The following is a 70,575-nucleotide window of genomic DNA, read 5'->3' on the forward strand; positions in this document are numbered from 1 at the left end:
TGTTAATTCTCAGTTCCTACCACCTGCTCTGCTCCGAACAGGCTCCTTTGCCTTCAGTTTAGATGCAAATTCCCCCACTCGTTGTAAAGCAAAATATTGATTTCCCTGCATCAGGGGCCTGGGCCCTTGGAACAGACCTGTGTTTTTTCATTTTCTGCAAAGGCAACACAAGGCGCTTTGTTCTGCAAATTTCCCCGGGAATTTGAGAGGGGGAGGGAGAAATCGCCGCGGAGTGAGAGTTGCCATAAACATGGGCAGAGAGCGGTTCTTCTCCATTTGTTGTTTTACATAAACACAAACCAACCCCCTCGGAAACTGCTAATGAGCGTGTGACAAGGGGCCTCTGAGCTCCAGTCTCTCCCAGCTACTGAGCTCTGCATCGGGTGGTGGAGGGAAAAGTGATGGGGCCTCTGGGCCCCTCAGGTGAGTTCTAAGAGCACTGGGAGGAGAATGGGGACTCCACAGCCTCACCTGTTCTTGGAACAGCAGCTGAGCACCTCCCACAGGAAGGCAGCCTGGATTGCATTGTGTGGCTGGGATCATGCCTGCTCAGTCCCTCCTGCCTGAGTTCCTAGCCCTCCCCTGTCGCAAGTTCCTGAAGTCAGGGTGGAAGCTTCGAACCCACCGCAATTGCCCGCCCCACCCCCCCTCCCTTACGGGGTGCCCACGCGACGGTCGCACCAACTGGGCCTTCAGCACCATGGACAGAGCTAGGAAGCACATGGGGGAGAGGAAAAACCGCCCAGTTAGGCCACGGTCCTCTTAGGCCTTGGCTTGACCCTCTGTACCCAGGGCATGCCCAGGGCAGTCAAGTGTCGGCTAGCGCGGCTGGTGCAGATGGAGCACGATGGACACCGCCAGGAGCTGGGGCTCCGAATCTCCTGCCTCCGGAACGCGAGTCACCTCCCGAGCCACTTCCAATTAGCGTGTTAATTAGGAGGAAAGACCCTCCTCCTCCATCCGCCACCCAGGTACACACCAGCCCCGTGGCTTCCAGAGGCTCCAGCTAAAGTTTCCTTCCCAGCTCCGGGAAGGCAAAGGGACCTGAGCCTGGGGTTTCAGGTGAACCGCACAGAGGAAGAGGCCCACCCGCCGACCAGCTGATGACGCAAGACTTTTGTGACAGGGCCCCCTCAGGGCCGCGACCCGGTGGCTCTCCACAGACATCCAGGCTGAGTGAGGCGCCTAGGAGCCCCTCAGTCAATCTGCTCCTGGACCTCACGCCACGATTCCTGGAGGGAATTGTTCTGCCCTATCTAGCCTCAATCCTCCCGTTTAGTTTTCGGTTTTCCTGGACCTTGTTACGCTTAATAGCAAGCGTAACATCAGTGGTGTTGCACGGATGCGGAGAGATGGGTCTGGCGGGAACTGAGAGCCCTCTTGAAACACCCCCCATTCCGATTCGCCAGAAACTTTCCCTTCCCGTTGCCATGGAGAGAGACGGCCGCTGCCTCCCGTCGCCATAGCAACGTGCGGGTACCGCGGACCTCAGGATTGCGGGGCTCAGAAAGTCTTTTTGCAGTTCGCATCGCCCCGCAGTCTTACGGTTTTCTGTCTTCGAAGCTGCGACTTGGGCCAAGTCTGACTAATTTCTCCCATCAGGAACCTTGGCCAAGGTCCTCCCACCCCCAGCGGGGTCATCCTTCTTTCTGTAATAGGTTTGTCTATTTCGTTTCCGCTTGTGTGGCATGTGGCAATTTACCAAGTGTTTTCACAAACACTATCTTTATATCCCCAGGCAACCCGTGAAACACTCGTAATTATTATACCCCTTATAGAGAGAGGAAAAATTGAGGCTCAGAGAGGCCCAAGGTCACACCAGGCCGTGAATGTGGAGCCAGATCCCAGGCTCTTTTCCGAGTGTTGCACCCTCCAGGATGCAGAACAACCTGGCTCCCCCGCCTTGAACCGCCCGGACTCAGACTGGTCGCTGAGTGTAGAGGGGGCGGCCGTGAGGCGCCAGACTTGCCAGCTGCTGCGGGATGCCACGTGAGGGGCGGAGACCCTGCGGGGAAGTGATTAAAAGCCGAACGGAGCCCGAGGGGGCCGCTGCGGGGAGGGTCTTTTTGGGGACGCCTTGCCCCGCCCCAGTCCGGCCGCGGCGCGGTTTCGGGCGGCTGCTTGGAGGGCTGGGGTATCCAGGGCATGAGCGGGGTGTGGGAAACCGGGGAGCCTCGGTGCCAGGCGGCGCTCGCGGTCCTGGCCTCGCTGTGCCGGGCTCGGCCGCCCCCTCTCGGGCTGGACGTGGAGACTTGTCGGAGCTTCGAGCTAGAGCCCCCAGAGCGGAGTCCGAGCGCTGCCGACGCAGGTAACAGAAAAGCCGAGGCCCCCTCCCTTCCTGGATTCTCGCCCTGGCTGTCCCCGCTCCCCAAAGCCCCAACCCCGGGAACCCCGGAACCTAGATGGAGAACTCCGGCGCAGGATTCTGGATTCGGATCCAGCCTCGGCCAGTGCCCTGGCCCATCGCCTGCAGGGCAAGCAGAGAGACATGAAGGGGACCCGGGAGGGAGAGAATCCCACTGCCCCCTCCTGTGTGACTCTGCGGGGCCCCCGCGGAAAGCCGGGCTCCCGGGACGCGGCGCCCCAAGGGGCCTCAGTTTCCCTCCTGTCTCTCTGCTCGCTCTGCGGGCGATCTGCCAGTGGAGGGGTCTATAGAGCGAGCAGGAGACCAGGGACATCCCGGCTGAGGAAGTAACTCGTCTCTTCGGGGGTGTCGACGTCCCTGGGTGCGTCTGTCGGTCTGTCCGTTAGTTTATCTGTTCTCTCGGGGAACGCGGTTCGAGCCCCCTGGGTCTCTCAGGGAGAAACTTGGATCTGCGGCTGGCACGAGGTCTTTGTGTCCGGGTGTCTCCGGCTGCGAGTGGCTTTCTGCGTCTCCGCTGGGGGGCGGGGGGCGGGGTGGGGGAGGGTGTCTCAGCACCCTACCCCCCTACCCCCCGCCCCTATAACTTGCTCCCTCGGTCTCTCCCTGACTCACTCGGACTCGGAGCCGGTGCGCGACTGAGCCGGTGCCTCTTGCCGACTTTGCCAAGCGGGCGCCTCCTGCCCGAACGGCGCGGACCCGGCGCCGGACGCAGTCCAGGCGGCCGCCGAGCCCAGGCGGGAGCCCGCGCCGGTCGAGCTCGCCGGAGCCGGTGAGTCTGGAGCCCGAGCCCCGCGGGGCCCGGGCCCGGCGCACAGCTGCGGCGTCTCCCGGGAGTCGCGACAGCGGGAATGGCGTGTCGCGCCCTGGCGGCCGGAGCCGCGGGTGGGTGGGCAGCTCGGCCGGCCGGTGGCGGGTATTTACCTGCCTCACCGGCGCCGCGCGGCCGCGCTCTCCCGCTACAGCCGGGCTTCTTTGTCCGGATCCCGACGTCTGGAGGGTCCTGGGCGGAAGGGAGTACCGGGTCGCGTTCCCTCTGCGCGGGGAGAGGCTGGGAGCAGTGCGAAGCCTCGAGAGAATGCGGAGTGGGGGTGGGGAGATCCTGCAGGGACCAAGGCGCCGGGGTTCCTTTGGCTCCGCAGACTGCACCCCTCCTTGTACCCCGGCCCTGACCCCAGTGGCACTGGGCCTAGAGATACGCTGGGGTCGCCCCGCGGCTGCGCACCACCCGCGCGGGAAAGCGAGGAGGGGGCCTCGAGAGGCGGGAATTTCGTCTCCACACGCTTCTCCTGGGACCGGAAGCCGCGGTTCTTGGAGGGAGGTACAGGTGGGGTAAGCTCCCCAGAGGCCGCAGGTTCCAGGGCCCTGTTTTCACTTGAGGTTAGAGATCGGAGATACAGATAGGTCCTAGGTTAGGAACAGTGCCGCTGGGGGATGGGGGAGAGAGAAGAGGGTGGTGGGCCAGGGGAGGCTTGTGTGCGTGAGGTGGAGCTGTGTCCAGTCTCGGGGCGCGTGGAGCCCACCTCGGCCCTGTGTGGGTTGTAGGGGGGCGCTGCTCCCTCTCTCTCTCTCTCCCCGGCCCTGGCAATGTTTAATCAATGGGTCGATTACTGCAGCAGAAGGGACTGAGGTTAGACATGCAGAAGAACTTTCAGAGGGTGGTACAGTGATGGAGGTTGAAGAGGTTGATTCTTCTTGAAGAATCTCTGAGCAAATTAGGCCCAGCAAGTATTATCAGACTTTGGTTCTCCGTGCCCTCACCATCTACACCACCCAGCTCCCTATATCCAACAGACACACAATTTTCCCCAAGTCAGGGTGTCTCTTCCTTCCTGCCTCCCCAGCTCCTTCCATCCTTTCCTCCAGTGATCCATCTCCAGTGGGGCCCTTAATGCTGGTTCTGACCCCTCCGATCCTAAAGGGGCTAATTCAAGGTGAGAACTCACCTGTCGAGTTCCGTCGGGTATGGAGACTGTTTCTCCTGTCTGTTTAGGGCAGAAATGCTAAGAGTGGGTGGGGGGGCGGCTGGCATATGTGTGTAGCACATCCTGATACAGGGAGGCACTGGTGTTCTGACTCCAGAGGGACACCCCATAGTCTGGAATGATAGGTACCTGGGTGGCCAGGCTGCGGACGAGAGAAGGCTGAGGGGTGAGAGCCAGCAGGCCCAGATGAATCAGTATGCCTTTCCTGCAGGCTGCTTCAGAAAGCGAGGTTGAGTTGTCAGCCTTGGGGAACTTTAACTTTGGCTGCTGAATCACAAGTCTCAGTAAGCCCTGGGGCCAAGCTGGGGCGGGGGAGGGCTGAAAGGGACGGGGAAGGCCGAAGGACACCCTTGATCATAGCAGAAGAAAGAAAATGATTGAGCATGGCTTTGGGATCTTGGGGGTTTAGGGGAGCATGGCGTCTGGGGAGATGCTGTGGTATTCGGGACCAGGGCCCACAGGTATCACATCTCCCAGCCTACTCCCTGCATCCCAGAGCCACTGTCTGGGTCCAGATTCTCCAGTCAGAGAAATGCTGCATCTTTTCCTTTGCAGTTTTATGAAAAATGCAAGTGACAAGAGCATGCCCAGTTCCCTTTATCATTGTATGTTTTCCCCTGCCTTCACTCCTTCTCTAAGTCTCTAGCTCATGGGATTTCTAGTAACACCCTGAGATTCAACAACAGAGATTCAGACTCTGTTATCATTTACTGGGACACTCCTATATGCCAAGGTCTGTGCTAGGAACTGCACAGGAAATCTCAATCAGACCCTGACTGGGAAACATCTCTACACAAACTGTCCAAGCTGAAAGCAAGTCCCATCTTTTTTTTATAAAAAAAAAAACTCTAAAGGTAAAGGGTCTGCCCTCCTTCTTAATGTCCACCCCCACAACCCCACCCCAGGGGAAATTGGTGGGCAGTTCATCACCTTTCTTTATGTCATTTGCCTTATGGAGGTGAATAAACTTTTTCCATGAGCCAAGTTGCAGAGAGTTAAGTGTGGGTAGCATGGGTCCTGCGTTGTATGGTTCTCAAGGTAGTGAGCAGAAGTACAGTTGTTCCGGAAAATGCAGGAATCTGTTGAGAGAGCCTGAGCTGCCCTGCCCCTCCCAGACTGGTAGGCAGGAATGGTTATTCTCCGGCTTACCTATGGCCATGAGATGCATGTGATGTTTGTTCACTTTTCTAATGACTATGGAGATGTTCTGTGATTCAGCCACCTGGCTTTAAAGTTGGCCTTTTGCAGCACAGGTATTTTTCCTGCTTGTGATGCCAAATTAAATGCACAGCATTTCATTAGAATACAAAAGTCCTGTTTCTATAACTGAGTGAGTCACTCCCTCACTCCTTGATGGAAGGAAGGAATTCTGCAGATTTTGCCTTCTTTGGGGAAAGGTGCAATCCACAATCCTTTAGAACCCATGGTGATGCTATTCGGACACTACGGTGTGTCTTGGGCTTTACAATTCTAGAACCAGGGTCCAGTATCTAGGGGTTGTAGAGCCCTTGGATTTACAGGTCTAGAAGTTCTCTTCTCTCTGTGTGGAAACTTCAAGAGTGGGGATGGTAGATCCAGAATGCTGCATCCCTCCAAGCTCTGTACAAAAGATGTGTTCTCTTCTAACTGTCCTAATGTTACTCTGTCCTCCCTGTCCACAGAGTTGGGATAGGATGTATGACTGAAAATAAGGAGGAGTAAGACTGAGGCATGTGGATCAGGCCAGGTTTCCTTGGTCTCTGTAGGGCTGTCTGGAGCGGGGCGCAGCAGGCTAAGAGAAAGTCCTGACCCAGCTAAGTGGCACCCCTGCTGGTCCAGCTTAGGAAAAGAAGCCTCTAAAAATGGAAGGACTCAGCCACACTTGAACTGAAGGCAGAGGGGCTGAAAGTAGAAGTGAGCAGGGCATCCAGCCCTGAATGCTCCAGGTGTCTGACACTACCTCATCCCTCCCTTCTCTCTGTGCGGGGCGCTGAACTGTTTTTCTCGCTCCACCCAGGCAGAGGACCCAGGCAGACCTCTCTTCTCACTAGTTGCAGATATAAACAGGGAGAGGGGAGTAGAGGGAAAAGAATGAAGCTTTCTGTCCGCCTCTCCCCCCATCACCCCAGGCTTGATTGCCCCATTCAGAGGGGCTGCATGCCCTGACCAATCAGGCAGAAAGGCACAGTTATACCATCTGCCAAAATACTAATAATTGCTAAATTAACGCCAATGCTCTGTTAGCTCTAACACTCCACATTAGTCTCTGATTTATCCCTGAATCCCCTAATGATGGTGGAAACAGGCTCCCGGTCATAAAGCTTGGTGCGGCCGTAATTAACCCAGCATTGTCTCTCCTCATCACAGCTTTTCCAAGAGCATTAATTCCTTCTCTGTCTGGACTCTGCTAATTATCCCCATTGGTAGTTCGGCCTGGATCTCGGAAAGGAAGCCAAGGCTTTCTGCTCCCCACCCCAACCCTACATTTTAATTATACTACGTTCTCCTAATACATTTACAAGCCACAGCAGAGCTTATTATTAATGGAGAACGTCTGTGAGCCTCAGAACAGAATAGCCGCTGTTGCCCCAACACATACACACACGCTCAGGTATTTCTCAGGTACATCTCTGAATGGGACTTTTCCAGGGGCCATTGGTTATTTGCCTGGTGGCTGTAGTGTCTGCATCTTCCAGGGAAGGAGAAAGAAATGGAGGATGGGGAGGCTGGTCATAATCCTAGTCCCCGGGGCTCTGCCCCGGTTCAGAGGGTCAGGCCAAAAAGTAGATTATGCAACCCACCCTCTCCTGATTATAGTGAAGAAATACCTCTCTAGCTTCTCTGCCCAGGCTTCTCCTCTGTAGTTCTTCAGCTCAGCCTTCAGACCCCTCAAGGGCCTGGCTCAGGAACCTGGGCTTTGGCATCAGAAAGTCCGGGTTCAAATACCAGCTCTTCCACTTAACTGAGGTACACTTGAACAAGTTATTTTGTTAACATCTCTAAACGTAGTTAATTTATCTTTGAGAGGTGAATTTCTTAGGGAGGATGTGAAGGTTAAATGAGATCACTGAGGGCCACAGTGCTTACCATGTAGAAATAAATAACAAATACTATTACTAGTATTAGCAGTAATGTTTCTGCCCAGAGTCTTTTCCCTTCCCAGACTACCCGCTGCTCCTTCCAGGCTTTAGGGCCTCTGAGTTTCTTGCTGGTTGGTCTCTGGGTTGTGCTGGTCTATCTCTCCATCTGTGTCTGAATGGCAGCTCCTTGGCCAAGGCAGCTCCTGCTCTGCAGAGCCTGGCATTGCCCGTTTCCGAGGGTCCATCAGCAGCCCCAGACCCTGAAGCCAGCCTTCTCCAGCTTTGAGGGGAGCAGGGAAAATGGTCCTTTCTTTTCACTTCCTCTCCCCAGTTTATCTTTTCAATTACAATCTGTTAGCGAGAATGTCTGTTACTATTACAAAATGGATCTTCCTGACATGGAGGCCCATTCGAAAAATGGAAACAATAGCAAGCGATGAGGACTGCTGATAAATCCTAACACTGTGGGTGGAGAGAAGAGGAGGGGGCACCGGGGCACCAGGGCTCTGTCTCTGGAGAAAGAAGTGTCATTGGGGTGATAAGAAAGCCCTGGGTTGCTAATTAATAGCTTGCCATTTTCCAGAAAGAGAGGGAGGCCATGAGCCATCACCCCTGTCAGACAATCTCACTTAAGGTGACAAGCAGGTCCTGCCTTGATGGCATTCAGGGGACCTTAACTTCCCAGGAAAGAAGGAGCCTGAGGTCTCTCAGGTGCTTTGCCCTCTGGTCCTGGGTCCCCTTCCCTGCCTCAGATGGCCAAGCTTTGGGTCCCTCCTGTACCCAGTAAACTATTATCCTCCACCAGACAAACAAACAACAGACAAACGCAAACAAAACAAAACAGGAAGAAGTAATAGCAGCTTACTTTTTGGGAGCATTCACCATGTATTGGGCACTGTGCTCAAAGCCTTAGTTTATTTAATATTCACAATGATTCTGTGAAGTAGGGATAATTAGAATCCCCATTAAATAAAAGAGGAGACCAATGTTTGGAGAAGTTAAGTAACTTGCTCAAGGTCACGCAATTAGAAATGTGGGCGGGTGTGCTCTGTGGTCATTCTGGCACTGGTGCTCAGCTGAGATGTCTGCCTGGTGTCTGAGCACCCAGTGATGCCCACTTCCCCAGCCCAGGCTAGAAGCCAGGTGCCCTGCACAGCGCCAGGTCACTGGGTGTGTTTCTGAAGCCGAATTCCACAGCTATTTGCTCTCTCAGAGGCTGCTGGGTGACTGGCCAACAGGGTTTCCCAAACCAGGGACCCATGGAATACTGGTCTCCTCTGATACCTCCATAAAGATGTTTTGCACCTAATACTGAGTAATGGACTTCTTTCCCCCAGTTTCCAAGAAAACTTTGCAAAAGCATAGCATGTTCTCGGTTGAACATTTTTCTTCCATGAATTTCTTCTCATTGCTTTGGAGCTTGCTCCTGTTCACCAGCTGGCTGGTGACAGTAATGACAAAACAACTGAACAAGTAGCAAGCAAATGAGTGTTGACAGAAAAACTTGGAGATGTGAGATCTTTGATATATTATGTATTATGCCTTGAGATACAGAGACACCTAGCTATATATGAAATAGTTATATTATTTCTACTAGTAAGGCGGTTCCTAGTTTGTAATGATAAAGTTAAAGCTATCTCTGTTTATTAGTGTTCATGGTTTGCACGTGTTCTGCCCACTAAACGAATTTCAGAACTAGGAGATGTCCAAAATCATACTGGGCAGAGCTAGATAATTCTAATAAAAATAGCAAATATTTATTATATGGCTTACTACATTCTAGGCACTGTCCTGAGCAATTTTGATGCACTTGATCTCGTTTAAATCTCACAATGACCCTATGAGGTAGATACTATTACTGTACCCGTTTTACAGATGAGGAAACAGAGGCTGGGAGAGATTAAAACCAGTAGAGATGGACAGTGAATGAGCCCAGTCTGACTTTAGAGCAGTGCTTCTTTCTCTCCAGCCTGAAGGGGAAATAAAGAAGGAAAAAGGCAGGGAGGAAGAATACAAATAAATATGAAGAGCACTGGGTCAGGACTCAAAAGGTGGCTGAATTGCCCGTCAAAATTCTATCTGCCTCCTAAGGTGAGGTTCAAACAAGACATGAGTGGGAAGAAGGCTTTGAAGGCTGCTATGCACCTGTGATTTACTAGAGGGCAACACATCCTGGTGGGTTGGTCCCAGCAGGCCTAGGGTAGGAAGGCACATATCTCAGGTCATCTGGGCCTTTGGACAGCCCTTGGGCCATTATGTACCTTCAGCCAGGCTACACGGGCTGGCTGAGTTCAAGGCCACATGTGGTGATGTTAAAGGGGCTAAATCCTATACAGTCATACCCATCCTGGCCTAATTCTGGTCTTACCAGCCTTGCTCACCACCTTGTTCCCCTGTGTGGGTGAACCCACTCAGCATCAGGACCTAATTCTCCTTGCATTGCCTGCCTGCGAGATATCCCGGAAGAAGATTCTCCAGGCAGAGTAAGGGCCTCCTGGTCTTACATAACCAGTATTGAGCGCGGGGTGCCAATTCCCAATAACCTATACCTCTGCCTTCCCTAATCACATCTCCGAGGGAATAACAGCCAGGGCGGGGGTCACGTGGAGACGCATTCAAAATAGCAACCACACGGAGGAAAAATTGATTACTCCACCTCTCTTTTCATTTATGAATTCAGTGTTTTTGTCAGGCTGAACATTTAAATGCACTCTACGCTCTCTGGATTTCCCCCATTCTCCCCCTTTCTCATTAAAATTCTAATTATTACCAGAGCAAGCAAGATGTATGATCAAAGGAAAGCAAAACCCTAGAAATACCTTTTGTTTTAAGGTGACCCATATTGCAGAGACTGCACCCGGAACAGCTGTAACAGAGAACAGATGTGGAGGGCCCAGAGATGGCCAGATGCTTAGAATAAGGGCACCCATACCTGTGGTAGCGTTCCTGGTGAACCCCAAGGGGATCCAGGCCTAAAACACAGTCCTCAAACCATTTAGATCATGAACTCATAACAGCAAAAATTATTTTGATTTAATACCTCCAATATGTGTTTTTTGTTCCCACGTTCTATACACACGTACAGAGGGGGTATTGTAGAGCTGAACTGTCTGGGTTGTATCTCAGTCCAAACACTTACCAGCTGTGTGACCCTGGGCAATCTATTCAACCCTCTGTGCCTCAGTTTTCTCATCTGCAAAGTGAGGATAGTAATCTTTACCTATTTCACTGGAGAGTATTAAATGAGTGAATACATAAAAAGCGCTCTGTACCTTGGACATAGTAATGTTCAATAACTTGACTAAATCCAACAGTAAAATGGTATCATTCCTATTACTGTCAACCTGTATATTACAATTTTGCTTTCTTATTTTTAAGATAATAAATAAAAATAAATAAATATTTATTTATTTATTTTAATAAATAAATATTAAGCAATCCGATATTTTTTCTCTTGTGCTCCCAGGATGCATGCACACCATAATTGCAGGTCTTCAGTCTAGAAGTTAAATAGGAATCAGTTTTTCTGGTCCCTGGCAGTCTCTGGTGGACTAACCTCAGTTCCTGTATTGGGGAAAGACTCTGCTGTCTCCATGCAGGGACCTGGGGGCTGGAGGAGGTTGCTAAGGACTTGAGGATCCTGTGCTCTCATCCCTTATTCCTGAAGGTGGTAGCTGGTCAAGGCCAGTACCCTCCAACCAGGGAGCCGGGAGGCAGTGCTAACTCCCCAGAGAGGGTGCCTGATGTTCTGGCCTCCTTCTCAGGTGCCTTTGGATGGGGGACAGCTTTCACGGGGGCCCATGTGCCGTGAGAGTACTCTTGATCCCCCAAGGAGGGACTGGGCATCTCTATACTCCCAGTCTAGCTTAGCACCTGGAACATGGCAAGTGCTCAGTAAATGTTGGCTGAGAGATAATGACAGCTGTTTTATGTGCCATTGATTGACTCATTCATTCTCATGTGTCAGTTTCTATGCTGAGCCCTGAGTCAGACAAATATAAAAAACACAGGGCTATAGTAGCCTATAGTTTAATCAGGGACAAAGAGTCTGGGACAGTGGAATGAGCCCCAGGCTGGGCAGTGGACATCTGGACCCTGGTCCAGGCTCTGTGTCTGACCTGTGACCCCAGGCAAGTCCCTTCTCTGGACCACTGCTCCCATCTGCAAAAGCACAGCCTCACTTGTAGGGTCATTTCTCATCTTAAATCCCAAGATTCTTAAGGCATGGGGACAGGATAATCCAGAGACTACAAGATCACAGGCCTGCAGGGGCCAGGCAGGTAACAGGGAGAGCAGCTGGTGAGCACGCAGCCTTCCGAAGGGCATCGCCAGTTCCCACCATGCGGGAGCATAGGTCTAGTTAGCAAGTCCTCAGGCCTTTTCCAGAGAAGCCAGAAATCTGGTGTGATGATGATGATAGTGATGATGGAATTGCTCAATGTTTCAATCGTCATGTAAGCCAGGCGAGCCTCCTCTGCTGGCCTGTCTACAAGTGACCTTTGTGCAAACCCATCATTGGTTCAAGGCCTCTGACATCTCAGAGTAAGAAGAGGCCTTGGGCTCAAAGGTTCATTCCTAAAGGTGGGGTGGGAAGCCTGCTTACTAATTTCTCCCAGAGGGAGGCATCCTTCACAGCTCTCCTGGGGTATTGGGCATCCTACTGGGGGCAGAGGTGGGCTGGGTGTGGGACCGTGAATGCCTGCCTCTGAACGAATCATGACATTCAGTTTTACAGCAAAGCTCTCACATGGCCACAGGAATGGGGGGAAAGGACAGCTATCGGAATCCTCTGTATTTAGCTTTGAAGTCAACTGTGTGGATCAGATTCCAACTTAATACAAGTATTTACCGAGCCTACTATGTGCAGGGTTCCGGGAGTACGGCAGAAGCATTAGACCTAATCCCCCTCCTCGAGGAGATTATGCCCAATCTCATTCACTTCAAGTCAACCTACTAACTATACATCAGGTCCTGCTGTGGGCTTGGCAGGCGCCGGGTAAGGGAAGGGAATGAGGGTCCCCGAGGCCCCACAGCCTGTGGAGGAAGAGAGCTGTCTGCAAAACCAACCCTGCTGTAAATCTGGCCATAGTAACAGCTCTAATAGAAATTCAAACAGCATCCAAATGTGAATGCTTCACGAATTTGCACATTTGCTTAGGCTGCTATTTAAATTACGTTCCCTTCCCCATACACGTGCCCATGGGGAGGGGAGGCAACCCAGGTGCTCCCCAAGCTGGCGGTGGGGGGAGGGGCAAAGCTGGAGAAATCAGACCGAGGTGAACCCGAGGCTGCAGATATTTCACAAGGTGGATACGGAGCATCAACCCTACAACCATCCCTCCTCTACCTGGGCAGCCTTCTCATGACCACTCTTCTCTCTTCTTCCATCTCTGTCCCTTCTGTGTGGCCCCTCTTTGAACACCCTTCCCTGCTTCTCCCCTCCTGTGTCTGTCCCTGTCGCTCCCCGCCTGGCTGAGGGCAGGCACCTCTGTCAGCCTCCTCACAGTGGTAGTTATTGTGTGTGGCGTGGCCCTGGTGGCAGTTTTTCTCTTTCTCTTTTGGAAGCTGTGCTGGATGCCCTGGAGGAACAAGGAGGCCTCCAGCCCCTCCTCTGCTAACCCCTCCCCGGAGGCCCTCCAGAGCCCCAGCTCCAGAGGCAACATGGCGGACAAGCTGAAAGACCCCAACACCCTGGGCTTCCTAGAGGCAGCCGTGAAGATCAGCCACACGTCCCCAGATATCCCTGCCGAGGTGCAGAGGTCGGTCAAAGAGCACATCATGCGTCACACACGGCTGCAGCGACAGACCACAGAGCCAGCGTCATCCACCAGGTGAGGGGTGGACCCCTCCCTTCCCTACCTCCACATTCCTGGATCCAATACATTAATGAGATTCCGGCCTGTGAGGATCAGAGACCAGAAATAATCATGTGCACATTCTGGTTGGAGAATATGTCCGATGATGTGCTCCTTGGTGGGGGATCAACTCGGAGGTGGGCGCCAGGAGAGGGGAACCTTTGAGGTGGGGTGCTGTGCAGGTGATAAGCCCTGGGATGTGTGTGGGTGCGAGGTGTTGGCTTATCCGGAGGGAAGGAAAGACTTCAGGCTGAGGGAAGAGAATATGCAAAGGCGCAGAGGCAGAGAAGTTCATGACGTGTCTATGTCAATACAGCCTCCTAGATGGAGGCTGCAGTGCGTGGGAGATAAAGCAAGAGATTCCTAACACTTTGAGAATGAGGATAGCTTTGGACAGCGTTCCCCGTATGACAGCAATGGTATACATGGCATTCTTTAACTGAAAAAACAAAATGACAACAAAAAACAACCACCACATAATGACAAAAACCTACTCCAAATTCAGAAACACTTTTCAGTGATGTGGTACGTGCAGGTATAAGGCATTGTATTTGTTAAAAACTTGGGGCAACGCAAGAGGGAAGAGATATGGGAACATATGTATATGTATAACTGATTCACTTTGTTATAAAGCAGAAACTAACACACCATTGTAAAGCAATTATACTCCAATAAAGATGTTAAAAAAACAAAACAAAACAAAACAAAAACTTGGGGCTCTTGTGGATTCCTGGGTCCAGGCCCCCAGGGGACCGACCAGCCAAAGGGAAGCAGGCCTGGTCTTCAGATTGAAAGCCAGAAATGATGAAAGTGCTGGGTCACGTTTACAGAGTTTGTTGTTTGACCTCAGGCAAGTTGCTCACCTTTCCTGAGCCTCACTTTTCCCAACTGTAAAATAGGGCTAATGACTCTCATAAGGGTATCCATGAGGAGCCAGTGAAAGAATCCATGTGATAATAAGAGCTTAGTATAGGGCTTCCCTGGTGGCGCAGTGGTTGAGAGTCCGTCTGCCAACGCAGGCGACACGGGTTCGTGCCCCGGTCCGGGAAGATCCCACATGCCGCGGAGCGGCTGGACCTGTGAGCCATGGCCGCTGAGCTTGCGCGTCCGGAGCCTGTGCTCCGCAATGGGAGAGGCCACAGCAGTGAGAAGCCCGCGTACCGGGGTGTGGGGGGTGGGGGAGAAGAGCTTAGTATATACCTGGCCCTGTTCTAAGCACTTCATTGTATTTATTCATTTCACCCCCACAGCAATCCTATGCAATTGCTACTTTTATTATTCTCATTTTATAACACAGAGAGGTTAAATAACTTGCCCCAGGTCATACAGCTAGAACGTGGCAGAGTCGAAATGAACCTATGCAGTCTGACTCCAAAGCACAATAAATGTTAACTATGGTGGTGGGGATGGTAGTGGTGGGGATGAAGGAATGCCACGTGGAGGGTGGGAAAGGATGGTCCTTCTCAGTCAGGGAGTTTATGGTTTAATGGGGGAACCAGAGTCATGCCTACCAGGAAAGAAACCTAGAAAGCAGGTAGCAGAAAAGCAGTAAAAATGATAATGATCACAATGGCTAACACTTACTGAAGCTTGTTATGTACCAGGCTCCATTCCAACTACTTTTCATATACTAAGTCACGCACACCGAGTGTGTGCAGAGGGAAAGGGGGTCAACTGGCAGGAGGAAAAGGGGGCCTCACAAGGGGTAGGATGAGCCAGGGCCCCGAGCCATGCCTGCCGGCATTCCCCCACTCCTTCCCCCACCTCACTCTCTCACCCCCTCCTGCCCTCCGCCAGGCACACGTCCTTCAAGCGCCACCTGCCACGGCAGATGCATGTCTCCAGCGTGGACTACGGCAATGAGCTGCCCCCTGCGGCGGAGCAGCCCACCAGCATTGGCCGCATCAAGCCCGAGCTCTACAAGCAGAAGTCAGTGGAGGGGGACGACGCCAAAACCGAGGCCAAGACCTGTGGGAAGATCAACTTCAGCCTGCGCTACGACTACGAGAACGAGACCTTGATCGTGCGCATCCTGAAGGCCTTCGACCTCCCCGCCAAGGACTTCTGTGGCAGCTCTGACCCTTACGTCAAGATCTACCTCTTGCCTGATCGCAAATGCAAGCTGCAGACACGGGTGCACCGCAAGACCCTGAACCCCACCTTCGATGAGAACTTTCACTTCCCCGTGCCCTATGAGGAGCTGGCTGACCGCAAGCTGCATCTCAGTGTCTTCGACTTTGACCGCTTCTCCCGCCATGACATGATCGGGGAGGTCATCCTGGACAACCTCTTTGAGGCCTCTGACCTGTCCCAGGAAACCTCCATCTGGAAGGACATCCAGTACGCAACCAGTGTGAGTACCGCCCTGCTCCCTGGGCTTCTCGAGGAGTTGCAGTCCTGGATTTGACTGGGATGTGTCCCGCATCCTCCTCACCCCTAGAGACAAATGGGCCTCTGCCCTTCAGGGTACGAAGGGGACTCTGACTAATAGCCCAGCCCACTCTGGGGAAGTCCTTGCCCTGGGGCCCACGTTGCGGGGCAGGGGTGGGGGGCAGGGAGCAGAGCCCCCATGTGGGTGGGAAGGGAAGGGAACATATCTATGGCTTCTGATCGCATGTTCTGAAGTGGTTCTCTCTACCTGCCAGGCCTCAGGTCTACCACCTATAAAATGATACATGTCTTTCATCATGGGTAAGGATCGGGCCAGGCCCGTAGCCTGACTCAGACAGCAGTGCGAGCCAAGGGCCTTGGTGTGTGCTGGAAGCCCGGCACAAGCAATCAGGAACAGGCTGTATTAATTGGGATAAACCAGGTTATGCCGTAGCCACAAACGATCCTAGGATTTGGTAGCTTAACGTAGCCAAAGTTTGGTTCTCATTCATGTTACATGTGCTTTGCAGCTTGGCCGTTCTTCCTTGTTACTTAGGGATCCAAGCCAACAGAGGCTCCGTTTTGACCTGTGCCCCTATAGTTACCACCTGAGGAGGAAGAAGATGTGGCAAATCATGTGCTCGTTCTTAAGGCCTCCATGCAGAAGTGGCACATGTCACTTTCACTCATATTTCATTAGCCAAAGCAAGACACATGCAACTCCTACTATCAAGGGGGCCGGGCAAAGCAATCCTACCACGTATCCAGAAGGGGGACTGGAAGTACTTACGACCAGCACTAGTGACTACCATGCAGCAGAGCCCCTGCTCTTAGGCCCCGCCTGCCTGGGCCAGTCCGGGAGTTGGAGCGGGGCAGGGGGGGCTTGAAGGGAGACCTGGTTAATCCACACATGCGGGAAGGGGATGCTTGCCTGTTCATGATCAACTGGAATTAAGCATGACGGTGTCAAGGAGCTGGGGCTCAAGTTGGCTTTTAAGAGGGAGGACAGGTTTGGCACAGAGAGTTAAGAGGGCATCTCCAGAGCCCTTTGGTCCAGTGTAGACAGTGTTCTCCAGTCCCTTGGGTGGCTGTTGAGGAAGCTGGGTAATTGCATGCCACAGATGTAGGTGGCATGCCTCTCTCTAAGCCCAGCCAGACAGCTGAGAGCCCTGCAGGGGTGTTGCCACCAAACACCAATGGCCTTGTGCCTCGTGTCTTGAACTCTAACTGATTGAGTGTCTCCTGGGATATTTCTTGCACTATTTCCCTGAGTGCAGACCCTCCCTTTGGACAATCAATACTCAATATCTATGGGCTGAACTTGTAAGGAGAGAGGCTGGGAGAATCAGCCCCACTCTGGTGGGAAAAGGATAAGAATCGATTTGTTCAAAGAGAGAAAGCTTGGTGGGCTCCGTTTCTGCTCCAGAGAAGGTCTCTGGGACAGCCCATTCTCCTAGCTGCTGCTGACTTTGACCAGCCCTGTCCGATGTCTCACTGCCTCCCCTACTTTCGCTCTCCCGAAATGTCATCCGCAAGAACAGCACAAGCAGCGGGGCTGGCAGACAGGGCGGGCAGACGGGGCGGGCTGGAACAGCAGCTGTGTGCCCGCCTGAAGCCCAAGAGCTCCGCTTTATAAATCACTCTGAAGTTTACATCTGGTGCAGCTCTTCCCTTGTGGGCTCGTAAGGCAGCAGCTTCATTATCGTGACTATACGGGTAGAGAAAAGCGGCTCAGTCCCCCCCATACTGAGGCTGAGGCCCAAGTGCTCAGAGAGAGGTAGGTGTGAGGGCCAGGGGCTGTGGGAAGCAGGGCTCAACTCAGCCCTCTGAAGAGCCTCCCTTCTCCTCTCCAGAGGCCTCCCTTTCCTGTAACATGAGCTCCAGGCACGATGAAAGCCCTAGTCCTGGAGCGTGCGGTCCGTGCCCAAGGGTGCCCCTCACCTGAATGCTAACTTCCTACATCCTAGAATTCCGTGGCTGTCCCTGCACTCGTCCCACACCCCTTCCTCAGCCCAGCTTCAGAAAAAGGCAGATTGTCCAAAAGGAGCTGGACAAGTCATTGCCACCCTCATCATCCTCATTCAGTACCACTCTAACCCTCCTCCATCTCTTTCTAAGCAGGACTGTGCCAGGAACTCGGGAGCAAGGGGGGCTGGGATAGAAGACAGCCTCTTTGTGCCACGGAACTTTAATGCAGTAGCTAGTGATGCAAAGTAGCAAATACTGTGAGGCTGTAAGATCTGAGAGTTAGGACAGCCAGGGAAGGTTTCCTGGGTGGGGAAGGAGAATTCAGGTGGGTAGGGAGGGACTGGTATATATAACTTGATAGTCAAAAGCAGGAGGAGTCTGGGCCCAGGAGTTTCTGGAGCAGAAGATCGGGTCATTTGCTCACACTCTCTGTCTTGCTCGCAGTTTGTCTGCACTGAATGTTCTGCGTGGTGAGGCCCCTGGGGCCCTCCCATCCACAGCCTCTCCAGCAGGCCAGCTCTCAGGGGTGGGCTCTTTATCCTGGGGGGTGAGGAATCAGACAAAGGAAAGGAAAAGGTAATAAAAGGCTGGTGCTTTTACCTGGGCTTACTCTAAAATTGGAATTATTTTGAGGCCAGAGAGGCCCAAGCCCTAGTAACGGGCAATGATTGAGCACTCAGTGTACGTGAAATCCTGCAGCCAGCATCGTGGGGCGCGGTGCACATGAGCACAGCCGGCTCCCATCTTTCCTGCATGCCAGATTCCTGCCAGATTTCATTCCTAGAGCTGCATTTTGGCCCCCAGCTCCTCCGGCCTGCAGGCTTGTCGCTGAACACGTCCAGCATTTCTGCCTCTTGCCTTTGCTCCCAAGGTTTTCTCTGGCAGACAGGCTTTTCCCCCACCTCTCTGCGTGGCCCAAACCAATCCACCTTTCAAAGCTTCCCTGAAGCCCTTCCGCTCTCACAGCAATCACTCCTCTGGATTTATTTTCTGGGTCCCTCATTTATACACTGAGTCATCTTATGCCTTGCAGAGTCCCCAGTGGCTCAGGAATGGCTTGTGTCCCACATTTGACTGTCTCTTGTATTCTCCCTCAGGGCTGAGTGTGTCATTTTATGCAAACGTAAGAACTCAGCAGTTCTTGTTGAATGACAGATGGCTTAGTTAATTCAAACAAAACTACGTATTGGTGCACAAGGAAAGGATTATTAAAGAAGAAATGGAATTTGGGTGCAGTTAACCTGGGAAGGCTTCCTGGAGGAGAAAGTCAAGTAGTATTTTGAAAGTGAGTAGAGCCAGGCGTGGTGGGGAGAGACCTGGGCTGTGCATTCCTACAGAGAGATGGTTTGGGTAGATGGTTTATGTCTGGAGTAGCAAAGAGATTAACCAGCCTGGACTGAAGTAGAGGGTCAGGGACCCACAGTCTGGACTGAAGTGGAGGGTCAGTGACCAAGAGTCTGGGTAGAAGGAGAGGCCCTGTGAGAAGTGGGTTCGGGAGGCTGCTCTGATGTCACAGGAGTCCATGAATGCTGCTGCCCTGGTACTCCTCACACTTGTATGGGAGAATCAGGTGCGGCCCTGGCAGGTGGAACCAGGCAGGTTCCTTGTTTTGGCCCCCGCCCCAGTGCCCAAGGTGGTCTGAAGTAGCAAAGCCTGGAGCATTTGTGCTGTTTTCTTACAACCACTGAACATGGAGCTTCAAGGCTCGTGAAGGGGAGGTGTTCATCTGGGGAGGCTGGCCCTTTGTTAATTGCAAATCTTCAGCCCCAAGGGCCGCTCCCCCCAGCATCCCCAGGTTGTTCTGGATGGAAGCCTAGGCTGTCATGGAGCTAACATACACCCCACCAGAGGGTGAGCAACAGGCAAACAAGATGTGCTAGGACAGTCAGAGGTCTCTGCTGCTCCCTGGAATCCAGAAGCTCAGGCATGGGCAGGTCTGCCACTGAGGCTTCCACCTCCTGCCTGGCTTGACTAAGGTCCTCTGCTGGTCTCCTGGGCATTCCCCGTGGTCTGTCATTTTCTCTCCACACACAACTTCGATCGGCTGAAATCGTTCTCTTCTTCCCTTCCCCCCTCTCCAGCACCCAGTCTCATTATTTCTATATGAAGCTGTAGATTTATCATTAAAATAGAGCCGCCATCACCAGGGTTTGGTAACATCTCTGTATTCTTGTAGTTATTGTTACAGAGGCCTCAGACCCCAGTGCACACAGGTATTCCTGTTGCCATCCCAGCTCCTTCATGGAGGCTGTCATTGGGGCCATAAACATGTGTTGTGCTTGGTGGCATTGATGGACTCGGCCAACTTCCTGCCTTACCAGGTCCCCGCCAGGTCAGAATGAGTGTGTGTGTGTGTGTGTGTGTGTGTGTGTGTACAGGTATGTGTGTGTTTTAGGGGTGATGGAGTGCTCTGTATAATTCCAGGGAGCCTGGACTCGGAGTCTGCAGGGAGGAGGGGGGGCCTTATGTGGTAGAACAGTCTCTTTTCTAGCCTGGCAACGAGCAGAGTTGTGTACAAAGAGCTCAGGCTTTGATACCAGACCAACCTGTGTTGCATTCTAGCTTCTGCACTTTCTAGCTTTGAGACCTTGGGGACATTGTCTAAACCATGCCTCAGTTTCTACATCAGTAAAATGGGGATAATGATGGTACATACCTCATAGCGGTATTCTATGTAGTAAATGAAATAAAATGCACAAGATGCCTAGGGCAGCACTGTCACAGCGCAGCCTCCTGAGCCCCATTCTTACAGTGCCTTTCCTTCTAACTCGGCCTGTGGGTCACTATTTGTACCACTCCCAGGCCTGATCCCCCACTTTTTTCCAGATCACCTATTCCGACAGGTTGTTGGTTGTTATTATTCCTGTTTTATTTATTTCTCTCTTTTACTTCTTGTCCTATCATGTGTTCTCTGTGTGACCTTGGAAAAGTGATTTGCCCTCTCTGAGCTGTGGTTTCCTCAGAAACTAGTTTCCAAGTTGTGAGATTCTGAGATTCTCAGCTTCCCCTATAGAGAAGTGGTTGGCTCTCTTGCTTTCAGAGCAGGGATACCCAGTCGCTGGAAGTGTGGTCTCCTTAGTAGAGGCCTAAACCCCAGGCTGACAGGCCACAGGGCAGAACTTCCAGACACACCCTCCTCCTTTCAATGTCAGTGAGAATCAGTCCTCTCTTTAAGCCCCTTGGAAATGTCCTCCGGGGAGTTCCTGCCACAAGCAAGTCCCCACCAGCAAGCTTCCTTCCTCCTTTTCCCATGAGGCACAGTCCTGCAAACAGGCTCAGCGCCCTCCCCACCTTTCAGGCCCCCCATTTACTGGTTATTAATACGCAGGTTATTATTTGAGCTCCTACTGGGAGCCAAGAGCACAACCAACTTTATTCCATTTCATCCTCACCATAAGCCTTATTATTGTGCCCTGTATGTAAGTAAAGAAACGAAGGTTCCAGGTTCAGTGACATCCAGTGTCACCCAGACAGAAGGTGCTAGAGAGCCAAGACTCAAGTCCAGGTCTTCAACAGAGCCCACATCCTTGCATGGCTAGAGGGGAGTGAGTGTGATTACATTGCTCCTTGGACAGAAGATAGACCCTGAAACTGTGCAGCTCGTCAGGGGATCCAGAAGAGTGACTGGTTTGATTTTCTCTTTGTGGCCTGGATCCTTCCTCTCGTTTCAGGGGGCAGCTTTTGTGCTGACACTTGGATTCCGTTACCATCTCCCCAGTGTTCTTCCTGCGGCACTGAGTTTGACATTCATTCCTCTTTCATTCAACAAACATTATTGAGTGTCAGCTATGTGCTCTCAGTTTGATCACTGAGCATGTGTTGGATACAGAAGCTGGGCCGGGCTGTGGAAAGGATGGCAAAGAAAAAGCCCCACCTCTGACCAAGCTACTGGGAAGTGTGGAGCATGCCCAGTGACCCCCAAACCCCTCAACCCCCTTGCACACAGGGCACATACTTGGGGACAGAGCAATTCAGGAAGCTCACAACCAAATCATGCAAGCCGCGGCACTGCAAGCCATGTGCAGAAGTGTTGAGGCGAGATGGAGAAAAGAAATCAGAGCCAGATGAGACTGGTCTGGGAAAGCTTCTAGAAAAGGAAAGTTTTAGGCCAGGCTTTGATGGCAGTGAAGGAAGAGAGTGTTGAAAGGGGGAGGGGAGTGTGTTTCTCTATTTTCTTTGGATTGGGGGAAGGATCTAGAAAGAACTTCTCTCGAATACAATGGGTTTCTTTGCTTTGTGCAGTAACTACTTGTGGTGTAATTACCGTGTACCAGGCACCAGGCTAGCACAGGGGATACCATAACTTCAACTCAGTCCAGTCCTCAAAGCCTCACAGTCCTATGGGGAGTCAGGAAAGCACCCCCACCACCCCAGGGGACACACAGGTCCCAGCATGCTGATGGAAGGCTGGCCTCCTGGAATGAAATTGCCTTCCTTGCCAGAAAAGAGTTAGTTGCATTCTTTTCTCACACCCACATACTCAAGTCTAGTGTGATCCAAGGGTAGCTCACAAGAGGCCTTTTCGAGTAGAGCCAAAGAATCGGCACAATTGATTCGCTGTGACTCAGTCAGTCACCTGGGATGAAGCCTCCCAGACGCTCACTGACCAGCAGCTTGATGCAATGCCTTCAAAGTACCCACCTTGGGTCTTAGGATCCCAGTTCTGTCCTGGCTAGGAGCCGGGAAGGAGAAGGAGGGAAGCATCATGAACCTTCATCCACTCAACATGTCTTCAGTGATCTCTTAAAGAACTTTTTCGGGTCCAAGAACACTGGGTATTGAAAGACAAATATAGTCCTTGCTTTTAAGGAGCTTACAGTTGGGTGGAGCTTTCGGAGCAAGTAAAAATGTAATCCAAAGGACACAGTTATTTAAGTTGCACGAAATGGGAGAAGGGGAAAATAGAGGTCATTGCTGAAGCTGGGAGAGTAAGGGAGTGGAATGGGAGATGCAGATGGCAGAAGGAGAATTTGAAAACAAGAACTGAGTTTGGGGAACACCCAGAGTCAAGAAGAAGAAGGACAGGGGCCAGAAAAGGGTACTAAGCAGGGGGAGATCCGAGAGAAAAGAAGAGAACTGAGGAAGGCAAAGGAGGGATAGTTCGGGAACTAGGCAACCAGAAGTGATGTGTTCCAGCATCTGTGGGGTAGCAAGCACCGTCTTAGACACTGCGGATGCAGTGGTAAATGAAGCTTACAGTCGTGTGGGGGAGACAATGAGTATGTGAGATAAATAGTGTGGCTGAGGGTGGTAAGTGGACTGGAGAAAATAAAGCTGGGAAGCAGCGGGGTGGGAGGGGGGTGGTATTGGGGTTGGGAGGGTGGCTGGAGGAGAGGATCGCAGGGTAAAACAGGGTAGGCGGGGAGACATCCCCAAGAGGAGGCCATCTGAGTAGGCCTGAAAGACAAGAGGGAGAGAACCATGCATATATCTGGAAGAAGAGAGGTCCAGGTGAGAGAATGGTAAATGGAAAGACACTGAGGTGGGAGGATGCCTGGCTTGTTCAAAGAACCGTAAGGGTCCAGTGTGGCTGAAGCAGCAATGGGACTGGGGAGGAGAGAGAATAAAAGATGAAGTGGGAGAGGTAAAGGGGCAGGAAAGGTTCATGGAGTTCCACAGTCAAAAGTTTAAGAGCATCACTAGAGTTGATGGGTTGGGAACAGACTCTACAACAAGGGCGAAGACAGGGAAATCCGTTGGGAGGCTATTGCCGTGAAAAAGAGACAATGGTGGCTTGGACAAGGATGGGGGGTAGAAATGTAAGATGTGCTTCATTCTGGATGCATTTTGAAAGTAGAACTAGCAGTATTTGTTGACAGATTGGGTGCACGGTCTAGGGTGTAGAGAAAGAAAAATCAAGGTTGTCGGCCTGAGTAACTCAGGAGGGAGTCGCCATTGACTGAGCTGGGGAATGCTGGAGGAAGAACCCATATGGAGAGGAAAGTCAGGAGCTCGGGTTTGAACATGTTGTAGTTGAGAGACCGTCGGGACATCCAACTGGAGATGTTGGATAGAAACTTGGATACAGAGTGTGGAATCCAGGGATTTCCCTGGTGGTCCAGTGGTTAAGAATCTGCACTTCCACTGCAGAGGGCACGGGTTTGATCATCCCTGGTCGGGGAACTAAGATCCCGTATGCTGCGTGGCCAGAAAAAGAGTGTAGAGTCCAAAAGAGAAGCCTCGGCTAACCAACTGAATTTAGGGGATGTCAGCATATAGATGGTGTTAAAAGCCATGAGACTAGTTGAGATCCCACATTTAGAGAAAAGACCTAAGACTGAGCTTTGGGACACTCTAAGGTTTAACTGTGGGGACCACGAGGAAGTAAAAGAGACTGATAAGCCCCAGCCAGTGAAATAGGAGGAAAACCAGGAAGGTACAGTGTCCTAGGAAACAAGGACAGTGTGTCCAGGACGAGAGAGGGAAGGATCAAGTGTATCAGACGCTGCAGCGGATCAAGTAAGGTGCAGACCGAGACGTGACCACTTCGTTCAGCATCTGCCTTGCCACGAGCTGTTTGGTGGAGCCCCGTTGGAGATGAGGTCATTTGCGGAATATTGGGACACGGGTTGTATCATTTGGGGGGAACTCTTTTTTATCATTTATGTATCATTTAGGGAGACAAGATTTCAAGGCCTAGGAAGGCTGGCTTTGCAGTGTGCCAGCAGGCTAGCTCCATGTATGGGCCATACTTGGGGAAAAGGTGGGGTGGGGATGGGGGAAAGTGGGTGAGCAGCCCCAGTTCATGCAGAGCAGATCAGGCCAAGACAGCACGTTGCATCAGGAATTTGCAGCAAGTCTAGGTATCCCTAGAATTCTGCCTTGAATTCCCGAGTGTCTGGACTCTTGCAAGCAGAACCAAGCCAGGATAGAAGCAGAGAGAGAGAACCTTCTAAAAGAGATCAGATCAGGGTCACATGGAAGCCCCAGGAGGTGTGAAAGAAGCAAGGCTGGGCCCGGGCTGCCTGCCAAACCCATGAAGACTGTTCCCCAAGCCCTCCAGCCGGAGCTGCTCTGAACCATGTATGAAGCCGGCCAGCCCTGCCCACTCTCTGAGCGGCCTGGCCCCCCGCGAGCCCTGGCTGTGCCCTCCCGGCAGCCTGACCCCACTGCCCGGGTCAGAAGCCCTGGGTCACTCCAGGGCTGCAGGCCTCTCTTGTTTACTTTCTGCTCAGCTGGAGCTCCTTGTCTCTGCTAATGTTCATTTACCCACACACTCCCCAGGGCCTGGCCTCCTTACACTCATTATTCTCTGGAATGCTGAGCTCTCCTGCACCCACACCCTCAGGCTGGGGGAAGGCCAACAGTGTCCAGTCCCTGCCCCCACGCAGTTTATTCCTTCAGCCCCCGCCAGTGCAGAGGGCAGCTGGCCGGCCTCTTTCCTCTGCTCTCCTCCCTGAAGAGGGGAGGAGGGGAAGGGCCTGGTTGGTTGCCTCCCGCAAGGATGCCATGTGATGTTAGGGATGTCGAAGCCAGGAGCAGCTTTTCCTGCTCCAGAATAAGACCTGCAGCCCCGCCCTCCAAGCTCACGTCCTGTAATGACCAGGAGGAAGTTGGAAGGGGGTGCGCCAGGGGTCCCTCCATGCTTCAAGCTCAGGTACTGAGAACGTGACTCAACCCGCTAGGCCCCGGGTTCTGCAGCCAATGTGACCTTGACTTTTCTGGGAAATACTCAAAGGGCCAAGGCTCCTCTAGCAAAGGGTTGCTGAAAAGCTATCAAGAACCCAGAAAGGGGGAGAGGCGGGGTGTAGGGTCCGAGCTCCATTCCACAGGCAGTGTGTCTGTTCAGGAGAGAGAGGGGATAGAATCCCAGAATGACAACACGGTCCCTGCACCACAGGGGAAAGCTCCAGGCCTGCAGGTTGTCCCCTCAGCAGAGGTGACGGATGTGCACCTTCCACACCCTCTCACTTGGGCCAAGTGTGGCCAGTAGCCGTTCTTGGGTACATGGGGTTAAAGGTTTCCCATGCAGGGCTGGAAAACATAGTTAATCGTTCCACGCAGGGCTCTGACCCGGCTGTAAATAACGGCTCCACTGGCTTCTTTTAAGTTGTTTCTAAAATCAGCCTTTCACAATAGGTCCTTCCCTGCAGCTTCGGAAGAAGTGGCCTTAAGAGACTGCCAGAGGCTCAGAACAGTGGAGACAGTTCCCTTCTCACCCTTGATAAATTCCTAGCTTCCGGACAGCCCCAGTGCCCACTCTGGCCAGCTGCCTGCAGAACCCAGCTCCCACTGGCAACCAGACCGCAGCCCTGTTCTGCCTCCCTCCTCTGCCAGCAGCTTGCCATAGCTCCGAGCTGGCTGGGCCAGCCAGCACTGCCCTGCCCTGGCCCCACGTGCCCTTCATTAGTATGCTGTGCATCTCAATGGTATAAATATCCAATCTTTCCCTTACAAGAGAATGAACGGGAAATCAGTAGGCAACAAGCTCACGCATCAACAAAAATCTGTTCCTCAACACTGGTGCATTTCATGTTCCCCCCACCTTGCCGTGCAGAGCACGCACTTGTCTTACGGCTTCTACCACCTGATGACTCACAGGGACATTTTTCTCCTGGAGAGAGATTATTTGGTCACAAGGGAAGCAACAGCCAGACATCCCTTCTGGACACTAACAAGGACATTCAAACTGCAGGATTCATTTGGGAGGAAGGGATTGCAATGGGTTCCCTACATCAGCAGCAATCCAGAGAGACTAGGGCCACTGGGTATAACTACGACCAGAATGGCAACTGACTTGGAAGAACTGGGGCAGTCCCTGAGGGGTTTCTAATTTCTGCGGATCCTGGTGTTATGACTCTGCTTTCTCGTGGACTCGGGGAAGGTCAGAGCTGGAAAGGGCCTCGGAGATGATCTGGCCCAACGTCCTCCTGCCACAGATGAGCAAGTTAAGACCAGAGAAATTGCACAACTTGTCTGGGGTGGCTCAGTGAGTCTGTGTGAATCTGGACCCCAACCCCGGTCTCATGAGACCCAGCCCCGTGCTCTTCCAACTGACTTCCTTGCCTCTAGGCTTTTATAGGGAATTCTCTTGCCCTGGTTATTTTACTCCCTCCTTCCTCCCTTCCCTTCCCAGGCCTCTGCCCACTCCCTGTCTTCATTCTGTGCCTGTGAACCTCTCTATCCTGTAGGGAAGAGGGCCAAGACTTGGAGTCCAAGGCATGAGGTGTCAAAGGGCACAGAGCAAAGACGACATTCTCTCTGTCGCAATTAGTCTCTTCCACGCAAGAGACGTCTAGTCTCTACTGGGAGTGGAAATAGGCAAACCAACAGGCAACGCCAGCAAGGAAACCAAGGAGGGAAGAGAAACTACATATCAAAGTGCCTCGGACCCTAAGCCAACGAACCCCCACCTCCAAGCCTCCCACTGCGCACACGTATTTACTCCTTGGAGGAGGAAGGAGACAGAGCTAGCTGTAGAGTCTGGGTCAGCCTTGTCCAAGTGCTAGCGTATTTTTATGATGTTTCCATGTCAGCAACAATGAAGAAAGATGTGGCCTCTCCAGCAGGCAGCTCCCATCTCCACCCCACTCCCTTGCCAAGCCCGTGCCCAACTGGTCCTCATTCATCCTCATCAGTCGTCCCCTGTAGCCACGTTTTCTTTGCAGGTCTGAAATGACACCTACTCATTCTCCATGAATGTTTAATGCCTTCCTCTCTGGACAAAGTCTCTGAGACCTTGAGGGTTTCTCTAGGGCTGCAGCGAAACTTGGGATGGAGGGTTTTCCATGGAATCCACTTGGCCTTGGGAATTAGAGTGGGGGAGACAGCCCCTGGGATGGGAGGGGCTGGGGCAAGATGTTTAAACCCTCACCCCTCTCTGGCCAGTGCAGGCTGGCATTGCCCTCGGTCTTGATGGCCGAGAAGTACCAATGATTGCTTCAGAAGACTGCCTGTCTTCCTGCTAATGGTCTGGACTTGGCACGGCTTGGAGTTCAGGGAGGGCGCCAACATCCTTGACATTGGGACCAGTTTCTCCAGGAGCTGTTTTCTATTGTGATAAGAAATCGTGTGTCTGAGCACTTACGTGGTGGGAAGGAGTTGAGGTGAGATGGGAACCGATCAGAGAACAAGATTGAGATCGCCGTCTGTGCACACAATTCCGACTGCAGGCATGAGCGGGGCATCAGCTGGGGCCTTTCTCCCTCCACGTGCCAGGCTCTGTGCGCTTACCTTTAACCCTCACTACCACCCTGCAGAGCGGGTACTGTTGTGATCCACTGCTCACAAAGCCAGTGGGAAGCAGAGCCCGGAGTCACACCGGGTGCGTGGGCTCCACTGTATGTGCCCCTAACTCTCTCTGCTGCCTCAAGAGCTGGCTCGGGGGGCTGTCCCCGAGAGCCGCCTCTTCCTAGGATGGATGGGGACAGCAGATGTTCTCCGGGTCCCCCTCTGGCGCTAATTGTCTGTCTCTTCTGAAGGGTCCCCTTCTCAGCCTTTTCTTTCACTGACCCAGTCACGAGATGCAAGCCCAGCTCCACCCCACCCCAAGCAACACAAAGTGAGTAGCAGAGCTCGATTGGAGGTTTGTTCTCGTGGGAATCGGGTATCTATGCCCCTCTGCCCAGTGAACAGCCTCGAGCGGCAGGGGAGGCTGCGGGAGGCACCTGCTCCCAGAGGTTCTTGCTGCCCTGCCTCCCCTAGAATGCCTGCTCCCCTCAGCCTAATGGCTCCTCTCCACCTTCTCCAGGCTGTCTGCCTCAATCACAAACAAACTATGCCCCTCTTTAAATTGCCCTGGGAAATTTTGTTCTTGCCAGCCCTTAAGCCCGGGCTCAGTTCCAGCCCCATCTGCAAACATTCAGAACCCAAGAAGGTATTCAACTGAATGACGGGCCCTCTTGCCCAGGAGCGGTGGAACCCTGAGACTCTTATATTGCCTTTGCTGGCTCCACTCTCCATAGAAGGCAATTGTGGTTTCACATAGCATTTGTTTTCTCTTTTTACCTAATAACTGCTGTGGCCACTGGCATTCCTTGAGCCCACAAAGGGGCATGTAGGGCCGTCCCTGTATAGGCAGGAGAGGCCCCTCTTTAGGGGGACAGGTGAAATTGCTACCTGAGATAGGAAGGGGGACCCACTTTCCAACTCAGCTCTCCCAGTTCTGCCAGTAGGCTGAGAATGAAACAGCCCCGCCCACCAAAATGAGGCCTAAGTGGGAGGCCCCAGGTGGTAGGATTGGATGAGGTTTCAGCCAGGAAGGATACAGGCTGTTAGGAGACCACAGATGAATGTCCGGAAAAGAGAGGGTACCACTCCCCAGAAATGGGCAGAGAGCTTCCGGGGAGGGGCCTGTGAAGCTGTCCCAGCCCTTTGGGCCTGGAGCCCAGTGGTGAAAGGCTTCGAAGGCGCCCTGTCTGTGTGCCATTGTGTTTTCTGTGGTTACTTCTTTGGTTCACCCTCAGCATTTGGAGTTCTTTTTCACATTGCAGGGCTATTTCAGGGAGGCCGTGGGGACCAGGAGTAGACCAGGTATGGGTGTCCACTTGGGTTGGAGCTTTAAACAGAGTGCAGAAGGTGCTAGGCAGATAGAACTGAAGAGAAAACCCCAAAGGGAAGATGGGGCAGCTCAGGGTCGGGGGAGAAGGGAGGTACCGCTTCAGCCCTTCCCCCCCAGGCTAGCCTTCTCCAGAGCCCTTGTGGGGAGGGATGGCGGGCGGGGTTCTCCCAGCCCAGCCCTAGAACAGCACTGGCATGGGACTCCTTCCCCGCGGGGCTGATTCCACTTTTGGAGAGCCTTCAGTTGACTCACAACCCTGTAGTGACACATTGGACCATGTGCTCGGAACAGTCCAGCTTCCAGAGACAGAAAAACAGCTCTGGTGGTGTGTCATGAAAACACAATAAGCACGTCCCTTCTTAAGGAGTTGGGGACAGGCTGGCTTTGTGACTGGCCGCACCTGCTTGAAAATGCTTTAAGGGGAAAAACATGGGCCCAAACTTTCTTCTTGCTTCTGGGCTGTTTTGGTAGGCCTGGGGAGAAAAAGGGGCCAGGGAAAAAAGGCAGGCAGCGAGGGCCTTTGTAATTCCAATTCCTTCTGACAGGGCTTTGTTTTGTTTTATTTTGTTTTGGTTTGGTTTGGTTTTAGTAAATCCTATCCAAGGCTGGGCAGACGCCCAGCTCACTTTCGGGAGTGACTGCACCCTAAGGAAAACTATTCCCCCAGCCCAATTTGGGCAATGTTTACCAGAGAAACTCTGGTTGAGCAACTATTCCTCTTGCGTGAGAAAGGAAGGGAGGACTCAGCAGGGTCCCCTGACCACCTTGGGTCTGGCCAGCTGGAGGCAGCCTGGGCCTCCCTGGGCCAGACCTCGGGCAGCCCTGTACGCACGCGTGTGTACACACACACCTGCACGCACGCTCCGTCCATCAGACACTGGGGACCCAGCAAGAGGCTTCTTCCCATTCAATCTTGCTTAATTGGCTCTCTGGGACTCCAGTCTCCCAGAGAGAGACACCTTTTGGTTGCCCCGAGGAACTGCATTTGGAAAAGAAGAATTTCAGGAAGACCTTGCGTCCTGAAGATTATGCAGCTTGTGACATACCCATGTGGGTGACGATAGTAAGCCCACAACTGCTTCCACAGGCTGTCCCCCACATGTTGAGAAGGGAGGATAAGGATTATCTCTTCACTCTTGGGGAAGCTGAGGCACTGATGAGGGAGCAGGACTGTTCAAGGCCACACGGCCAGCTCTGGTCTGTCAGTCAGGATCCAAGAGGCCTCCGCAAGGCATTAGGCAAACACAGTGCCATCCCCCAAGAACCTGCAGGTCAGCAGGACTGGGAGTCAGGAGACCAGAGCGAGAATCCTGCCTCTGCTGTGTGGCCTTAGACAAATCACATCACCTCTCTGTTTCCTCATTAGAAAAATGTGGGAAATAACCTGTATTTCACAAGGTTGAGGTGAAATGCCAATGAGAAGGGGCCTCCAGAGGTTCTTGCCGCAGTTGATTGTTCCCGGGACTAACAACAACAACACCTAATGTGTTTATAAAGCATGTTCCAAGTACATTATCTCATTTAACACTCTCAGCACAGTAAGAAATCAGCATTTCAATTTTGTAGATGAGGCAAACTGAGGAGATTCTCTGGAGTCAAGTTTTAAAGCAATAGAACAGAGAACCAAAAGTGAGATCATTTTCTTTAAAAGCTGTAAGACTGTAATATATTTTACCCTTCCTTGCCTCAAGGCAAAGCATTATATTCTTGTTTTAGATATTCTGGAAAATACAGAAAGCCACAAAAAAAGAAATGCAACGCACCGTAAGCCCATTATCCCGAGATAACCTCCATTAACATTTTGATGAAATCCAGAATCTTCCTCTTAGAAAAATCACCTGAAGGTAGTGAGGGGCAGGAATGCACTGGAGACCGAGAGAGGGTTGAAGCATTGTCTAGGTTAGGCCTGGAAGTTCCTGGGATTAAGCGATTCTGGAAGAATGCTAGCATGAAGGGAAGGATGCGGTGTGGAGAACAGGAGGGGGAGACTGTTAGGCGAGTAGGGCCGAGGCTCAGAGGTGGGGTTGTGAAGACCAGGCTCAGGAACCTGGGCCCCCCAGGCCTGCCTTCTCACCATGGACCATGGCCATTGCTCATCTTTATCAGTGAACCCCTGAGTTCCTAGGGATGTGAGGAGTGGTCTCCTCTTCCCAGCTGAATGAGGTTGGGACATCCTGGAAGACCCTCTGGGGAGCCCTACAGCCTCACAGTGAATGCTTGACCTTCTTCTGGGGCCCGGGGGTGGCCCTGGGGATATTACCTCTCCCTCTTCAGCCAGCTGGCTTCCTAGTGGGCAGAGCCCCAGGGACAGCCTCCAGGTATGGGCAGTGTGGTGTGGTACAGCTCTAACCCCACCACGGCAGCATTTGGGCCACTCTGAGAAACCCATCAGCAACTCTGGGTATCTTCCCAACATGCAGGACTGGGTCGCAGCCGACCAGGCCCTCCTCACCAATCCCTGGGTCCAGACCGCTCATGGGGCACGTGCCCCAAGGGCCCGGACCCCATCTTGCTATTAATAACAATATTACAAGTCCACCTGGCCCTTACATAGCACTATTGAATTTACAGGACCCTTTTACACACATTGCCTTATTCGGTCCTCAGCAAGTCTTCGCAGGGACATTATTCTAATTCTGCAGATGGAGAAAATTAAGCTGAGGCAAGACAGAGTGAATTGTCTGAAGGTTGCACAGCAAGTACTAAAAACTTTCATTTATTTGTGCCTGTCGCTTTGTGTTGCTCTAAAAAGGATTTAGCTAGCTCACAAGACCTATAAAATGATGACAAATAAACTTAAGACAACATACAAATGTGGCAAGAGAATAAGTGAAAGAAAGTCAAATGGAGTCCAGAGAGGCCACCACCCAGTACGTGTGCCCCACCATCCGAACGCTGTCCGGAGCAGACTCACACTTGCCTGGAAGCATTCTAGCAGCTATGTGAGAGGGAAGCCTAGTCACAGGGTTCTGTGTCCATGAAATAAGTATAAACCAGACGCTTGGGGAAAACAAAGCTACCCCCTGCTCCTGGGACCAGAGGGAGTAATGAACAACATCACGGGGCCAGTTCAGAGCCTGGTCTTTGAACTCCAAAACGTTATGAACACCTCTAAGCTTCAGTTTCTTCAAAGGGGGTGGAGGTAATCATAAGACCTAGTTCATGCATTTGCTATGACATGTAAATGAGGTTCTTAAAAACACAGACTTACTAGAGAATGGACTTGAGGATATGGGGAGGGGGAAAGGTAAGCTGGGACGAAGTGAGAGCGTGGCATGGACGTATATACACTACTAAACGTAGAATAGATAGCTAGTGGGAAGCAGCCGCATAGCGCAGGGAGATCAGCTCCGTGCTTTGTGACCACCTAGAGGGGTGGGATAGGGAGAGTGGGAGGGAGGGAGACGGAAGAGGGAAGAGATATGGGGATATTTGTATATGTGTAGCTGATTCACTTTGTTATAAAGCAGAAACTAACACATCATTGTAAAGCAATTATACTCCAATAAAGATGTTAAAAAAAAAAGATTTATAAGAACAAGTAACTGAGATAACAGACGTAAAGCACTGACACACACTGCTTCACCAGGGCTCCAGAAGCATTAGAGGAAACCAGAACACTGGCTAGTGAGGGTAGCGGATATGACCCCCGAGGACAACCTTTCAGAAAACCAAGCTGGTTTGGCACGGTGGTTGAGCGGGTGGCCCTGTGGTCCGGCTGCGTGGGTTTGAGCCACATCTCCCTCCTCTTTAGCAAAGTGGGCTGGTTAATATCTTTGTGAATATCTCTGTGCTTGCGTCCTCATCTGTAAAATATGGCCAAGAGTAACCCCTAATCTATAAACACAGAGCTCTTAGCCACGTGCCCAGCACACCGCGAGTGCTTGATGAGTGTGAGCTACGAGTGGGACCTTGAAGGCTCTTCCCTTGTAATCATCCTCACCGTGGTGGAGGTTAGCAGTCTCTGGAGTCCAGGGCTCTCGACTTGCCACTGCTGCCCCTCGGGGTCTTGTTTATTTGCATGTCCCCTGTAGCCCTTAACCCTGGCCTTCACCTGTAGGTGCTCAATTCATACATGTGGAATGAAACTGGAAAGTGAAAGAAGGGGATTCCAAAGTGGTCTAGGGGTTAAAAAAACTCCATCTAGCATCAACTGGGCCGCCCAGGCTTTCAAAACCTCTGTTTTTTGATCTGTAAAACGAGAAGGGAACTTTGTAATATCCAAAGACCCTTGAGCTCTTATACTGATTATCACAGAGAGGTCTTTACTCTCAAACTGCTAATTGCGGTAGTTGCAGAAGGTGCTTGGCTAGGAATTCTATAAAGAGACCCACTTCCCACCCTAGTCTCTAAGAAGGGCGTGGGCCAAAACAGAGTGGCGGGTGCTCTGCAGAGCCGTGGGGTGCGTGGTTGGCGGTGAACGCAGGTCCCGGAATCTGTGATTTCGCATTGCCTGGCCTGGCAGGAAGGGGCCCGGATCAGCCTGAGAAAGGCCTACCTCCTTGAGGACAGGTGGCCTCACTGCTGCAGACAGGAGATGGTGCTATCTGGCGTGAGAGCAGAGGCAGGTGGAGGTGGGGTGAAAGGAGGAGCTGAGAGAGGACGTCAAGGAAAGCCGGGCTGCAACTTGCGTAAGGAGCCTGAGAGGTGGGCCTGAGAGATGGGGGTGTCCAGGGAGCAGCAGGCCCCCGGTCAGTAGCAGTCACCACAACAGGAGTAGCGGGAACCCTGGGGATGCCCAGCATGAGGGGCTGAGGCTGGGCCGGGCCAGGAGTACGGCTGTGGGGTATGGCCTTGCCTTAATGCCAGGCTGGCCTCTTCCTGAACCTGGGGGCTGTCCAGGCTCATTCAGTGCCAAGAGGCAGTCCCTCCGGGAGAGGGAAGGAAGGATTTGAAAGAACGTCCGCTCTGGAGCTCAGGCAGCACTAGCCGTGGCTCTGGTACCGGGCAGTCAGGAACACTGATTGCACGAAACCTCTCTTCCCCACCCCCGGGGCCGCCTCCCAGCCTGAGCCTCACTCTTTGTTTCTGCCACTCTGCACTTGGTGCCTGGAAGAGAGGAAATAACCATTAGTGTCACCTGCTCCCCAGTGGGAGACATTAGCTGGCTCTGGCAGAGCATGTGGCCTATAATTTTTGGAGGAGTTACAATAACGGAGCTAATTTGGTGTTTCATCATCATGCTTCTGGGTGAGCAGAGGGGGAAGGGAGGCCCTGGGCCTGGTGCAGAACAATCTCCCGGCACAGAGCTCTGTACTTCCTCGGGCAGCTTTAGGGGTCCTGGAGCCACGCTCCCTCCTCCCTTGCCCTCCTCTTCCACCAGCAGCTTCTCCTTGCAGAGGTGGATTGTCAGAACGCAGCTTGGAGACTCCTGAGGCCAAGCCCAGCCCGAGGCAGCGCCACAGCAGGACAGAGCAGCAAGGGGCCTGGGCGTTTGAGGAAGTGTGTGAAGAGCCTGCTCTGCACTAGACCCCCCGTGCGAGCGGTTTAAGTGCACACATTCATTCATCTTCACGGTTAAGCCCATTTTACAGATGAGAAGGTGAGGTCATCTGGTACAACGCTTTCATTTTACAGCTGAGGAAACCACAGCTCAGGGAGGCCCCATGGCGCACCCTAGATCCCTCGGCCAACCATCAGCAGAGCTGGGATTTGAACCTAGGCCTCCTGGCTCTAAGTTCAGTGTTACCCCTAAGTTTATCCTGTTGCTGGGGACACCTGAGCTGGTGCCTGGAGCCCAAGAAGACCCACAGGTGTCCTTCCCTAGCCCCACTTATTGAAGATGCTTCTGGGTGGGGAAGCCCAGGGCTGGGAGGAAAGAATGAGGCAGGCTGCTAGCCAGCACAGCTTCCCATGGGCCTTGATGTCAGGAGCTGTGGCCTCTGAAACCCAGGCCAGAAGATGTCCTCGTTCCCACCCTCTACCCAGGGACGTGCCCAGGGCAGCTGCCCCTCTCCTCTTCCTGACTCAGATGTCCACAGAGCACACCTGGCCCCTCAGCCCACCAGGTGGGCTTTGGATAGCACATCCATTGGGTGCAGGGCCACCGCCTGCCCCAATGTGGCAGGAGAATGATTGTATTCTCGCTGCACATAAATTTTGATTTTTCTACTAGCAGCTGGCAGTCCTCCCTGTGGTTTCCTCCTATGCCTCCAAATCAGGGGCTTAGAGCAGCTGCCCAATAGGGAACCACCTTGAGGCTGGCTGATGCTCCTTGTCAGAGAGGGTTAGACAAGTTCAATGGCGTTCACGGTTATGCAGCTGGAATGGAGTAGAGTAGGGATTTGAACCCTGGGTTCTGCCCCAAACCCCATGCATCCCCCACTGGGGCTGTTTTGTAGCAGAACTGTGATGCCCTCCCCTCTGGTTGGATGAAGAGCCGAGACCTCAGCTTCCCACCAACCCCCCAGCTGAGAGTTCTTTGTTGATGACTACTGTGGGTCTGGATGAGGGCCACTGAAATGCCTGGAAACTTGAGAAGCCCAAGGACACTGGACTTCCCAGCTTTGGAGAAGGGAAGGCAGTCAAAACGGATACTGTCTTCAAGACTGTGAAGGCATAATGTCTGCGTTATGATGAAACAGCAGGTGGGAACTAGGAGGGAAGGGTGTAAGTAACCTGGGAGGCACTGGGTTGCACGTCAAGGAGAACTTCCTGAGTTCCAGGATGATGGAACACTGCGAAAGGTGTGAGTGAGATGTCTTTTAAAAAGGCCTCATTTGTTGAGTTTAATGTGGTCCTGCTTGGAAGCTAGGATTGGATGAGTTGACCGGTCACTCGTGGTCTCTTGCTGCCTAGTGGCATGTGGAGCTGTCTTGCTCTGATCCACGAAGATCCCACCCCAAGGGAGTGAATCCCAAGATATGATGCTTGCAACTCTCCCAGGAGGCCCACAGGGCCTGCAGACCATCCCCTCGCCCCACCTTAAGACCTGAGGAAGCCAGAAAACAAAAGTGAGGAAAATAACTCCAACTCTGCAGGACACAGAGGGAAACACTTTACCTGCCCAAAATTTCTTCATGAAGGGTTTCCTCCTCCCAGACCTGGTGTCTGCACCCCAGAGAAGTTCAGGTGGGAAGATCCGTGCAGAGAGAGCACAGGGTCCTTCCACTGCTGGCCTGGCTTCCTCCTCTCCCGATCTTCTTGCATGAGGCAGTGTCCACTGGAGCAACTTAGCACTGGGTGATATGATGACATATAGGTGCATTTCATGAGGAACGGCTGACTGAGGATGCCGGCACTGGCTGGTTGAAGTGAGCAGGAGATGGGTCCCCTCACATCACACGCTGGTCCCCTTTCAAGAGGAAGCAGACTGGGACAGCCAGAGAGAAGCAATGACTCTGAGTCTCAGAGCCTTCCTCTTTAGCGCTTCTTGCTTCCAGAATACTGAAAAATTTTGCTTTCAAAACCCACATGGGAGGGACTTCCCTGGTGGTGCAGTGGTTAAGAATCCCCCTGCCAATGCAGGGCACACAGGTTCAAGCCCTGGTCCGGGAAGATCTCACATGCCACGGAGCAGCTGGGCCCATGCACCACAACTACAGAGCCTGCACTCTAGAGCCTGTGAGCCACAACTACGGAGGCCACATGCCACAACTACTGAAGCCCGTGCGCCTAGAGCCCGTGCTCCTCAACAAGAGAAGCCACCGAGATGAGAAGTCCGCACCGCAACAGAGTAGCCCCTGCTCACCGCAACTAGAGAAAGCCTGCATGCAGCAACAAAGACCCAACACAGCCAAAAATAAACAGATAAATTTATTAAAGAAAAAAAAACCCGCACGTGTCCTTAGCCCACCTGATCCTCAATAACCAGGAGCAGAAGGTAGGTGGAGTGGAGCACAGTTCCAGAGGAAGCTGGGTGGCATGAAGGAGGAGAACAAGGCCTCAGAGTCAGCAGACGGGAGTCCAAATCCAGACCTGGTCAATCACTCTGAGACCCTAGGTGATTACTTAACTTCTGTGATCCTCAATATGGCAATAATTGTGGGTTCCTGCCAGGAATGTTGTATGAACGAAATGAATTAAGTACAGTATGATAAGTACCCAGCATGGTCTCTACAAACAAGCAGATGCTTCATATCTGTCAGTCCCCTTGTCTCTTGACTTTGGCTTTGATCACGAAAATAAGGAGACAAAGTGGAAGCAACGTCAAAATCCCGGCCAGAGTGTGTGTGCTCAATTGGTTCTTCTAACTCCGCAAGGCAATGGTTCTCAGCCCCTAAGACTTCCCTACAGGGCTTGTTAAAATATGGACTGCCAGGTCCCACCCCCTGTTAGGGCGGGCCCAATGATTTGCATTTCTGGCAAGTTCCAAGTTCTGCTGCTGTGTCAGACCTTTCTAGAGCGCCATCCAGTTTTCTTAAACCACCTAGATTTGGGTGAGGCCCCTTCTTGCTAAAACTCAGCTCTGCGGCGTGCCTGAGGCGCGTAGGGAAAAAGTGGCTGGTGACGGGGAGCAAGCGCTCCAGGTGGGTCAGCGTGGCTTTGATCCATCGGAACTTTGCACCTAAAAAAGGAGAAGAGGCCCTTCTATGATCCTAACTTTTGCTTGGCAACACTGATATTGAAGGACTTTCGTCATACTCCACGTCACAGAGGCTCTAATAGGGTCTTGTCCAGGGCAGCCTCGGAATCTCCTCGTTGGCCTTACGTTACAAACCGAGCATATAGAAGAATCACCTGGGAAGCCTGTCAATCACTCGCACACGTAGGTCCCACCCTCAGAGATCCTGACTCTGTAGACCTGGGGCGCAGCTCAAGAGTCAAGTCCCCACCTCCCCAAGTGAGTCCAACTCAGGAGACCTCCAGACCACACCCTGAGCAACAACTTATGAGGCTCCACCCCGAGCTGTCACCCACATGGACACTGCCGGACAGACCCAAGGCCGAGGTTATACAAGGGCCCACACCCGTCCTTTTCACCGCCTTCTAACCAGGTGCACCTCACGAAGCTGAGTTGCTCATTCATTCAACAAATATTGGTGAGCCTGTGTTATTTATTTACCAGGCACTGTGCTCAGTCCCGGGAATATCGTGGTGAGTAAAATATGGGACAGGGACCAGGGTACGGTAAGCAAGGCACCGAGAGGGCAGAATGTATGGAAGCATTCGCTCTTGGAGGCATGCGTGAGTGAAGCTAAGAGTGAGGGCCTCCACCGCCTTTGCTTTTGCAGCCTGGGCACTTTGGTTTACTCTGCCCTAGTCCTGGACCTGGTAAAACAGATCCAGTCCCTGTCCTTTGGGAACACACAGTCTAGAGCAGGGGCTGTGGCTTTGGAGGAAGCGGCCTGAAGGATGAGAGGACACCTGCCATGTGAAGAGTTGTGAAAAGGATGATCAAGCAGAGGGAGATGAATGTGCAAAGTCCCGGGGGCACAGTTGAGGAGCTGAAAGAGCCTGAGGGGCTAATGCGTAGTGAGGAGGGCTGAGGCAGGGGGAGGGGAAGGGTTGGGCCCTGATCATGTAGGGCCCTGTAGGTCTTGGGAAGGGCTTTTGGCTTTTATTCTACCACAGGGGGAAGCCACTGGAGGGTTTCAAACAGAGGAGTGACGTGGTCCATCTTACAGTTTTGGAAGTGCTTTCTGGCTGCTGTACGGAAAGTGGGGCAGGAGAACAAAGGGAAGCAGGGGGCCTGTTAGGAGGCTGTGGCATGTGAGCAAATGAGAGGGGATTTTGCCCTCTGTGTGGCACTGGAGGTGGAGAGAGGTGGGTAGACTCAAGGTTGAATTGAGATAGAATTGACAGGGCTTGGTGTTGAACTAAATGCAAAAGAGCAAGGCGGGCAGGCATCAATGACGAGGTCTTGTTTCTGCCTGGAGAAACTGGATGGATGGAGGGCCCATTTCCTGAGTTGGAGAAAACAAGAGGAAAATGTAAACAGAAGCAGCTCAGAGTTCACCCTGAGCATCTGAGAAGTTTGAATTTCTGTGAGATGTCCAGGATGGATGTCATGTTGGACATACGAGGCTGGAGTCTAGAGGAGAGGTCGGTGAAGGCGCCATAAATTCGGGGGTCAGGAGCATGGAGATGGGTGTTAACGTTGTGGGTGAGTGAGGAGAGAATGAGCGTTTAGAACCCACTGCTTAGTGGTAGGGACGGGAGGAGGATCCAGCCGGGACTGGAAGGTAGCTGCAGAGGTCGGAGGAGAACTGAACGAAGAGAATGCTTTAAGAGCAGCGTGGGCAACTCCATGAAAGGCTGCAAAGAGGGTCTTCGGAGAACAGCCTCATCACAGCAAGACCCAGAGGTCTGGAGCATCCGGAGACAGGTGAAAACCTAAACCTTCAGGTCAGCAAAGATATGAAGAAGCTAAAGCCCCCATCACTGGTGGTTCAAGCACGTGCCCTCGTCTGGCACCAAAGCCCTGCCTGTTGGCATCCCCGGGGCCCCTGTTTGCAGAAATGTTCCTTCGCTGTCCCAGGAGACTTGCCCCACTGGGACCAGGGCAGCTTCCCTCCTGCTGAGAGCCCTGTGGCCACAGCCCTGCTCGGGCAGAGAGCAGATCGCTGGCCGCTGAGCTGCCCGCCCTTTCCGGGGGAAACTGACACAGTTGTTTGACAGCCACGCAGCAGGACGACTTGAGGCAAGAAATGAAGACAGATGCTCATCATTAAGTTCATTAACGTGCCATTAACTCCTCTCTGTCGTTAGTGAAGATGCCTGTGGATGGACCAGAGAGGAGATGAAGTCCTCGACCCTGGCCTCTCACAGACAAAAGCACCCATGGTGCAGACTTTTCCACTTGACCAGGCATTGCCTCCATCTCTTCTAGAACTTCCCCAAACTCTGCTCTCCTCAGACTCCTTCCAGCCCCTCATAGCTCCTCTCCCTCTCTACCCACTTTTTTTAAAAGTCATTAGGAAGAGATCTGTACCTCCCAGTGTGTGATTCTGACTCATGGATATTTGCCCAAAAGTAATGGTGCGTGTGAAATGCTAAACCTCTTTTCAAGGGCAGGTTCACGAAGGAGAGGCTGTGAAAAAGTTTCCTAAATAAAACCATCTGTTTCCCTGAAGATGTTCAGAGAGAGAAACATTTGTCACCCACTGATGTGCTGTAGTGTCTCAAGGGGTCCCCAGGGACCAAACCCCACCGCGAGGGTCTCCCTCACCTCCCCGCTCCCTGTGAGCCGGAGGCCCTCCTCCATGGGCCGGGCCGGGTCCCAGGCTTTCAGTGTCCACAACACAGGCTGCAGCCGGAGTGTATGGAGTTCGTTTAAGGCGCCTCCATTCCGCTAGATCATTTATTGATAACGCTGCAACGCCCTTGGGGCAGAAAACACTTGAGAGAAAAAGCAGGCATGGAAGTCAGAAGAAATAGAAGCTGCCCCAGCTCCCAGCAGGGAGCCCAAGCAGCACAGCAAACGCAGCCCACCCTTCTACCCCGGCCATCCCCAGCCCTGCAAGCCCAGGCCCGAGGGGGAGCAGGGAACAGCCAGGGGCTCACAGCCGGAGCCCTCTTCTGGCACCCGGGGAGAAGCACCCCCCCCTCCGCTCCCCTCCCCCAGGAGAGAGTTGATTCAGCCATGCGGGCACGGGGCAGCCGGGGTGCCAGTCTCCGCCCTCCTCCGCTGCATCCCCTTCGGCCAGTGGGTCACCAGATCCTGCTGATTTCTTCCCAGATGTGCCTTGCTGGGCTTCAAGGCGTTTGTAACTGCTGTCCCCTAGGCCATTAGACCCAGGGGCCATGGGAGACACCCCAAGTCTGACCAGAGGAGTGAGAGGAGGTGACCCAAGAGGAGGGAACAGGACAGCTGGACTGGAAAGAGGAGTGTTGTCCAGGACAGTCAGAGGGAGGGAGAGGTTATTTCAGGCAGTGGAAAGAACAGGGTGAAGACACGAAGGTACAAAAGAACCTGGAGGGTTTGGGAGGGGCAGTTATAGAGAGGCAAGAGGCTGTAGTGCCTGAAACTGGGGGCTCTCGAGCCTGGCTGCCTGGGCTCACATCCCAGCTCTGCCACGGAGTAGCTGTGGGCTGGGCCAGAGGCACAGCCTCACTGCACATCAGGGTCCCCGTGGAGAAAATGCAGATAACCATAGGCTTTTGTGAAATTTATACGGCTCGGTACGTATGAGCACTTAGGACAGGACAGCCCATCATAGGGCACCTGGACCAGAATGGTTGGCAAGAAAGGCAAGGGCCAAATCATGAAGAAACCTGAGTGCCACGTGATGCTGTGGGTAAGGGGTTTTCAAGCTGACTCCTGGAAGCTCCAGGGAGGGGTTGAAGGTAGGAGCTCTGGGTGCTTTGTCTCTAAGCCACTTTTCATCCGTTGTATGTATTTGGACTTCTAACAATGTTTCATTCGAAGAAGAGTTTTCCAGTTACAAAACAGGTATGGAATGGGGAGCCACTGAAGGATTCTGAGCAGGAGAACGACCCCCTGTTTATAGCAAGGAGGATAGATCAGAGGGGTCGGGGGGAGGGAGTCAGAAAGCTGGGAGGTCCAGGCAAGGGTTGGTGCAGGTCAGAGCTAAGGCAGTGCAGGCGGGAGGGGAAGAGAGGGCCTCGGAGTCTGCAGACCCTTAGGTGGCAGAACAGCATGGTGGGGTAACTGACTGGGTGTGGAGGCTGCAGGAGGGCAAGGAAGCTGGGATCCTTCTGGCATCCACTCTTCCCCCGGCCATTCATTTTCTGCAAGCCTGCTGAGGTCCTGCTTTTCAGAGGGGAGAAAATGCAAACATCTTTCAGGGCCTCTGAAACCTGGGCCTGTCTCCCTAACCCGGGGCTCCCCAGCACAGTGCCTGTCAGCCACTCCCGTGGTGGTCCTCACTGTTCCCTCCTGGCAGGCCACCTCCCCACCCCCTCAGGTCAGACCGGCTTCCCGACCCCTCTGTCTAAACTGCCCCACCCCCACCCCGCCATTCGCTACCCTCTGTCCCAGCCCTGGTTCACCCAGCGCCTTTGTATACTCTCTTGCTTACTTTATTTTTGTCTCCCTCCTGCAGAATATAAGATCCTGGAGGGCTGGGACTCCGTCTGTCTCACCACTACTGTCTCCCCGTATTTGGGAACCTTTAGCAAGCGGGTGACGAATGAATGACACATGTGAAGATGGTCTCTGGTGTGGCGGTCTGGGTGGAGGGTGGTGCGGTGGGCTGAGAGGGAAATGGGGCAGAAGATACCTTCAGGGTCAAGGGCAAGCTGCTAGGTGTGGGCCCTGAGACAGACACGGTGGGCCCTGCCCCGTTCACAGCCTTGTCTGGGCTCCTGTTGCCCACCCTGCGTCCACGTTGCCCTCTAGCCACGTGGGACCTCCGCGCCTGCCCCCTGTGTCTTTATGCACCCGCTGACCCCCTGCCTGGAATGTGCTTGCTTGTTTCTTCTGCCGTCAGCTCCTTTCACTCACCTCACCGGATCCTACCAAGCATCACCCCCTCTGGGAAGCCTACCCTGAAATCCCCCTTAGAGTTTATTCTTCCCTCCTCTACCTCCTACATCTGTCCACACTTCTCTTACAGTGCTCACTGATCAAGCCAGATACCACTGCTTACCCACGTGCCTTTCTCTCCCCTGCCCCTGCACCAAGACTGTGAACTCTTGATAACAATAGTCATTATAGTTATAATAATTATAATAGCAGCTAATGCTTCCTGAGTGCTTACTCTGTGCCAGGCGCTATGCTAAGCGCTTTACACAAATTACCTCATTTAATCTTAACAGTCCTAAGAGGTAGATACTGTTATTAGCCCCATTTCACAGATTAGAAAACCAAGACCGTGAGAGGATTAAAGTAAGCCGCACTCCTCATAAATGTCAGAGCTGGAACCTGGACCCAGATCGGCCTGACCCCAAATCCATAGGTTCAACCATTCCTTCATCAAGCCAGTATTTCCTGAGCTCTTACTGTGAATCAGGCCCTGGGCTAGACGTGGGGGTTGATGATGAGTAACACCAAACCCTATCCCTGCTCCCAAAGAACCCACCATCTAATGAGGACACAGCATTCATCATATAACCCCACAATCAAGGTAAAGGTTACGGTCGTGGTATGGGCTCTGAAGAGGTCTGGGGGGCTGTGGGAGCAGTCCCGGCATCCAGCCTCCACATCTGATTCACCTCTAACCCCGCTTCCAAGCCCCAGGCCTACACAGAGGCTCACTGGCCATTTCTTTACCCATTGGAGGCACACTTGCTTCCACCCCATCTCTCTTCCAGCCCCCCAGCCCCAGGGTAACTTAACAGCACTTTCTGCCTAGTGCTTCAGAGATCCTTTTACTCTCCTGTGGCTTTTCTGAAAGTGTAGCGGATGCTTTTCTGCTGTTGATGGGAAATTCAGGCAAGCCACTTAATGATTAAGAGACTAGAAGTGTTCTCTAAGAGATGGGGAAGCATCGTTCTTGTTTCGCTCAGCCTGGATTCCCGAGAGGGATGCTGAGACATTGACGCCGCTCATTGCCTATGTAGGAGGAGGAAGGCTAGCCCTGGAGAAGAACAAAAAACACTTGGGGGGCATTAGGAACGGAAGGAATGAGTGTCTTTGAATTTCAAAACAAAGTTGCTAGATACCTTGAGGTGGGTAATAAACAGACACCAGTTAAGCATCCTTGGGCCATCTCAATTGATGATGCCTGACAATGGATTTTCCAGTTTGAATGCTTGGTTTTTATGGCTGGCAGGGACCTTAAGGCTACAACATCTAGTGCAACGCCCTCATTTTTGCAGACCGAAGCCCAGAGATGTGAAATGATGAGCCCGACATCTCTGGGCTAGTGAGTGGTGGAGGGACTAACGCCTCCACAAGCAGTGACTTGTGGTTCACTGCTCTTTCCGGGACAGTCCACGGATAGGAATTTTTTTTCTATGCCTACGGCTGTGTGAGTGCATCAAGGAGAGAGAAGTGCTTTAATGAGCTGTTGCAGATGGGCAGCTGGGGACAGCAAGGGCAGTGTGGTGCAATAGATGGGCCTTTACAAATCTTCCTGCCCAGACGCCTGGATACTGCAGCCAGGGGAGAGTGCTACCATAACGGGCGACAATGTAGCTGGACAGGCTGTATGCACGTAAGGACAGACTGCTCCAGGAGCCGACATCCTGGCTGAAGGCCTGCCCCCTGCAAGCATTAGCCAAGACGCTTACCAGCTGCTACTGGGCTCAGACCCACGCTGTCAGCCCCTGGGTTAGCAGTTGAGAGGGGCAACTTGGATTCTGCTGCCTTCTGGACAGCAGTGACCTCCCCAGCACCAGGGAGCTCATCACCAGCCAGGGGCCCTATGGCGGCCTCCCCTGACAGAGGGTGAAGATGAAAGCAATAAGACGCTGGCTGTTCTGCGGCCCCTGGTCACCCCTGGTTTTATTAAAGCCAAAGTCGCAAACATCCCTAATGAGGATAAAAGGCTGGCAAGGTGCACAGAATCTGGGGCTGAAACCCCCTGAGAAAGGGGGTGGTGCTGAGAGAACCCAGGAAGGCCGCCCATGGGGTCAAGCTGGGCCTGGCTTTGCAGAGAGGAAGGTGGCGACCAGGAGATGCTGACTCTGTTTGCTCAGCTCCATCTATTTACTCGAAAGTAACCCATTTATTTTCCTTTATCAAATAACCTGTCCTCTCCAGCCTGCGTGTGCAGGGGAATTACACCCCCCTTGATCCACAGAGCCAAGAGCAGCTATCTTGGCATCAGGTCCAGCGAGGCCCAGTCACCCACAGCAGAAGGTCCTGGACTGGGCTTCGGGCCCCCCGGCCCCAGTTTCCTCTCTGCGTCCAAGTCGTAGGGGGATAGTGGCTCACTCCCTTTGCCTGTCTGGGCCCAACGATGGAGGGTGGAGCTCACTATTCAGTGCAGGGACCAGGATGGGGGTGGGGGTTCCAAACCTGGCTGCAGCCTCAGCACCACGAGTGCCCCCCAGCTGCCACAGTTCTACCACAAAAAGAGAGGGCCCGCTGGGTCGGTGGTCTCCCTAGAGGGAGCCATCCTTGAGGGCAGCCCATAGCACCCCCGATGATTCTGTTCACCCCGAGGGATCTCCCACATCCCCAGGCAAGTCTCCCGAGCTCACAAACCAATCAGCTCAGACTCCTGCGACGAGACAGCCTTCGAAGCCTCCAGAGTAGCCGTGTGGGGAAAGGGTGACAGCAGCCTTCTGTTCACCCCCCTCACAGGGGGGCCCTAGGAGCTTCCAGATTCCTCACCAGGGCCCTAACGTGATCCGGGCATGTGTGTAGCTCCTCTTGTACTATCGGGCACCCCTGAAGCCCAGCAGGTGTAAAGCAAAGCCCCTGCCCCTAAGGGGCCTCCAGTCCCTGGACAGCATGGGAGGGCCCAGCTGCAGCGAGGCAGGGACTCCGTAACACCTGTGTGCAGCTCAGGGACAGAAAGTGCTGCAGGGGTGTAGGGGAGATATGCTCTGTGCGGGCTGGACCCTGGGCGAGGGTCCCTGTGAGGGGCATGGCCCTGGGCCCTACAAGAGGCATGGGATTGTCCAAGCAAAGATAAGAGGAGGAGGCATTTGGGCCAAAGGGACCAAAGATATACCAGCCAGTTGGAGCAGAGGGTTGGCATAGAGGAACAGAGAGAAATAATCAGGTGAGGAGGGAAGACAGGACCCAGTTGTTGAGGGTTCGGAATGCAAGCTGGGAAGATGGGCCTCGATTCCAGGAGCCGAACGAGGGGAGCCACTGAGAGCGTGCAAGCAGCCGCGCTGGCCTAGGAAAGGCTTAACTTCACCAAATAGTCATTTCCTCCTGTGTGCAGTAGGGATACTAAGATCACCTACCTCACGGGGCTGTGGTGCGACTCGACGGAGATAATTTAGTAAAGGATTTGGCGCCTGGTACGCATGCAATAACCTTGGTTCTTATTCCTATTATTGCGTCTGAAAGGGTTTCTCTAAGTCTGGGCAGGATTGGAGAGTTACAAGGAAATAAAGGGAGCTGGGGGCCTCCTTGTACCTCGGTGCCCCCGCCAGAGATGGAACATTCAGCCAGGTGCGCTGCTGACCCGACCCCTGCTGCGTGAGGGGACAGTCATACACTCACAGCACCTGTCATGGGCCACTTCCTGTGTCTCCCTGAGGGAGAGGGAGATCCTGGTGCCTTCTTTAATTGATTACACCCCACTAAACATGGTGCCTCTAGCAGGTTCTCAGCAAATACAAACAGAAGAACAGGTGAAGTTGTGGTCTAAGGTCTAGAGGAGCCAGGGTTACCTTGAGGTGCTCCCTAGGTGGGCTGGGAGGGCGTTGCTCTCCTAAGGGTCGGAGTCCAGCTGTGTCTCCCACCAGCCACGCAAGCCTGGTCAGGACTTTACACCCAAGTTTAAACACTGACTTCTTCTCTGTGAGATGGAGGGAATAATGGCAATGCACCCTGCCTTGCACAGTGGCTGTGAGCCTCAGAGGTGGAGCTGCCCGTCACAGAAGAGCTTCATGGGGCACAGGAGCTCGTGGGGGTTGGTCTTGGCTCTTGTGCTGGGGTGGGGGGGGGGTAGCTCTCTCTACGCTGTGTCCAGCTCTGCCCCAACCAGACACCACCCTTCCACCTCTCACATCCACCCCCAATACCCCCGCCCCCTCCACCTCTTCACCCAGGGAGCCGGGAGGATTCACCTGCTACTCCTGGGATTTGATTCACCAGTGGGTTAAAAAAGGACAAATCCTGGGCTAGGGAAAGGGTGGGTATCAGTGCCACCTAGGGGAGAGCATTGAGACCGCAGGCTCTGGAAGGGGTGGCGGGTTATTCTCCAGGTGAGGCCAAGTATCAGGGGTCTCTTGGAGTCCCCAGTAGAGGGTGTTTCTTTGTGAGGAGAAGGGACAAGAACCTTGGAGCCACCCTTGACTGCGCTCTTTCTCAAAAGTCACCTCCTCCAGGAGGCCTCCCCGGCTACCCTGTCTAAAATTTCAACAACTATAGCCTCACCCATGAGCATTTCATATCCTATTTCCCTGCCTTATTTTTTTCTCCTTGATCCTTTTTACCAACTTACTTACCATCTTTCTTGTCCTTTGTCCTATTAAAATGTAAGCTCCGTTAGAGCAGTGATTTTTGTCTATTTTGTTCTTTTCCATATCTCTGTACCCAGGGCAACACCTGGCACATAGCAAGTGCTCAATTACTACTTGTTGACTGACTGAATGAGTGAACAAATGGATATCTGCATCAGAAATCAGAGCCAGCCCAAACCCCGACCTCCTCTTCTTCTACCCTGGGTCTGGGAGATTTAAGAGAGGAAACACCTCCATGTCTTGGAACCCCACGGCAGCCTCAGAGCCCGAGGGAGAGGTTTTGCAGTGACAGCACCCTCCTCCACCAGGCGTGGCACAGGAAGAGAAGGCAGTCCAGCGGGGTGCTGTTTAATTCAACAGCTGGACACGCTTACCATCTTTGACATTTTCCTATTCCCTGTTGCTCAGAAACTTCCTAGGATTGGGATCCCTGGTCATGATGATTCTAGGGGCAGGAGAGGCAGCAGAGTGTGTGCTCCAGGCTGGGCTCACTTCTGAAGCATGACCACATTTAAGGACAAAGCGGATCCAAGCCCTGGCACAAACTTGGAATGACGCGTGTACGTCTTCTTGGTCAGCACATATCCTGGGCAGGTCCTGATTCCCTGTGCTTCCACACTGAAGCCTGGAAGTTGGAGTGCTAGATGTGTTTCAGGAGAGGCAAGGAAGCTGCCAAAGCAGAGGGACTCACAAAGAATGACTGAGCTGAGAGCTAGAACCAGATATGTGGGGAGAGGGGACCCCTGATGGCCAGAGCGGGTCTTGTACAGAATACTGTCATGATCCCAGGCCAGGCAGGGTGGGGAGTCAAGGGGTCCAGTGACTGAGAAGGGTAAGTTGGAGAATAGGGCTGGGCCCCAAAAGGCCTGGTGGTCTGGAGGCTGCAGCCAAAGGGCATAGGTAGGGCAGGTGAGGCCAAAGCAGGAGGGGGAGGACAAGGACCAGAGTCTGATCAGAGCTCAGAAGGAATACTGAAGGGGACAAATTCTGCTGAAGACCCAGCGTTGTTATCATTGCCTTTTATACCCAGTTACTCTCAGCATAGAGGCCAGAACGTCAGGCCTTAAAGGCATAGCACTCTCCCTCAGAGAGCCTTCTCCTGGGCTCCGGAGTGGCCCTGCAGCTGCACTGGAGCTGTGTGCCCCTCATCTGCCCTCTTGTCTGCTTTTTTGCAGGAAAGCGTGGATTTGGGAGAGATCATGTTCTCCCTCTGCTACCTGCCCACAGCAGGCAGGCTCACCCTCACTGTGATCAAATGTCGGAACCTCAAGGCGATGGACATCACAGGCTACTCAGGTACCTCTCCTACCCGAGTGCTCGCCAAGTGGCCTGCCAGCAGCCTAGATATTAGGATGTGGAAAGATGTTCAGAGAGAAGGGGGAAGAATTGTCAGTATTCTTCAAACAGGAGCACGGCCCTGCAGGCAAATGGTCTGGCTTTGAATTCCAGTTCTGCCCCTTCCTTGTGGTGTAATGCTTTGGTTTCCTGATCTGGAAAAAAAAAAAAAAAAAAAAAAAAAAAAACTTACACAGGTTGCTTTAAGGATAAACGAGTTAATTCAAGTAAATGCTTAGAAATGTGCCAGATACATAATAAGTAGTCAGTAGATATTGGCTATTACTATCATTCTTTCTCTTTGAGGATGGAGAGAAGAAGAAGCAAATAGGTGAAAAAAATTAAGGAACATCTTTCTAGTTTGTGTGAAGCCTCAGGACTTCCAAGGGTTATGTCAAGTTTGAGTGTCTTAAGTGTTTGTAGGTCCACGCAGCGATGGCAGCCCTGCAGACTGAGTCAAAGGAATAGAGGCGCTGAAAAGCAGAGTGCGCTTGTATTTGAGGTTTTCCCGCAGGGCTCTGGGCCTCTGTCTCAGCACCAGGAGAGCTGCTAGGTTCAGCAGGAGAAAGAAGTCCTGTTCTAGTAACCGAGGAGATGCTGGTTTGGACGCAGCCTCAGAGCCTGCAGGCTGGACCCGGCGTCAGAGGTTTGACCCTTTTCCACGATTCTGCAAGTCATTGTCAGAGAAGGATTTTGAGTTTTGATAGAACAGAAGAGTCCCAGGAGCCTCCTTCCCCGTGTCGGCTCAAATTAGCCCAAGGGATGGGGTAGAGCGTCCCGGAGAGCCGGCACGTAGAACCGCCTGGGCTGCACTTAGTAGCAAATGCGGGGAAAGGCTTGGTTTGTTTCCCTAGACCCCTACCCAAGAGGCTCTTCTGGAGATCCATCCCAGTTAGCGATATAAATCCACTCCACAGGTGCCTCTGAACTTGGCTGGGAGTATATGGAAGAGTTTTCCTTTTACTCATTAATTATTTCCTTAGTGTAATCACAGTTGCCATAAAGAGGTGACTGGTCTAGCTGAAAACATCTGGGCCCAGGCCCAACCTGGTGCATTTGGAAGAAGATGAGATATTAGGCCTTGAAATATGAGGTTTCAGGGAAGGGTGGTCACGAAACGCTGAAGTAAGGTATATCTGTGGTGGCTTTGAATCCCTCAGAGCCTCTGCTCCCAGCCCGCACTGTCTCTCTGCAACACTCATACCTTCCAGGCCAAAAGCTGCCCCAGATAGCGCCTGACCCAATGCCTCTAGCACCTGCCCTGACGCATCTTTCCACTGAAGCTACCACCACACATCAGGATGTGGTGAGGAGCTTAAAGAACCTCTTCCGACACGTGCAAAGCTCTTAGGCAGCAGCAAGCTGGCTTCCTCCAAAAATACAACCAACGTAGATTGCATCTTAATATCAAAATAAGTGTGTGCAGGGACAGAAATTCACTGAGGACGCTCAAGACTGCTGAAGGAAATAGGATTTTGCTACCCAAGTCCCCACACTATCTCCTCTGGTGTAATTAAATTGATGTGCTAGAGAGAGAGCTTACAGAGAAGCCGCCAAGGTAATCGTAAAGGCTGTTCCACATCAGAGGGTTGGGGGTGAGAGACTTTTCTCACGCTAAGTTCTAACCTCCCTCTCATGATTGCCTCTCTTTTCTACCTGGGTTTGGAATCTGGTATTAAATCTCAGCTTGATTCTGAAAATTCAGGGGTCCTCTTTTTGCTAGGGATTTCTATTTTGTTCATTGAGGTAAGCAAGTGTCTGGGACAGTTCATGGAACACACTAAGCATTGAATAAGTATGTATTGAAGGATGAATGAATGAATGAATTTATAGGCTAAAGAACTTTGTGGGGACACACCTGCCAGGGGCTTCTCAAGCTAGATCTCCTGTTTTGGAGGATAAGTTTGAGGTTGCCTTCAGCCTGGACTGCTTTGATGTTGGACTAAACTAGGGAGTGGATGTTCTTGGTTCTTGCCTGTTCTTGATTTATATGACGTTGACCTCTAAAACCAAGGATCTTCCTATTCTCCTCGATCTAAACTAGTCGTGAGTCAATTCTTTAAGCCTATCCACCAGAACCATGACAATAAAAAATAATACAAAATAATAATAAGGATCAGTATACCCCAAAGGGATGGTGAGTGAGTGAACACACCCATCTCTGCCACATCTGGTCCGCACTGCTTTGACTCTAATGGTTACAAATGTAAACTTTGGAGTCAGAGCTAAGTTGAAATCTTAGGCAAGTTTCTTAATCTCTCAAACCTCAATTTCCCTATGTAGAAGAGGGGGATGATGAATATTTTATAGGGTTGACATGAAGTTTAACTGACATGATATGTGTAAATCTCTTAGCGTGGTGCCTGACACATACTGCATGCTGAATTATGATGGCCCTCATGACAAGGAGACTGAAACACACGGCTGGTCGTCGTGCCCCCTCCCTCAGCTGCATAAACATCATTGGCTGCTGGAGAGGAAAGGGCCTCAAAGGTCGTCTGGAGCCAGCATTCCATTAGAAGCACAGGCTTCTGCCCTAGAGCAAACACCCTAAGGAAGAGTCCTCTCTCTGCTTAGCCTCTAGGATCATGGTGAGAGTATGGGTTCCTTCAAGGGAAACACCCACTGAAGTTTATAAATTAGATACGCCTCATACGAGTGAATAGAGGTGGGGAAGGAAGCTGAGAATCTCCCAGCTAATCATCAGGCATTTGCCTAGTGGCCCGTGGGACAGGTGGCTCTGTCACATCTTTCCAAGCCTGGCGACATGGAGGTTTGCTCCGCGGTGGGTGTGTGTGGAAATAGGCATGGCAGGGGATGAGGCAGCATTTGGGCAGCCTCAAGCCTGAAGACTTTCCAAGGCAATGTTCACACTTCAGGAGCATAGAGGTTGCCAAGTTCACAACAGGCCTCGGAGGTAGCTATCCCACCCATCTGCTTGGACCTCAACACGGTCCGGGGCGTATCCATAGGGAATGGAGCCTGCGGACACGAGAAAGCTATCTCACAGCAGTTCTAGGAACTCCTCCTTCCTTTTTACTGAACGTCCTCCTGAGAGAGAACCCTTGCAAATGGGTCGTCAGAGACAGCAGGGTGATTAAACACCTCATGGTCTCCCCAGGTACCCCATAAACCCAAGTGCCCCCATGGCTAAGGCACAGCTGCTGCTGTCACGTTGGTGAGTCCGTAGCACATGTGGGCATCTACAGAACTACCTTTAAGGCTTGAGTTTCTGATCCCATGTCACAGGTCTCTGTAGCTTCCCCAAAGCTGTGCACCTCTTCTGCCACCTGAACAATTCCCCAGGGAGCATGAGCGCCTCGTTGGGTACTTGGGTGCCCAGGAGATAGAGCCATACGCCTGTGAATGAGGAGCTGGGAGCGGCTGCTTGGTCCGCACCTCCTGACAGAGTCACAGGAGCCCTGGCTTCTGGGCAAGCAGGTGTCTCAGCACATCAGTGTCTCAAAAGCTGTTATTACCTGTGTGTTGCCCTCCCGTTTCTTGAGTTGTGCAGCATAAATAACAGTTATGACGGTGACTGAGACACCTGAGCGATGAGATACGATCGGTGTCACTTCACTTGGACGAGTAGAAAATTTCAGGGTAGGAAGCTGACCATGAAATACCCATTCAGAAAACTAAAGAAGAGACAAGGATGGGAGGCGCGTGGGAGGTCAGTAAAAAGACATCTCCTCGAGGGCTGGAGAGATTCCAAGATCCCACTGAGAGATGAAATGGCAGCCGGCCACCCTGAGTCCCAGGAGGCTGCCTCCCTCAGTCCCCCGGCCACGGCACCCTCCTCCTCCACTGCCCAGAGTGGGCACAAACAGCTTCCGGGGAGGCAGAGAGCAGGGCTCCTACCCCCTCCCTGATGCCAGATGGAAATGAGCTTGATGGGACAATGAGACCCATAATCCTGTCCTCAGGTAGGGAGGACCCGACAAGCATCGTGACTGTCGCTGTTCATTTACTCTGTCTCATTGCTACTCCTTGGGTGTCATCGATTCTATTTTTACCCACTTTATGCTTTGGTTAATAATGCTGACAAGACCCCCCAGAGAAAAGGCTGCAAGTAGGTGAAGGGAACAGAGTGCCTTTGTTTAGCTTCCCCACCCTTTGGAGCCGGCCAGCCAACCATAGAGTTGAGATTTAGTGAACTGCATACCCATGGGCAAGTATCCTGTCTGATGTGGGGCCAGCTTCCCCATTAGTGGAAGTCCGTTAAGCACTCTGCTAAGAAGCCTGAGGTCACCAAAGACTCTGTGTTTATTAAGCGCAGAGCATCTGCAGAGACAGGTGTGCTACCTAAGTACAAGGTGGTTTAATTATTTTAACAACCCACTGATACCATCTGAGAATAACAGTAGGTCTGGGGCTTCCATCCTTCTGCTGCACAGGATGTTTAAGGACATCTGTTTAACAGGCTCCCTTCCCTTCTCACTGCCCCCATTGGCACAGATCCATACGTCAAAGTGTCCCTGCTTTGTGACGGGCGGAGACTGAAGAAGAAGAAAACCACCATAAAGAAGAACACCCTCAACCCCGTCTACAACGAGGCCATCATCTTTGACATTCCCCCGGAGAATATGGATCAAGTCAGTCTGCTCATCTCGGTCATGGATTATGATAGGTAGGTACAGGTCCCTGAGGGCCACGATTCCCTGCCCCTCGTCCCCACCTCAGTGCAGCACAGGGCTCTCGGACCTTGGACCTTGTGGTTCATGGCTCAGACACTCATTGGTCTCAAATCTGGCCCCACCCAAGGAGGGTACAGGAGTTTGAGGAAAAGCATGGCTTCCCCGCCAAAGTAGAAGCTCAAGCTTCACTTCCCAATGGGCTCATTTCCATCAGGGGCTGCCCCACCCATCAATTTCCCTGAATTCACCCCCGACTACTCCCATTCCTCCATCTGGCATCTGTCCTTTAGAATCCCGCCCACCCCCTCCCCCCGTCCTCTCCGTTTCCACTGCTGCTACCACTCCCACTTGGGGATGTCTGTGCAGCCCTCCTAGCTGACCCCTGCCTCCATCACTTCCTGCCTCAACCCAGCCAACACACCAAGGCACACCTTCCTAAAAGACCACTTTGTTCCTGGGCCTGCCCCTCTCAAGAACCATCAGTAGCTCCTGCTGTCTGGACAAGCTCTTCCCCTGGACTCTCGAGACCTTCCAGATCTGGACCCAGCATATCCATCCAACTTGATTTCCCCCACCTTGTATGTGTTTCTTCTCCACCACTTTCCAAATCCTGCCTCCCCATCAAGGCTGGCTCAAACACATTCTCCAACTACGTCAGCCACTGTGACTCCTTCTCTCCAGGTGTCACTTTCACTGAAGGAGAAAAAAAACATGCAGTAAAGCCTCAATCCAGGATCTTTAGCACAAGTTCCCAGACATAGTAGATGCTGGGTGAACAAATATGAGTGATGAGTGATGTTCTTACTGAGCGAATAAATCACATCACAGCCGCTAGGTATGGAGAAATGGTACTCAGAGCAGGTTGATTTATTTCCCAATAGCGCTAATGTCTCAAGTGCTCGCTGAGTCAAAGAAAGGAAGAGACTTAAACTCTCCCACTCCCCAGAGTCAGGCCATCTGCCCACCATTCCTGAGATTCCAAACAAGTTGAGAACCTTTTGCTCATCTGTCTGTGTCCAATGTCCACCCAAGGAGGCTGGGCAGTATTTCACCGCCGCTGGCACCCTGAGGGCCTGCCAAGCATCTGTTTACAGAGCTAAGTATTCTGAGTTAGACCTGGGGGGCTGAGACCGAGACCGCGGGACTCCCCTTTCTGAGAGCATGTCTGGTCACCGATGCCGGGCCCTTTGTTTTTCCCTTAGAGTGGGCCACAACGAGATCATAGGAGTCTGTCGTGTGGGGATCAGTGCCGAAGGCCTGGGCAGGGACCACTGGAACGAGATGCTGGCATACCCGCGGAAGCCCATCGCACACTGGCACTCCTTGGTGGAGGTAAAGAAATCCTTCAGAGAGGTGGGTGAGGTCACGCTTGGCCCTTGGCATGTTTGCTGCATGGCAGCGTGGGCTGGAGAATGGCAGTTGGCTGCCGTGAGACCTCGCCTTTGTGGGTCCTTGGGGGGCACTGGTGGGGGGGGGCATACACGCTTCTCACCCAGGTGTAACAGGCAGAAAGGAAACGGGGGAAGATGGTGGGAAACCGCTTGACAAAAAGCCTTTGATGTTGAGTATATTGAAAGTGACACTGAGTTCAAAACAGAAAAGAAAAACTTGGAGGAAGCCTTCCCGGCAGCTCACTGTGCCAGGCCCGGAATGCTTCCACGAAGTCCCTGAGCCAAGTCAGTCCTTTCAGAGAGAGCCCCAAGAGGGTGAGATCAGAACTTGGCAAGAAATTCTACCCCTGTCGAAGCAGTAAGTTCCCTGAGGCTCTAGCCAGACAGTCCTGGGGCAGTTCTCGCCACGTGGATGGAGCTGGCCAGAGAGAGGATCCTACCCTCGTGAACGTTGCTTCTCCCCATTGTTGGAGAAGAGAGTGTGGCTTCAAGGTGGCCCAGTTTCCAGCCAGATCCTAACAGAGACGTAATGGACACAGCACTGCCTGGGAGTCCCGAGACTTGGGCTCCAGCCCTGGACCTTTCCAACTTGCAGCATAATCTTGAGCTAGTTATTGGTCTCTCAACTGCAAAGAAAATGTTCCTTCCAGTGACACAAGCCCGCCCCACCTCCACCAAACAGCACCAATTTAAGATCCTGCCGTTCATCACCTTGGTGGTCCTCCGGCCGGCTTTTTCTTAAATGGTTTGGGACATGGGGGTAGCCAAGCAAGTTTTAAACCTCATCTTATTACTTCCACCCATATCCTAGAAAGCCAGGTGATCATTCACTCATTTTAATAGGTTTCCAGCCAGGGAGTCTAGAGAGTTGTATAAAAATTGGAAAATCTACTAATAAAAAAATAAGCCACATGGCCCCTCAGCTTAAAAACAGCGTAACCCCTTCCCCATGTTCTGTGACACAGAAAAGGTGTGGGCAGCAAACCCAGAGGATCCGCCGTCTCCTCTTCCCTCTCAGGGTGGTCAAGCCTGCTGGTCAGCAGCGCGAGGCTTCACATTTCTGTCTGGTGTTTGCCTTGATTTTACCACAGCTGTGGAGCTTTAATGAGTGAGGCCCGTCCCTCAGCTCCTGGGCTGCCCTTTCTTCCAGAAGGCCCTCTCTGCAGGGTGTGGGTGAGGTAAACACAACCAGCCTGCACCTACACAGGAGGCAGCCAGTGGACATTCAGCACCTCACCGACTGCAGGACTGATTCAGTCTAGAGAGGGGGTGTGGCACCCCTCCTTTTAAAATCCTTTGCAGATATTTAAGGATAGAATAAGTATACTAAAACGTTCAGGATGGCGTGGGGCAGGGGCAAGGAATGGGAGCTGAGAGGCCTCTGATGGGCTGCGGGGCCTCAGGCACCTCACTGCCCCACCTGGTCTTCAGTTTCCTGGTTGGTAAAATGAGGGGGGTGGGCTCCTCCCATCTCAGCTTTTCTAGGAAACTCTGGCCCAAAATGACAGGACAACAGGTGGCAGGTGAGCCCACAACTTGCATCGCCTTTCTGACCTTGAAGCTGCAATAATCCATTGCTGTTACCTGGTTAGTCTGGCCACACAGACTGGAGTAACCAGCCAACAGTGGCTGGAGATGGGGCTGAGGTGCAGGGTAGCACAGAGGGGCTGGGGCTCAGCCCCAACATCGCTCTCCATGACGAATACCACCTAATTAAGCCCAATAATTGATTTCAAGTCCTGTTGCTTTGAGAACTCCAACTCACTGGTCCAGACTACAAAAGAAAGATAAAGTAGAACCAAGTCCTTGAAAATGAATATTTGATAAGACAGAAAAGGGAAAGTAACAGTATATGGAAAACGGAAAGAGAATAAATTGATTCATATCCTTTGGGTTTACTTTTTTCTTGACCTCGCACACCAAGTTCCCGAGACTTTCCCTTCCCCCACTCCCTGGCCTTCCATGTTCTGCTCAGCTGATCATTTCTCTGTGTGAAGAAGCTGAAAATGACATTCATCTTGGCGACTTAGGATTTCTTCAGTACAAATTTGTAAAAATGTGTACCTGCACTTTTTAGCATCCACAGTTTAAGTACCTGTATAGAGATGCATCTAAAAACCACTAGGGTAATATTAAGTACACCCTCTTTGTGTTCATGTGATGCATTGTACTTGAACATTTATCATCTCAATCATCCTTAGAGCTCCTGCCTTCTTTTTGGTCCTGTTCTGGACACTGAGCAAGAACCTTGCTCTGGGAGCTTGTTTCTCCCGTTTGTATAATACATACAAAACTCTTATTCTCCCCCTCCTGGGAAGATAAATGTCATCATATCTAGAAAGCACTATATTTATATTCCACCTTTCTTAGAGGAGTTTCAAGTGCTGTGATCATTTTTTTTTTTCTCTTCTTTTGTGGTACACGGGCCTCTCACTGTTCTGGCCTCTCCCGTTGCGGAGCACAGGCTCCGGACGCGCAGGCTCAGCGGCCATGGCTCACGGGCCCAGCCACTCCGCGGCATGTGGGATCCTCCCGGACCGGGGCATGAACCCGTGTCCCCTGCATCGGCAGGCAGACTCTCAACCACTGCGCCACCAGGGAAGCCCTCATTTCTTTTTTATTAATGAGAACAGAGGGCACCATACTGGCTTGTTTGTTTGGAGTTTTAAAATTAGGTTGAAGGAACAAATTAACTGAAAAGGTATTTTTCCCTGCTGGGGTTTTTTCATGAATAAAAATTGATTAAGCCACAGTGAGCATCCTTCCCCAGCAGAGGCTGTGGCCTCTTTCCTCTCAGCACTCCTGCCCAATGCTACGTGCTGTCGCTGTCACCACACACACAGCCCACGTTGACCAGCGATCTTCTCCAAGGCGGTTTACTATGAAGGGTCAAATTCAGATCATCTGCCAGAGATTTTATATCTCTGTTGGAATGTCACACATTTCAGAACACTAAAAGATCTCACTGGACCACAGCCGCCCTTGAATAATCATCCTCATTGGTGTCCCGGAGACCAATTCATGCTATTTCAGAGCCACCATGATAAGCCTGCAGGAACCATTCATCTTCCCATTGTCCAGGAACCCCATCTCTTCCCTCTGTTTATCTTCACAGGAAAAATCAGGGGCTGGCAGGGGAGTCAGTGTGCCTTCTTCATGTGTCCTGGATAAACAATTATGCTCCGTGTGACTTCTCTTTGAGCTATTATATAAAGGAAAAAAGATGTACTCTGTGTAGCCCTTTCTTTTTCTCCTCCTCTGAGCTGGCCTATCAGTCGGGTTGTTTAAGAGGCATGCTTACCCAGGGGAGAAGCCCGTAATTACAATGTACCTTTCACCGACATTAAAGGTTGTAACAGAAAAAGCAGAAGCTCTAAAATGAAGATCTGTTAAATGAAAGCATTACTAATCATCTTATGTCACCTTCTGGTTAAGAAACACTTGAGTCAGAAGTCACAGTGGGCTCAAAAACCAGGCATTTATTTATGTAAAATATTTCACCAGGGAAACCCTCGCTTGTGATTTCACTCACGTGGATGCTGCAATCAGAGAGACTGCCACCGGAGTTAGGAGTAAGTACCTGGTATGGCACCAAAGAGGTTAGGTTTCTTATTCCATTGTGTGTCTCCTTCTTCTCCTGATGTGGCCAGGTGCAAAGGTGGCCACAGGATGGAGCGGAGGGAACACTGAGTGTGGACGGAGTTAGGAGACCTGGCCTCAGATCCTGGCTCTGCTCCTAACGAGCTGTGCGTTGACTCCTCTGCGTCTTGGTTTTCTTATCTGCAAGAACAAAAGAGCTAGCCTCGATGATCCCCCAGGCCTGCCTCCGGGTTTCGCATGCTAAGATTGCTCAGGCCCAGGTCACGCTATGGTGGTCATCAATACCTGCCTGTCCAGCCTTTGATTACTTGTAAAGATCTTCAGGTTGGCCTGCCCAGTGGGTACTAAGGGACCATGAAGGACCGAGCCTGGGGACAGGTAACAGAGGCTTTCCTAAGAGCCAGGAACATGAAAGCAATCAGCAGGTCTGGGTCTCTTCTCTGTGTTGTGGGTTCCCACAGGAGATGCTGGAAGGGATGGTCTAATCCTTAAGTGGCTCGGCTCTGTCTAGAAAGGGCTGTATTGTGAGGTGTGGGGTGGAGAAGGGACCGCATCCTTCCCCATCCTACCCCTACACATAACACAGAGGTGTAGTCCACTTCTCCTCAGCCCCATCCCTCCACGTGGAGACCCCAAAAACCCATGAGAAGCAAAAGGGGCTGCACTTCAGGTTCAGAAAGGCCATCTCACCCACGTACCTAACTTCTCTCCCTGGAGCCTTGTCCCGCAGGCACCTAGGAGAGTATGGCGTCTCCTCTGCTCACAGAAAGGATGGAGTGAGCAGTGGACACTGACTTGCTTTGAAGTTATACAGTCACCAGACGGCTCTGGAATATTCACAGGGTCAGATCCTTGTCCAGAAAACATGGCTCCAGCTCTGCCTGGCTTTTCAATGTAGAGAAGGGTTCGATGGCCCAAGCGTGGGTCATCCACCTTCAGCCCTCTCCTCACTCCATTACACCTCATTATATCACCATCTTCACAGAGGGGTTAGAGTCGGGCTGAGGGGGTGGCAGCCTGTGAGACAGGAGAGGGAGGAAAAGAAAGGTGGAGGCGCCCGAAAGGGCAGGGGGCTGCCATCTCCTCCCACCTCTTCACAAGTTGAGTGTGAAGTCCCCCGGGAAGCCCTCAGACTGAAGAGGAGAGCCCAGCGCTGAAGCGAGATCAGGGCGTTAGCTGTACGAACAGCTCCCAGACAAATTGCTAAGAATTCATGATTGCAGGATCTTGGCCGTAAGGGCATACTCTGCAGACTGCCTCTTTCGCTGCTCACAAAATCTGATTTTCAGTGTGAAAAATGGTTGAAGCATTCAGAAATGGTCCAGTCATAGCACCTCATTAACTAACACACATGCACGCACATGCACGCACGCACGTGCACACACACACACCTGCACGCATGCATTCCACACGCTAGAGAAAGCTTTCATTATCTCTGCAGCAGGTCTTTTCTAAAAATCAGGCCTTCCAAACTAGAAGCTCGAAAGCTGGTCTCCTTACGTTTTTGCATGGCTAACAGCAAAATTCACGAAAGCTTATGAAAAGCCGGGAAAAGGTGAAATCAGTGCATGGGCCGGATAAGCTTCAAAAGTTGAAATGTACATTCCCTTGGCAACGGGTAAGTGGCTTTTTCTCCTCTCCCCAGTGGCAGGGCCGAGCCGCCAGCTTCGACAGCGAGAGCTCGTGCCCGTCTCCGAGACCACCTCCGACACCCTGAGCTGCACGCTGGCCGGGCCACACCAACGAGACTCAGCAGGGTTCTTTTTGCACTTGTTCAACCGTCTAAACACAGTGTTGTGCAGCAGCGGCGGTAGGGGCAGTGCCTCTCACTGCAGAGTCTTAGCTGCCCCGTGTAGGTCAAGGCCGAGACAATTGTCGTGTGGTCAGATCTGTCTTAGTCTTTTCTGTCTCCCAAGGTGATGTTTTTCTGGTTCTTTCACTTTTTATGGATCTGCTGTCAGGAAGAAAAGAAGAGGAAAAAAAAAAAAAAAAAAGAGGGGAGAGCCCTGACATTTGTTCTATTAAATACAGTGTAACATAGTCGTCTTTGAGGGGGAGGTGGTTTGAGTTTCTGAAATTTTGTGTCTCCACTGAACTCCCTAACCCCGGAGGAGAGGGAAGTGGGAGACGGGCAATGGCTACTTTGTTAAGTGGGCCTCAGCGAAGAGCCTTTACAAAGGCTACTGCTTACGACTCTTAGAAGCTCTTTGCTGATGTGACATAAACCGAGATGTGGACTCCTGGCCCCATGTTGAAATTGGGAGCATTCCGAGCTATCTGTGAACCTTCAGCTGGTCGTGCAGGGCTCCTCTCTCCCAGTCCTCGTGAATTGAACATGTCTTGATTCCTCATGGGAACTGAGTCACTTCCTTTAGGAATAATTCTGTTGAAACGAACATGCCCTATGTTTTCTGGCACGCCACAGTTAATGACCATATTTGTTTGAAAACAAGATCTTTGTTCTCAAAAATAACCTTCTTGTAAAAAAAAAAAAAAAAGGAAGCACATATGTTCTGGAATGATTTCTGCGTTATACCTAGCTTTATAGTTCCATGAAGTATCAAGCAACTGTTTACAATGCCTAAAGAGATCAAAGAAAAAACTACATAAAATGTTCTTTTCTGAATGGGAAGTTTTGAAATCCAAGGAATAGGTGTAGTCTTTTTATGAACAGTACCTTCTTGATTAAAACCAAGTCAGCTTAAGTCTATTTCAGCCCCCTAGATGCTAGGACAATGTTCATCTTAAACTTTAGTTCTATAGATTATAAAGGACTTTAGTGTTTGTTTCAGTGGTAGTGAAGGATTTTTTTTTTTCCTTTAGATCTCTACCGTAGGTCAAATTCAGTTTAGGAAAAAAGAATGTTTGAACTATTCTGTATTGTAATCGTCCATTTCTGTTGAGTTAATAGTGGCCTTCCCACCAACCCCCTAGAACTAGATTGATTTGCTCCATCTCAGTCTGTATAGCCCTGGTAGATGTGTGGGTGGGTTTTCACTTCAGTTTGTGGCTGTGAAATGCCAATTTCCAGAGCTGTGTGTGTGACTGCTGCTGAAGTCTGCTGAAGAAGCGCTTCCTTCAACAATGGCAGGTCAAGAACTGTTCACATACCTTGTGTCTCACTCTTTACATATGTCACATGCTTTAGGAGCAGCGATTCAATAAAGTAACCCTTGTTTTAAGCCAAGTTATCAGGTTTCTGTGCTGATATAACTTTGGGTAGTGTCTCCTAAGTCCTAAAAATGACCAGATTGGGCAGGAGGTAACAGGATATCGTGGCAAAAGAAGTTTGCATCTTAAAACAATGGAGATAAACTGAGAATTCACCCTGTACTGAGCTTTAGGCTAGGGGCTAATGTGTCATTGGTGTAAAGATAAGTCTTGTGACTGACAGGCCTTCCCAGTCAAGTGGCCTTGCGGCTGGATGTTCTCTTGAGAGAAGAAGAAACTCAAGGTCATGACAAGACTTCCAACAGGCCATGAACTTCATTCTGTTTCTTGACTCTAGAATGACCCCATCAAGATGGCCATCTCAATCATTGGGCAGGTGCTGGGGGTCCTGTAACTATGAAGGGGGCATTGACTTTCCAGCCTCATAGGGAGCCCAGAAATTAGTGCGAGGGGTTCCTTCCAGAAGTGAGCTTGAAACGCATGTCCAGCTGTCATCTTCAAACCTGTAGGCAGATGGGGAGGACTGAGAAGGGAATAGGATCAGTGCGAATCATGGAAGAGTCACTGCTCTGAGGCATTCCTTTCATGTCCAAGCAGCCACCTCACACGAGTGAGCCTCCCAGCGGCTGTGAAAAATCATTTCCTGAGCAGATTATGGTTAGCCTCCACACCACCCTGACCGACCGCTACCAGTCCCGCTACGGCAGTTTTAGTAAACATCTACAGGCTGGAGAGCCCACGCCAGGGAGGCTCTCAGCTCCTGGACCCCCGCCTCCAGCATCCTCAGGCGAGACTAGTCCTCAACCCAAAGCATGAATGGAACCTGAATTTCTGCCCATTTCGTTGTCTACCCTGATCTCTCTCCCTCAAAGATGAGCATAAAATGGTTACAAGTTGCGGAATAAAATGAAATACAAGGTTGATTCATTTGTCAGCTTCCTCTGCCACGAGTAACCTCTTTCTTGGGTTGGTGACATGGGCTTCGCTGAAGTCATGATAACCAGGGCCTTTTGTACATCGATGTGTTTCTGAAAGTGCAAAGTTCCCTTTATGGAGCAGTGTTTCTAGGCTGAAGAATGCTTCTCCCCTCCCCTTCCCTCCCCTTACACTCAGGATGCAATTAATTGCATCGTCATTTAAAAAAGTATGCTGTTAGTTACTGCTTTGTGTCGTCCCACCCTTGTCACAGCCTGGAGTTTTTATTCAATTAAATCTCCTCTTGCCCGTTTCTCTTATCATCGTACATTCCTGAGGTCTAGCAGTCAGCACACACACAGGACACTGGAAAGCTTTTCTTTTTAATCTGTGTTTCACATAGATAACCACTTCCCTTCAATCAAGGTACAGTGGAAGGGCTTGTTCATATTTTATTCTGCCCAAGGAATACCTGTGTACCCCGGAAGGCTGGAATCCACCTGTTTTGTCAGGTTTGTAGCTCACAGGGCATTTGGTACACGGGGCTCTGCTGTTTTCTCAGCTGTTGAGCTCAACAAGCAGCCGCTCCAGATGCTGAAGCTTCTCTAGGGAAGGGGTCACACACTCATACTGGGAAAGCGCAATGCTTTCGCCTACCGCGAGAGGAATCCTGCTAATTCTCATAAAACGCAACTTGAGAAAATCCTGTTGCAGACTCGAAAATTAAAAGAAAAACAAAAACAAAAACATTCTAACTTAATAGAATATCCTCTCTGCTCACCCCCAGCTTTTAATTAATTTAGAAAGCAACCCATAGAGTAGAGAGTGGAAGGTACTCTCTCTTCCTGCACATCTGCATCTGAATTACTGGCACTCCACAGTGAGAAGACACCAAGGGAGCCAAACTGCTGAGACAAGCACTCTGTGGCCCAAAGATGCAGCTTCCTCTTGCTTCTGACTTCCCATCAGGTCACCCACCAGCCACCAGGATCTGCCGCTGTGCTAGTCACATCTAGAGCAGATCAGCCATCAGGGTAAATGCGTCTGGCTGGCTGGGCTGGGTTATACAGCAGTAACAACATTCAGATTTCAGCGACTGAAAACAACAAAGGCTTATTTCTTATTCATGCTATATGTTCATCACAGGTCGGCAAGGCGGGGCTCTGCTCATCGGATTGATTCAGGGGAACTCAGGATGACAGAGCAGCCAACATCTCAGACATTGCCAGTTGCCACGCCCGAGGGTAAGAGCACTCGGAAGGGGAAGGGTCTCATCCTGGCCTCAGTGCTCTGGCCCAGAAGGAATATATGTCACTTTCCTTCACAGTTCATTGCCCAGAACTACTCATGTGGCCTCCAAAACATAAGGGGTTCAAGCTCCCAGAGGAAGAAGAAGTAGAAATATTTGGTCATCAGGACTTGGTAGGACCACAGTGAACTTCACAGACCCGTGAAGGGTGACAGCCACTGAAGGGCTGATTCCGAGAAACCAATAAAGGGAAACTGTGGTCTATTCATTTTTGAATGAAATCAAGGACTGTACGTTGAGTCACACAGCTATATATTGGGCCACACACCTGTGCTAGCCTCAGGCTTGAATCTTGCCCACAAAAAGCTTTTTAGTCTAGTAACTTGGTAACATAAGTAACTCTAGTCCAAGGTAGAAAGTGGTAAATGCAGGAAGGGAGGTGAAATAAAAGGCTACAGAAGTCCAAGAAAGAATACCACAGCTCTGCAGATGGAGTGACAGCTCGAGGAAGAAGGGGCCCCTGATCTAGACCTTTTAAGGATGGGTAGGCATTGGGGATGCGGAAGTTGTGGGGAGGGGGCACATTCCAGGCTGAGGGGTCCATACACGTGAAGACCCAGAGCTGAGGAATTCCGAGGGCTGCCAAGCCACCTGCATCCAGGGGAGACAAAGGAGCCCCCTGAACCACTGCCCCCTTGCTTGCACTGCTCTTCCCAGACAGAATGCTGGACTTCTGCCCAAGAAGCGCTCCTTTCCCCTACCCTGGTCCCTGCGTACTTCTTGTCAGCTGCCTCCACTGGGAAACAGACTTGCTGCCCACCCCCCATTGGAGGCTAGGCTTCTGCTCCCAAAAGGGCTGATCACCTGGAACTTCAAAACTTGCCTGCATCTGAGACTTAGCCCAGCTGCCACACCTCATCCACTTACCCAGTCTTACCTCCTCAGGCTATTTCTCAGCGACAAGCCACTCGGGACTTTATGATTTGTCCTGTCCTGCTCTGCTCCTCTTTGAAGTAAGCCCTATCCTCGTGTCTGATCTTCTAGCTCAGGGAACAGGACTGGCCTCTCCCTGGCTTTCCTCTGGCTGGGTCACAGCTGCACCCCCCGCACAGCTGTGGCAAGCCCATTGGGAGAGACTGGAGACGAAGAGACCAGCAGGCAGTTGCAGTGGTCCAGTCGAAAATGGACCAAGGGCTGGGCTAGCATAGGCAGTGCACAGGGAAACAAGGGCACATGCACAGGATGTGGTGATCACAGGTGGAAAACACCACAGAGCTGACAGCTGAGCAAATCTGGAAGAAGGGAGAGGGAAACGGGATGCAAAGTTGTTGGTTTTACACTTGAGGCACCAGAAGAATGATGGTGCCTTCCGAGGGAACCAGAAACTCAGCAGAACAAGAAAAAAACTGATGAGTCCAGTTTGGGCCCAGCTGAGTTTGAGATGCTGGAAGGATGTCTAGCAGGCAGCTGCAGTCCAACATGCTACTCGGCTGAGAGGTCAGGCATGAGATGTTAATGTATAGAAAGCTTACACACCAAAATGAGATGTGAAGACAGGAGGCTGACGCTGCCACGCCAATACAAGGAGAGTCTCAAAGAGATGTTCTTCAGGACCTATAAACATTGAGAGGTCAAGGAGAACAGAAGTGATGTGAATAATAATGGAGGTGTCCCCAAGTGAAGCTAATCGATGAAAATGCTAATGAACAAAAACATCAATCAAGGGCTTCATAAAATACTTCTTCATAACAAGTTAATCCAAAGTGCTTAAACGTAACTTGACTCACTAGTCTATTTTCACCCACATTTGCAGGGACCCACCTCTTTTTTTGCCACTTCAGCTATGCTCTTGCCTTTTTTTTTTAAATTATAGTAAAATATACATATCATAAAATTTACCATTTTAACCATCTTTAAGTGTACAGCTCAGTGACTTTAAATATATTCACATTTTTGTGCAACTATCGCTGCCATCCATCCACAGAACTTTTCTCATCTTGCAAAACTGAAATTCTACACCCATTATTTAGCAGCCCCACCACTCCCTCTCTCCAGCTGCTGGCAGCCATAATTCCGTTTTCTGTCTGTAAATTTGACTACTCTAGGTACCTCATAAGAGTGGAATCATATGATGTTTATTCTTTTTTATTTTATTTATTTTTTGGCTGCACCACACAGCTTGCACAATCTTAGTTCCCTGACCAGGGATTGAACCTGTGCCCCCTGCAGTGGAAGTGTGGGACCCTAACCACTGGACTGCCAGGGAATTCCCATGACGTTTATTCTTCATCCTGGATTATTTCGCTTAGCATAATGTCCTGAAGGTTCATCCATGTTATAATACGTGTCAGAATTTCCTTCCTTTTTAAGGCTGAGTAATAGTCCATTATATGCATGTACCATATTTTGCTTTCTATTCATCCACAGTGGACATTTCACCTTTTGGTTATTGGAATAATGCTGCTATGAACGTAGGTGCACAAGTGTCTCTTCGTGTCCTTGATTTGATTTCAATTTTGAGGGGGCATATACCCAGAAGTGGAATTGCTGTATCACGGTAATTCTATTTTTAATACTTTGAGGAACCATCATACTATTTTCCATAGCAGCGGCACCATTTTACATTCCCACAAGCAGTGTACAAAGATTCTAATTTCTCTATATCCTCACCAATAATTGTTATTGTTTGATTTTTTGATGGTAGGCATCCTAATAGGTATGAAGTGGTATCTTGTTGTGGTTTTGATTTGCATTTTCCTAATGATTAGTAACACTGAATATCTTTTCATGTGCTTATTGGCCCTCTGTATATCTTCATTGGAAAAATGTCTATTCAAGTCCTTTGCTTATTTTTGAATTTTTGCTGTTGTCCTTATTAAATTTTAAGAGTTCTTTATGTATTCTAGATATTAACCCCTTATCAGATTTATGATTTGCAAATATTGTCTCCCATTTTGTGGGCTGCCATTTTACCCTGTTGATCATGTCCTTTGATGAACAAAAGTTTTTAATTTTGATGTCATCCAGCTTTTCTAGTTTTTCTTTTGTTACCTGTGCTTTTGGTGTCATACTCAATAAATCATTGCCAAATCCAATATCATGATGATTTCCCCCAGTGCTTTCTTCTAAGAGTTTTATAGTTTTACCTCTCATACTTAGGTCTTTGATCCATTTTCAGTTAAATTTTGTATAGGCTGTGAGGTAAGGGTTCAAATTCATTCTTTTATCATGTGGCTATCCAGTTTTTTCCTACATCATTTGTTGCCAAGACTGTCTTTTCCCCATTGAATGATCTTGGCACCCTGTTGAAAATCATTTGACAATATATGTGTGGATTTATTTCTGGGCTCTCTATTCTGTTTCATTGGTCTATAGGTCTGTCTTTATGTGAGTACCACACTGTTTTGATTACTATAGCTTTGTAGTAAGTTTTGAAATCAGGCAGTGTAAATTCTCCAACTGTGTCCTTTTTCAAAATTATTTCTGGCTCTTTGGGGTCCCTTGAGATTCCATGAATTTTAGGATGAATCTATTTCCAAAAAAAAAAAAATCATTGGGACTTTGATGGGGATTACATTGAATCTGTAGATTGCTTTGGGTAGTATTGGTAGAGATCCAACTCTTAAGGACACTGTGATTACCCACAAATGCCATTTGCTGACAATCTGTCCACAAATTCATCCTCACCTCTGGGGTTCCTACTTCTAAACCAAGTCATGGAGTTCAAACCAGCTAACTAGACCTTTTACACTAAACTCAACTCTTGCCAAGTTTCTGTAGAAGTCACCTCCCACAACTGCAAATGTCCTGGCACAACTCCCAACCTGCTGACCAAACTCAACCCTATAGCCCAGTTTCTTTTTCCTGCCCACTCAGTTCCAGAACACTCAAGAACTTCAGTTGGACTCATTCCCATGAATGAAGAAGGCTCATCTGCTTCTGCATGCACATAGGTATTCACTCAACAAACATGTGTTGAGCAGCTAGTATATATCGGGTAACATGCTAGGGCTGAGGGCACACAAATTCATAATAACTAACGAACACAAAACATTTCCTATATGCCAGACACTGTTTTAATTCTTTACATCCATTATATCACTTAATTCTTCCTCTAGCCCTAAGAGGTTAAGAAACTTGCCCAAGGTCACACAGCTGAACCCAGATATCTAAATCCCAGAGCTCACATGCTTAAGCACGATGCCAAGCTGTCTTCTAACAAAACATAGCTCTTCAAGGAGCTCACAATTCAGAGGAGGAGATAGACACAAAAATAGAAAATTATTCTACAATATGGTAAGGGCAATGCTAGAGATATACTAGAGATTTAAGGCATCCTAGAGAAGGATTTCCTACCCCAGCCATCTATGCATATCCCCTTCATGGCGCATCCCAAATGTACCCTCTGAGAGCCCAGCCTCATCCCTTCCTGGAGACAGCCCTACAACAACCTCTTTGTGAACCCTCAGTCACGCATACTAACTTGATTCCCTACATCAGTTACTCCTCTAGGAACAGCTAAAGACTTGGGGAGTCTGCCCATCACACCCAACCCCAGCCAGTCAGCCCATAAATGTGTTCTATGTTGGACAATACAAGGAAGAGTGAAGGCTGTAATTCAGCAGCTCTACTGGAAAGCAGTGTTGAGCACAGTCAAGGGCTCATCACTCTACCATGTGCAGCTCTGAACAAAGCCTGTGCCATTAGACAGGATGAGAAGGGAAACTGATGATGAGCTGCCATGGGAGAGGACAGACAGAAGAATTCAGAGGGTTCAGAGGAAGCCTGGAAACTCAGGAATGCACACAGGCTAGCTCTGCCTTCTTGTATCTCTTTCCTTTCAGAACCAGAGTGGTGAGTCTCCTCCTACAGGGATCTCAGCTGAGGACGAGTAACTCACGGTAAATTAGTCCTGGGGGTAGGAGTGGGGAGGTATGTGACTCTTTTCCCCAGGTGGCTCTTTTTCTGCACAGATTGGGGAAGTTTGGTGACACATCAGGAATTATCCAGAGAGACACAGAGCGCCAACGTGGGCAGGAGCCTCAGGCATGCTGAGACATGTAGCAGTTCTTTTCTCTGTGGCTTCACCTTGCAATCTGTGCCTGAGTCAGGTTTGTGAGGCCCCTTCAGTCTGGAGCAATAAGGAATGAAAACTCGTGGCTAGAAATTCTAAGTGTTTTTGGAAACGTGAGTCCCTGAGATGACAGAGGACTTGCTAATCATGGCGGAAAGGGCTATGGCCCTTTATACCATGGTCTTTCATCTCCCTGGAGAAATTACTGACAATGACACACTGTAGTTAAAATGGATTGTGAAATCAAAGGGCCAGACGAGCTTCAGACACTGTCATCCTTCAATTACCAGGAACTTTCTTTCCCAAATGATCCAAATATACGTGACTTGCTATGCAGAGAAGTTCTTCCTGTAACCCCTGGTCTCGAACCTGGAGCTGCCCTTATGCTCCCAGGGGCTCTCTCCCTGGCAATGAAGCAGGGGGTAGAACTATATTCTCCAGTCTTTCAATCCCAGCAGCTACCTGTTTCCTGCCAGATTTGCCTTGTGAGGGTGGATTCAACTCTCTGACCCCAGTATATCTGGAAAACTCAAGAACCTAGAACCAGAAGATGTGGGTTAAGTCCTGCCTTCTCAAGCTTCTCCAGGCTACCCTGGGTGGATCACGTAACCTCTCTGAGCCTCATTTCCTTCATCTGTAAAACAGGGGTGTAGTTGCTTTGATGGCAGTGGTCAGGCTCCACCTCAATCTGCATCCTGAGAGCTTACTGCAGCACAGCGGCCTGGACCCTCTCCTTTTCCCTTGAAGACCTGTCACTTTCACAACTGAGTGACCTGAGAACAAAGGGGACAAGCCAATGTACTGCTCTTAAGCTTGGAGAGGGTGGGAGGGAGCAGGGAGGGGGAATGTAAGGAATAAATCAAGTGGCTATGTAATTAATTTAGAATAACTTAAGCACTGAACGTTGAAAATTTCGGAAACAAAAGTGGTGACCTTTAGTTAATGTGTCAGTCAATACCTCACTCATTGCAGCTGTCTTTTTAAATGTCAAATCTCTCACAATCCCTTTTCCTTGCAGCTGGAAGGCTCGTGCTAACAACCACCACCAATTCTGGTTGATACCCAGTAGGTCAGCACGGGCACATAATTTCAGAAGTGGGAGGTCCTAGAGGCTGCAGGAACAGTAGACAATGCCTGTCACCCCCAGAGAGCTGGGCACCGCAGCTGCTTCCCCAGGGTCCCCCACTGATCCATTCTCCTGGCCCTTCACCCATCTGTGGCCGTCAACCCCAAAAAGCACACAGGGTGTCCACACCAAGAGAAGACAGTCAGTGTGTTGTCATGTCCATCCTCCATTTGTGCCTCCTCAAACTTCTCAGAACTTGAAAGTTTTCAAGAGAAAACCTTAGCTGAACTCCAGGGAGAGAGAAAGCCAAGAGCCGGTTGCTCCAGAGAACTCCAGGCTCAGGAATTTCCATTCCGAGCTGATTGGCCCTTGGTTCGGTCCTCTATAAATACCGGATACAGCTTCAGAAGCAAACCAGGGAGAACGAGCCAGCTGGGTTTTCACTTTGGGGAGAAAAACGTGAAGCCAAGTGGCACGGATCAGTTTTCATCCCCAACTCCATGCCTGCCCCCCGGAGTGAGCTTCCCCACATTCAGCCACAGCTGAGCGGCCAGTCTCTTCGACCTCACCGGCTGCCGCCAAGGTGCAAGGAGGAGGGGCAACTCAAACCCAAACGGAAAACCAGCTGGTGTTCAACCAATTTGGAAGTTTAAGTGGCCTAGGCGGACGAGAAAGTTCCAGCAAGTCCAGCTCATTTAGCAGAGTGCAGTTTCTGGCTCGAGGAGCAGAGGAGGGCCATGGTGTTCTAGACTGCCTGGGGAGCAGGGCATGGGAAGCCAGCACGGGGCAAGCGGTTAACAGCTCAGCCTTGGCCAAGCCCAGCTGCACAGGGAGGACACGGTGACATGTCAGAGGAGGGGCTCCCCTTCTACTGCCCTGTTGCAGCCCGCTTGTGCGAGAGTCCATGCCAGCCCCTCAGGGAAGCCAAACGCACAGGTGCTCCACCGCCCAAGTGTACCCCACTTAGAGCAGAGCCAAAGCTCGTGAACACTCGCCTCCACTGTCTCCTCGCCAGTACGCAGAGCCAATGGCTTGTTAAAGCAAGTGTTCCCACTCCATCTCTGTGGCTCCCGGATGGAGTGCCTCCTGCACCATCAGCTC

The 70,575-nt window shown here is 51.3% G+C and overlaps 1 protein-coding gene across 3 annotated transcripts; it reads left to right on the forward strand.

Annotated features, from left to right (window-relative positions):
- The first annotated feature begins 2,145 nt into the window (after window positions 1–2,145).
- SYT6 (synaptotagmin 6) lies at window positions 2,146–59,805 on the forward strand. Of its 3 annotated transcripts, none has more exons than XM_019919232.3 (7): window positions 2,146–2,308; window positions 12,889–13,237; window positions 15,059–15,614; window positions 48,212–48,332; window positions 52,830–53,001; window positions 54,211–54,361; window positions 59,645–59,805. In XM_019919232.3, exons 1-7 carry the CDS (start codon window positions 2,146–2,148, stop codon window positions 59,714–59,716), a joined length of 1,584 nt encoding a protein of 527 aa, XP_019774791.1. In that variant the 3' UTR covers window positions 59,717–59,805. The 3 variants fall into 3 exon arrangements, with proteins under 3 accessions (XP_019774791.1, XP_004323319.1, XP_033712400.1); XM_004323271.3 differs by lacking the exon at window positions 59,645–59,805 and adding an exon at window positions 57,904–57,921; XM_033856509.2 differs by lacking the exon at window positions 59,645–59,805 and adding an exon at window positions 57,904–57,921 and having other exon boundaries at window positions 54,211–54,340.
- The last annotated feature ends 10,770 nt before the right edge of the window (window positions 59,806–70,575 follow it).

This window comes from Tursiops truncatus, chromosome 1, assembly GCF_011762595.2.
Source record: "Tursiops truncatus isolate mTurTru1 chromosome 1, mTurTru1.mat.Y, whole genome shotgun sequence".
NCBI lineage: Eukaryota > Metazoa > Chordata > Mammalia > Artiodactyla > Delphinidae > Tursiops > Tursiops truncatus.

Coding starts and splice junctions, on each gene's coding strand:
- SYT6 (XM_019919232.3), top strand. CDS start 2,146: ATGAGCGGGGTGTGGGAAACCGGGGAGCCTCGGTGCCAGGCGGCGCTC. Junction 2,309..12,888: donor TCCGAGCGCTGCCGACGCAG/GTAACAGAAAAG, acceptor GGCTGAGGGCAG/GCACCTCTGTCAGCCTCCTC. Junction 54,362..59,644: donor TAAAGAAATCCTTCAGAGAG/GTGGGTGAGGTC, acceptor TCCTCTCCCCAG/TGGCAGGGCCGAGCCGCCAG.